Here is a 65,954-nt window from a genome sequence, read left to right on the forward strand (position 1 = left end):
GTCATTTTCACTTGTTCATGTTTAGTAGTTGTGCCATTTTATACCTGTTCATGTTTAGTAGTTATGTCATTTTATACTTGTTCATGTTTAGTAGTTATGTCATTATATACTTGCTCATGTTTAGTAGATATGTCATTATATACTTGCTCATGTTTAGTAGTCATGTCATTTTATACTTGTTCATGCTTAGAAGTGATGTCATTTTATACTTGTTCATGTTTAGTAGTTGTGCCATTTTATACTTGTTCATATTTAGTAGTTATGTCATTTTATATCTGTTCATGTTTAGTAGGTATGTCATTATATACTTGCTCATGTTTAGTAGTCATGTCATTTTATACTTGTTCATGCTTAGAAGTGATGTCATTTTATACTTGTTCATGTTTAGTAGTTATGTCATTTTCTACTTGTTCATGTTTAGTAGTTGTGCCATTTTATACCTGTTCATGTTTAATAGTTATGTAATTTTATACTTGTTCATGTTTAGTAGTTGTGCCATTTTATACTTCTTCATGTTTAGTAATTATGCCATTTTATACCTGTTCATGTTTAGTAGTTATGCCATTTTATACCTGTTCATGTTTAGTAGTTATGTCATTTTATACTTGTTCATGTTTAGTAGTTATGTCATTATATACTTGCTCATGTTTAGTAGTTATGTCATTTTATACTTGTTCATGTTTAGTAGTTATGTCATTATATACTTGCTCATGTTTAGTAGTTATGTCATTTTATACTTGTTCATGTTTAGTAGTTATGTCATTATATACTTGCTCATGTTTAGTAGTTATGTCATTTTATACCTGTTCATGTTTAGTAGATATGTCATTATATACTTGCTCATGTTTAGTAGTCATGTCATTTTATACTTGTTCATGCTTAGAAGTGATGTCATTTTATACTTGTTCATGTTTAGTAGTTGTGCCATTTTATACTTGTTCATGTTTTGTAGTTGTGCCATTTTATACCTGTTCATGTTTAGTAGTTGTGTCATTTTATACTTGTTCATGTTTAGTAGTTATGTCATTATATAGTTGCTCATGTTTAGTAGTTATGTCATTTTATACTTGTTCATGTTTAGTAGTTATGTCATTATATACTTGTTCATGTTTAGTAGTTATGTCATTTTATACTTGTGCATGTTTAGTAGTCATGTCATTTTATACTTGTTCATGCTTAGAAGTGATGTCATTTTATACTTGTTCATGCTTAGTAGTTATGTCATTTTATACTTGTTCATGCTTAGTAGTTATGTCATTTTATACTTGTTCATGCTTAGTAGTTATGTCATTATATACTTGTTCATGTTTAGTAGTCATGTCATTTTATACTTGTTCATGCTTAGTAGTTATGTCATTTTATACTTGTTCATGCTTAGTAGTTATGTCATTTTATACTTGTTCATGCTTAGAAGTGATGTCATTTTATACTTGTTCATGCTTAGTAGTTATGTCATTTTATACTTGTTCATGCTTAGTAGTTATGTCATTTTATACTTGTTCATGTTTAGTAGTTATGTCATTATATACTTGCTCATGTTTAGTAGTTATGTCATTTTATACTTGTTCATGTTTAATAATTATGTCATTATATACTTGTTCATGCTTAGTAGATATGTCATTATATACTTGCTCATGTTTAGTAGTCATGTCATTTTATACTTGTTCATGTTTAGTAGTCATGTCATTTTATACTTGTTCATGCTTAGTAGTTGTGCCATTTTATACCTGTTCATGTTTAGTAGTTATGTCATTTTATACTTGTTCATGCTTAGTAGTTGTGCCATTTTATACCTGTTCATGTTTAGTAGTTATGTCATTTTATACTTGTTCATGTTTAGTAGTCATGTCATTTTATACTTGTTCATGCTTAGTAGTTATGTCATTTTATACTTGTTCATGCTTAGTAGTTATGTCATTTTATACTTGTTCATGCTTAGAAGTGATGTCATTTTATACTTGTTCATGTTTAGTAGTTGTGCCATTTTATACCTGTTCATGTTTAGTAGTTATGTCATTTTATACTTGTTCATGCTTAGTAGTTATGTCATTTTATACTTGTTCATGTTTAGTAGTTACGTCATTTTATACTTGTTCATGCTTAGTAGTTATGTCATTTTATACTTGTTCATGTCTAGAAGTGATGTCATTTTATACTTGTTCATGCTTAGAAGTGATGTCATTTTATACTTGTTCATGCTTAGAAGTGATGTCATTTTATACTTGTTCATGCTTAGTAGATATGTCATTATATACTTGCTCATGTTTAGTAGTCATGTCATTTTATACTTGTTCATGTTTAGTAGTTATGTCATTTTATACTTGTTCATGCTTAGTAGTTATGTCATTTTATACTTGTTCATGTTTAGTAGTTATGTCATTTTATACTTGTTCATGTTTAGTAGTTATGTCATTTTATACTTGTTCATGCTTAGTAGTTGTGCCATTTTATACCTGTTCATGTTTAGTAGTTATGTCATTTTATACTTGTTCATGTTTAGTAGTTGTGCCATTTTATACCTGTTCATGTTTAGTAGTTATGTCATTTTATACTTGCTCATGTTTAGTAGTTATGTCATTTTATACTTGTTCATGTTTAGTAGTTATGTCATTTTATACTTGCTCATGTTTAGTAGTTATGTCATTTTATACTTGTTCATGTTTAGTAGTTATGTCATTATATACTTGCTCATGTTTAGTAGTTATGTCATTTTATACCTGTTCATGTTTAGTAGATATGTCATTATATACTTGCTCATGTTTAGTAGTCATGTCATTTTATACTTGTTCATGCTTAGAAGTGATGTCATTTTATACTTGTTCATGTTTAGTAGTTGTGCCATTTTATACTGTTCATGTTTAGTAGTTGTGCCATTTTATACCTGTTCATGTTTAGTAGTTGTGTCATTTTATACCTGTTCATGTTAGTAGTTATGTCATTTTATACTTGTTCATCCTTAGTAGTTGTGCCATTTTATACCTGTTCATGTTTAGTAGTTATGTCATTTTATACTTGTGCATGTTTAGTAGTCATGTGTTCATGCTTAGTAGTTATGTCATTTTATACTTGTTCATGCTTAGTTGTTATGTAATTTTATACTTGTTCATGCTTAGAAGTGATGTCATTTTATACTTGTTCATGGTTATTAGTTATGTCATTTTATACTTGTACATGCTTAGTAGTTATGTCATTTTATACTTGTTCATGTTTAGTAGTTATGTCATTATATACTTGCTCATGTTTAGTAGTTATGTCATTTTATACTTGTTCTTGTTTAGTAGTTATGTCATTATATACTTGCTCATGTTTAGTAGTTATGTCATTTAATACCTGTTCATGTTTAGTAGATATGTCATTATATACTTGCTCATGTTTAGTAGTTATGTCATTTTATACTTGTTCATGTTTAGTAGTTATGTCATTATATACTTGCTCATGTTTAGTAGTCATGCCATTTTATACTTGTTCATGCTTAGAAGTGATGTCATTTTATACTTGTTCATGTTTAGTAGTTGTGCCATTTTATACTTGTTCATGTTTAGTAGTTGTGCCATTTTATACCTGTTCATGTTTAGTAGTTGTGTCATTTTATACCTGTTCATGTTTAGTAGTTATGTCATTTTATACCTGTTCATGTTTAGTAGTTGTGTCATTTTATACCTGTTCATGTTTAGTAGTTATGTCATTTTATACTTGTTCATCCTTAGTAGTTGTGCCATTTTATACGTGTTCATGTTTAGTATTTATGTCATTTTATACTTGTGCATGTTTAGTAGTCATGTCATTTTATACTTGTTCATGTTTAGTAGTTATGTCATTTTATACTTGTTCATGCTTAGTAGTTATGTCATTTTATACTTGTTCATGCTTAGTAGTTATGTCATTTTATACTTGTTCATGCTTAGAAGTGATGTCATTTTATACTTGTTCATGCTTAGTAGTTATGTCATTTTATACTTGTTCATGCTTAGAAGTGATGTCATTTTATACTTGTTCATGTTTAGTAGTTATGTCATTATATACTTGCTCATGTTTAGTTGTTATGTCATTTTATACTTGTTCATGTTTAGTAGTTATGTCATTATATACTTGCTCATGTTTAGTAGTCATGTCATTTTATACTTGTTCATGCTTAGTAGTTATGTCATTTTATACTTGTTCATGTTTAGTAGTTACGTCATTTTATACTTGTTCATGCTTAGTAGTTATGTCATTTTATACTTGTTCATGTCTAGAAGTGATGTCATTTTATACTTGTTCATGCTTAGAAGTGATGTCATTTTATACTTGTTCATGCTTAGAAGTGATGTCATTTTATACTTGTTCATGCTTAGTAGATATGTCATTATATACTTGCTTATGTTTAGTAGTCATGTCATTTTATACTTGTTCATGTTTAGTAGTTATGTCATTTTATACTTGTTCATGCTTAGTAGTTATGTCATTTTATACTTGTTCATGTTTAGTAGTTATGTCATTTTATACTTGTTCATGTTTAGTAGTTGTGCCATTTTATACCTGTTCATGTTTAGTAGTTATGTCATTTTATACTTATTCATGCTTAGTAGTTGTGCCATTTTATACCTGTTCATGTTTAGTAGTTATGTCATTTTATACTTGTTCATGTTTAGTAGTTATGTCATTTTATACTTGTTCATGTTTAGTAGTTGTGCCATTTTATACCTGTTCATGTTTAGTAGTTATGTCATTTTATACTTGCTCATGTTTAGTAGTTTTGTCATTTTATACTTGTTCATGTTTAGTAGTTATGTCATTTTATACTTGCTCATGTTTAGTAGTTATGTCATTTTATACTTGTTCATGTTTAGTAGTTATGTCATTATATACTTGCTCATGTTTAGTAGTTATGTCATTTTATACCTGTTCATGTTTAGTAGATATGTCATTATATACTTGCTCATGTTTAGTAGTCATGTCATTTTATACTTGTTCATGCTTAGAAGTGATGTCATTTTATACTTGTTCATGTTTAGTAGTTGTGCCATTTTATACTTGTTCATGTTTAGTAGTTGTGCCATTTTATACCTGTTCATGTTTAGTAGTTGTGTCATTTTATACCTGTTCATGTTTAGTAGTTATGTCATTTTATACTTGTTCATCCTTAGTAGTTGTGCCATTTTATACCTGTTCATGTTTAGTAGTTATGTCATTTTATACTTGTGCATGTTTAGTAGTCATGTCATTTTATACTTGTTCATGCTTAGTAGTTATGTCATTTTATACTTGTTCATGCTTAGTTGTTATGTAATTTTATACTTGTTCATGCTTAGAAGTGATGTCATTTTATACTTGTTCATGGTTATTAGTTATGTCATTTTATACTTGTACATGCTTAGTAGTTATGTCATTTTATACTTGTTCATGTTTAGTAGTTATGTCATTATATACTTGCTCATGTTTAGTAGTTATGTCATTTTATACTTGTTCATGTTTAGTAGTTATGTCATTATATACTTGCTCATGTTTAGTAGTTATGTCATTTAATACCTGTTCATGTTTAGTAGATATGTCATTATATACTTGCTCATGTTTAGTAGTTATGTCATTTTATACTTGTTCATGTTTAGTAGTTATGTCATTATATACTTGCTCATGTTTAGTAGTCATGCCATTTTATACTTGTTCATGCTTAGAAGTGATGTCATTTTATACTTGTTCATATTTAGTAGTTGTGCCATTTTATACTTGTTCATGTTTAGTAGTTGTGCCATTTTATACCTGTTCATGTTTAGTAGTTGTGTCATTTTATACCTGTTCATGTTTAGTAGTTATGTCATTTTATACCTGTTCATGTTTAGTAGTTGTGTCATTTTATACCTGTTCATGTTTAGTAGTTATGTCATTTTATACTTGTTCATCCTTAGTAGTTGTGCCATTTTATACGTGTTCATGTTTAGTATTTATGTCATTTTATACTTGTGCATGTTTAGTAGTCATGTCATTTTATACTTGTTCATGTTTAGTAGTTATGTCATTTTATACTTGTTCATGCTTAGTAGTTATGTCATTTTATACTTGTTCATGCTTAGTAGTTATGTCATTTTATACTTGTTCATGCTTAGAAGTGATGTCATTTTATACTTGTTCATGCTTAGTAGTTATGTCATTTTATACTTGTTCATGTTTAGTAGTTATGTCATTATATACTTGCTCATGTTTAGTTGTTATGTCATTTTATACTTGTTCATGTTTAGTAGTTATGTCATTATATACTTGCTCATGTTTAGTAGTCATGTCATTTTATACTTGTTCATGCTTAGTAGTTGTGCCATTTTATACCTGTTCATCTTTAGTAGTTATGTCATTTTATACTTGTTCATCCTTAGTAGTTGTGCCATTTTATACCTGTTCATGTTTAGTAGTTATGTCATTTTATACTTGTTCATGTTTAGTAGTCATGTCATTTTATACTTGTTCATGCTTAGTAGTTATGTCATTTTATATGACAGAAGGACCCGACCAGACCGAACGGTGAGGCACGCTATTTTTTACTTTTCACCATGGACCCAGAGGAGTTAAAGGAGCTGACGGAAACGATCAGAGAGTATGAGGAGGCAATGGCCAAGCCGTACGCTGCCGGCCGACGCCTCGGTTTCGCCATCCGCTTGGGACTCTTGCTAGACTACTGGGTTCCTCGTTTTCCGCACCCGGGGTTGGTGGAGTTGCAGAGGGAGGCAGAGTGGGAGCGTATGGCGGCTCTAGCCGTCATGGCTGGCGAACCTCTGCCTCCCAAGCCGCACAGTTTCTCCGCCAGCCCAGATCCTGCTCCAGTTCCGGGACCAGCACCTCCAGCCGGCGCACCCGTTTCAGCCGGCGCACCCGAGGCCGTTTCTGCCGGCGTTTCAGCCGGCGCACCCGAGGCCGTTTCTGCCGGCGTTTCAGCCGGCGCACCCGAGGCCGTTTCTGCCGGCGTTCCAGCCGGCGCACCCGAGGCCGTTTCTGCCGGCGTTCCAGCCGGCGCACCCGAGGCCGTTTCTGCCGGCGTTCCAGCCGGCGCACCCGAGGCCGAATCAGCCGGCGTTCCAGCCGGCGCACCCGAGGCCGAATCAGCCGGCGTTCCAGCCGGCGCACCCGAGGCTGAATCAGCCGGCGTTCCAGCCGGCGCACCAGAGACTGAGACTCCCTGTGTTCCTACCGAGACTCCCTGTGTTCCTTCCGAGACCCCGACTCTCTGCGTTCCACCTGAGACTGAGACTCCCTGCGTTCCTTCCGAGACCCAGACTCCCTGCGTTCCTCCTGAGACCCTGACCTCCAGCGTTCCTCCTGAGACCCTGACCTCCAGCGTTCCTCCTGAGACCCTGACCTCCAGCGTTCCTCCTGAGACCCTGACCTCCAGCGTTCCTCCTGAGACCCTGACCTCCAGCGTTCCACCCGAGACCGAGACCCCCAGTGTTCCACCCGAGACCGAGACCCCCAGCGTTCCACCCGAGACCGAGACCCCCAGTGTTCCACCCGAGACCGAGACCCCCAGCGTTCCACCCGAGACCAAGACCCCCAGCGTTCCGACCGAGACCCCTAGTGCTCCGACCGAGACCCCCTGTGCTCCACCAGAGACCCTACCTCGGGGGGCTCGTCATCGCCGTCTGTGGGCGGCCCCCGGGACTCCCCATTGCCACCTCCAGCGCCGCGGACGGCCGCTGGACCGCCTCCGTGGTTCCCGCCTCCGGGGTTCCCGCCTCCAGCGCCGCGGACGGCCGCCGGACCGCCTCCGTGGTTCCCGCCTCCGGGGTTCCCGCCTCCGGGGTTCCCGCCTCCAGCGCCGCGGACGGCCGCCGGACCGCCTCCGTGGTTCCCGCCTCCGGGGTTCCCGCCTCCAGCGCCGCGGACGGCCGCCGGACCGCCTCCGTGGTTCCCGCCTCCGGGGTTCCCGCCTCCAGCGCCGCGGACGGCCGCCGGACCGCCTCCGTGGTTCCCGCCTCCGGGGTTCCCACCTCCAGCGCCGCGGTCGGCCGCCGGACCGCCTCCGTGGTTCCCGCCTCCGGGGTTCCCGCCTCCAGCGCCGCGGACGGCCGCCGGACCGCCTCCGTGGTTCCCGCCTCTGGGGTTCCCGCCTCCAGCGCCGCGGGCGACCGCCGGACCACCTCCGTGGTTCCCGCCGCCGCGGACGACCGCCGGACCACCTCCGTGGTTCCCGCCCCCTTTGCCTCCGCCCACCTTGTGGGTAGTTTTTTGTTTGTTTATGGACTCTTGGCCCTTCTTGTGTTTCCGCCCACGATGGTGGGTAGTTTTTTGTTTTTCTGGACTCTGGCCCCCCGTCCAGCGCCCCTCCGCCCACCCTTGTTGTGTTTCTGTTTTTTCTGGACTCTGGCCCCCCGTCCGGCGCCCCTCCACCCGCCCTTGTTGTGTTTTTGTTTTGTGGGCGTCTGGTAGCCGCCCTTGACGGGGGTGTACTGTCAGGATCTGTGTTTTTCTGTGTTTATTTAGAGTTTTCTGTGTCCTTACGTCTCTTCGTTGTCCTGTCCTCCCCTTGATTGTTCCCAGGTGTGTCTCGTTCTGTCGTTACCCTCCCATGTATTTAACTCCACCTGTGTTCCTTGTGCCTCGTCGGGTCCTCGTCGAATGTGTGTTCTCTTTTCCGAGTTTCTGTTTTGTTTAGCGGTTGCTACCAGCGTCGAGCCCTGGCTTCAGCTCGGCCGTGCGGCCCGTTCCTAGAGTGTGTTTACCCTTCATTAAAAACATCATATTCATCTTACCTGGGTCTACAGCGTCTGCCTCACCAACCCTCACCACACCTCATGACAGGAACAGGATAGTAATGGCCTTATTTACATAACAAAGGCGCCTCTTCACACCCTCTCTTGGAGGGCCAAACTGGCCCCTCTTTGGTAGCTCTAGGGACAGGGCCAAACTGGCCCCTCTCTGGTACCTGGACGAAGATTCCCATTTTGGGAATCTTTGGTAGTTCTAGTGTTAATTTTATAAAACATTTTCCTCCCATCTCACATTTATGAGCTACATAAGACACCCTCAGTAAGATCCATAGCCAAGGAAAAGCTTCCTGACGTATTCAGATCAGTAATCGGGCTCTGTGATTGGAGAACGTGCCTGGCAGCCAGGTGGCCATCCCACCAGGTTAAAGTCGGTCGCCGGAACATTTATTTTGACACGGGAGGTTGCTGTTGCCTCACCAATACATGTAACACACACACACATGGTCTAGCCTCAGCCTGGTCCAGGTGCTAAGGGAAAGTTTCTGGCAGCTCAGTTGCTGACAGACGCATGCTTGCACAGAAAGTCTGTGGAGAGGGCAGCGCATCGTTCTCCTCCATACCAGCATGCAGAACCGCAGCTACGGCAGCCAAAGCCCCCATCAGCAGCATGATCTACCATCTGGGGTTGAGTGTGTGGGTGAGAGGAGTTGTCACTTTCTCTTCACCTAAATCCTCCCTCCTTCCCTCTCCCCGATCCATTCTTATCTGATCTGTCCACGCTTGTATAAACTGTTGTCTGAAAGGCATCAAATGAGTGTTTGGAATTCAGCTGTATCAGAAACGCTCTAAAGCTGCACAGATACAGTTGTTGGGAGCAGCATTTAGTGGTAATGTAATAGTTGTGGGACGCACTGCAGTTGGCAGCATCAACAAAAAATGCTGCCGGAGCTTTTAGATCTCGTTTATTTTACTGTGGATTGTGTTGTTTTTATCACCATAACAAAAAGCTTTTAATGTTTAACAAGGTAACGGCTGAGAGGTGAACAAGCACTAAAGCACTGCTGTCATGGTGGTTCTGTGCTGGGGAGTTGGGTTCATTTCACCTTTACAGCCTCCGTAGGCACTTTACAAGATGTAGAAGGAAGCTCTATTGGATCCAGTTTTTTTTTTCTCTATTCATCTGTCAAAGTAGCTTGGCCTTTACCTTCCTACGCAGCCTGGCTCAGTTCTCATCTCCCTTCATTGCTCTGTCTGGAATTTCTCTCATTGAGCTGTGTTTGTCCGGTGGAAATTCGACCGGGCCAATCAGCGCACGGCAGGAGAAGTCGCGAGCGAAGACGATGACTTCCTGCGCTGTTTTAGACGTGTAGTTTTAACTGTGGCTGTCGCGGCCTCCTATGTTCCAAAAACCAAAAAATTCCAACAAAGGCCGTGGGTAGAAACAGGCGGTTTGACTTGCATTCACTTCCGACTTGATTGTTTTGAAAAAAAAAATTCTTTATTTCTTGTAAAAAAAAAGAAAAAAATAGCGACAAAATAATTACTAAAAATATCTTACAACTTAGTGGAAAACTAAAGCAAACTTAAATTGATGTTTCAAGTACAAAAAAGTGGCCAAAAAAAATCATTTACAAAACCTCCCGTCCACACCAGACATTTACCAAACAATCCACCTCCACCAAGCACCCGGTGTGTTCTTAATTACTCAAATTAATGGGAGGGTCTAATAATTACCAACGTAATCTAAACAATTCCAAATATAAAAATGAATTACTAATTTTGGTTCTAAACTAACTTAAATATATTCTAACTGCCCAAAGAAGAAAACTAAATTGGTAGAAATTACAATCCACAAAATTGTAGCATAAATGGCCACAACAGTGGCAGTGGAGGAAGTGAAGGAAGCTGTTCAGTCTATGTTGTCCAAGCCACAAATTATTGAGCAATTTTCATCGTGTGCATCCCATCCGGCAGAGGAGAGGACAAAGGTGAAAGTTGTTCTTGCCAGAATTACCACGACTTTTACTAGTTCAAGTCAAGCTCGTTCCTCCGTAGCAGCGGCTCACCTCCTTGGGTCTCATCCACGGCAGTGTTTACAAAACTAGGCTTAGAAACCAATCCAGATCGTCTTCCTTCTGACATGCTTGTTGATTTAGTCAAATTGCTGACTATGCTTGAATATGTACCACATTATTTCTTCCACTATGTCATAAACAGAGTTTCTCCTTACAACAGAGCAGAATTAAAAATGTTCCAAAGTCTGGATGCTGACCAGTTTTTTCGTAGGTGATAGGCTACATGATGGCATTTCCTCCATCGTTACTAATGATTAAACATGTACCTTTGCCATAATGCAATATTTTATTCCATTGTATGAAATAGATGGACATTAATCTTCTTACCTTGTAAAAAGTGTTTGTGAGTACACAGAGCTGCCTGTTCCTCACCGTGTTATCATCGCCGTCTCCTGCTCTCATAAAAGGTGAACAATAAAATAACAAGTTTGGTTTGCAGCCTTGTCCGTTTGTTCACCTAATAATTACTCTCACAGTGACATTGACTGAATTAAAGCTAACTGTCTGTTCACTGACCAGCTTTCCATTCTTTTGACATCCATCATGGCAGAGTGAGCCACTTTCTGAAGAGCGTGACAAAAGGTCAATACTGAGACTGAATTATGCATCACTGGACAATGTTTACCAATGACCATGCTTCTGAAGAAAATAAGTATTACTGTATTTTATGTAATTGTATCAGAGTAAACAGGTAAACAGAAATGCCTGGTAGACTTTTCAGATTTGTATTTTTTCCAGTTTTTTTCCCATATTTATGTAACACTTCCACCTTTATCACTTAAAATCCCAATAGACTTTATTAAATATAAACATAACATAATAAACTTTGTAGGTGCAAAGTAACTAAATGCACGGAAGCGTAAGTCGTAGGCCTGTGAATGGGATTTATTACAAGAAAGAAAGCTTCAGTGTGAGAGGATGAAGTTTTATCTTTGTGCAGAGTTCCGGTTCAGCCACCGTTTTAGATGTCAAGATAAAAAAACAGCGTGGAGCGGAGATCCAATAAAGTGTTGTGTGCTCATGTGACGTCATGCTGTGCCACGGCCGCTCTGCATCTTATACAACGGAGCAAAAAATTGAAGACACAAGAGATGAGAGGGAGCAGAAGGTAGGGTGTGTGTGTGTGTGTGTGTGTGTGTGTGGAGGGGGGGGGACGGGCTAAGAGAGAAAGAATCGCCACTGTCATCACAAACAAGAACCATCTGTCTCATTTGTGTAACTTGTTTTCTTTTAATATGAGAAGTATGCTGGAGAGATCTGGGAGTTTGGGAGAGCGCTGGGAGGGCCAGGCTCTGAGCTAAAGCTGGCCTTCTCCTGGGTTCTCTGGGTGACTGGCATTAATATCCAGGCAACCCACACGGCTAACCCTGCAGACTCACTACACACACCGGCCCAGACGCGCAGAGACGGCCCTGGGAAGTCTGCAAACCGGAGTATCAAGCAGATACGTGAAGCGAAATCGGCTTCAAGATGAACGTCGAGTTAGATTTCTGATTTTAATGAGACAAAATCTTTGCCCGCTTACATCTTATAACTTTACTCGCTGCTGGAAAAGTACAGAAAATAAGCAGTGTTGCAATGCATGATGAAAACCTGTGTTTGATACTATTTGATCTTTTAAGGTAGCTCAGCATTAGAGAGACTGTGAGGATTAAACCTCTGGTCACATGTACATCCCACTGGGACCCGGAACATTCTGGAGGGACTATACAGTTAGGCTCAAAATTATCTATATACTTATCACATTTATTTTTTCTTTAGTTGAATTAAAATAATTTTTATTCAACTAAAGAATTTAGTTGCTAATATTCAGGTGGGCATCAATCAAATTTTAATTTCAATTTGCAAGTATTAGTATTGACACACAAATTTTTTTTTTGATTTTTAGTTAGATTTTTACTAAAATACAGCACATCAAAAATGATTTACAACCTTCTCAAAAATTAATGGAAAAATCTTAGCATTTCTTGGAAGGCCTCCCTACCATCATCCTAACTTTTTGACCTTACTTTTTAGACACATTTTATCATATCAACTTTTAGTATTGACATTAAGCTTTACAAATATCTTTTACAACATCAAGATAAACAACAACGCACAAATACACCTGAAAGCACCTGAGATGTACCCATTCATCTGTCCTGCATGTTTTTGGACCTGGAACAACAGAAATGTGAAAGAGTTTCACATCATTAACGGTTGTCTAATGATGCTCCATCAGTTCTGTAACAAAGAATATTTCAGTGGAATACATATTTCTCGTGTGACGTTTCCAGAAAGGCAGCACTGTCCCTCCCCTACCTGTTACTGTGCAGTGCGGTAGATGAAAAATGCTATGGCATGCAGTTCCCGGAACTTTGTAACTGACAGCCATCTTGGTAGGCAGTTGCTATGACAACAATAAACAAGTCACAAGATTAGAACTAGCTCGTGCCTTATTCCTATGTAACGTATAAACAATTTAAGTACATTATGGCTGTTACTCAATTATAATTTTTGAGTACTCTACCCACCTCAGTGCAATACTAAAATAAATATCAGCAATATTTACTGGAGTACTTTCTAGTGAATTAGCAAAATTAGCTTAGCTAATGTGTCTTTTATCTGCAAGCTTAGATAGACATATAGTTACCACATGTACTTACTCTGACAGTCACCAGAGCTTTGTCATTCACATGAAGAGTTCGTACATCATACAAATCCTTTGGAACACAGATTCCATGCGTCCATGGATTTCAGGCCATGAAGCTCCTCCATGGTGTACGGACTCTTCGTGTCCACTAAGCAGTGAACTGTCACAGTAGGAGATCAGAGGCAGCTTACCCACATCGTCTGACATGTTTCCATTCTCTGTCTCATATGGGTCAATCCCAAAAGCAATGATGTTGTTGAAATATCTTTCTCTCGCACATTAGTGAACACTGCCCATATATTTTCTTTATGTTGGTCTCAAAGCCATGGGTCAGCGTTGCGCTGCACTTGCCTATCAAGATGCCGTGGATCACTTCCAGTTCAGACTTGTGGGAACAATGTGTAGGTCCTTCTATCAAGGGAGAGAGAAGCGTCGTAGCATTTTTCATCTACCGCACTGCACAGTAACAGGTAGGGGAGGGACAGTGCTGGCCTTCTTGATACGTCACACCAAAACAACGACACGATGGAACATTTGAGCAGTTTTGAAAACCACAACCATTTGTTTTATTTGCACTTTATTAACTCACGCATAGACACACAGCCTGACTGCCAGTCTCTTGTCTCAGGCACAAACCACAATCCGCATGAGAACTCCCTGACTGACTGTACGCCTGCACGTCTCACAGAGGGAGCGTACGGACACATAAGCCAGCAGACATTCCCAATCAGCGCGGCTCCCCGCCACCCACTGCACCCAGTCCATGGCAGCGGTTTAATGAAGGACAGATCCCAGCCATCCCAAAACCACAAATGGCTGGAGTTGCACTCTCTGCAGAGGGGGAATCCAACTGGAACCACTGTAAGTCAAAGATATTGAAAGAGAAAGAACAAGAAGGCCAGAGTGGGGAGAGCTGGGGGGCAGTATGATATTAATAGGACAGAAAGAGGAACAAAGTTTGTGCCATGTGGTCCGCATTTCGCTGTAATCCATGATCTAGCCCGGTGTTCTGCTCTCCCCTCGTAGCCCCCTGCTTTGCCTCAGTCAAGTGGTCTCTGAAACCCAAGAGGCCAGTTCGGTTCTTCCCAAACCCGGACAGCCGCAGTCCCAGTGCCGCAGAAAACACATCCATCTCCTATTGATATACAGTCTGTGCTGATACTGTATACGGCACATAAATAATGTTTATAGGTGTCACGGGGTGCAGGGAAAGACCTCGGGGTGTAATGCAGCACACACACAACGCTCCCCCCCCCCCCCCCCCCACACACACACACACTCAAAATGCTGCACAAAGCAAACTGTGGTCACATAATAATACAGCTGAAGACACGGGAAATGGACGATTTTATTGAAATATGTGAATGTCTGTCAGCAGTGTGTGGGCGTGTGTGTGTGTGTCCTTGTTTTTCATACATTGTAAGGACCATTTTCCTAAGACATACTACATTGTGGGGACCCACTGCTCCTTATGGGGCCCAAAGCTAGAGTCCCATAAGAAGTGCTGTTTTTGGGTTCGGGGTTAGGGTTAGGCTGTAGAAATGAATACAAAATGAATGGAAGTTGATGCAAAGTCCTTGTGAAGGTATGAAGACATACTACATATGTGTGTGTGTGTGTGTGGGTGTGTGCGTGTGTGTGTGTGTGTGTGCGTTTGTCTTGTGGTGAAATGCAATCTCTCATGTTTTTCATGGTTTCCCACTTTTTTCTTTAATATTTAATATTTATCATTCATACACACACTTACCTACACACACAAACACCATATAATCTTTGTTTTATTAAAAAAAATGACAACACTGAACTTAAAAACATCATATTTCATTATCAGCATACATTCATAGGCAGTATGGTCTTCTTCAGTGTCTTTACAGATTGACAGTTTATCTTTATGATATAAACACGTTATAGGGAAGCTTGGCTTTATGGTGGAGGTACAGGAAGTCCTGACAGTGGCATCGATAACTTTACGTGTGTGTGTGAGTGAGTGCAATAGATGTACAGAAGGTAAGCGAATGTAAGTTTGAATACTTGTTGCTGTGTGCCGAGGGTTCTATGTGCGCTTGGAGAGAAAGTGCTTCAGTCATGCTCAGAACATGCCCTCTGGATGACCCCTTTGGGTGTGAATATGTGTGTGTTTGTCTTTGGAGAGTTGGCTGGTACATGCATGTTACTCATGTTTGTATGAAGCAAACTTAACATTCTGACAGATGGCAACTAACGTCAACATCACTCCGAAAGAACACAAAAGGAATAATAGCAAGTCATTACAAATCTATTCTGGTAAATGTTTAGACAGAAGCTTTCAGGTGTCCTGGACAGTCATGGCTGGATGCAGGTGTTGTTCTGTGGCGTCGTTTACTGCGTGTTAGTGGTGTAGCAAGACGGCCGGGTCAGAACAATGGACTACATTGCAAGTATGAGGCAAGATGTTAGCTCATTTTTAGGAAAAACTTGGAATCCCCACTCTTTTATGGCAGTTCCATCAGGCCAACTTGTGGGTTTTATTGACTTTATTATTGAAGTCAGACTGAGAAAAGAGGGAGAGCAAAAGGAGACGGTTGTAGCTCTCATGCTTGTGCAAAAGAGGACAAGAATCAGATGTTGGTTGGAGTAGCAGCCATGCTGCACAATTTTCCCAGAGCGTTTCTGACACTACTTGGTCTTTGGTAGTGCAAGTGCTAAATCAGCACTTGGTCCATCTGCCCTGCTTAATGGCCAGAGAACACATACTCAGGTTCACAGTCAGAGATTTTCTTACGACATTGGGCAGTGTGAACCCAACTTTGGTTTGACGCTTACGGGACTCTACAAAGCAGATGATAACTTTCATCTCTTTCTTATATCTAAATAGATACTAATAAAACACTTCCTTCAATGCTTTACCAACAAACCTTTGGGCCAGCCTTGTTACAAGTCTTTGTTTTTAAATCTGTTAACAAAAGGAGGCAACTCAAGTAGCATTTCTTTTCTTACTTCTAAATAAGAGTCTCAGATAAGTAGCTGTGTTTCCATTAACCATAAAATTGAACACAACTGGGATTGTGAAAGTAAATTAATGGAAACAAAGCAATAAGGAAACCTCATGTTTGTCAATGAAAAGTGTTTGCACCAGACTGAGGTTTTTTTTTGGCTCTATCCAAATTTGTGCACTTCACAAAACTGTAAAAGAAACATTTTTTTTTTTTGTATTGTTAGGATCATTTCAGTTTATACTCAGCAGTTTGTATTTTTAGCCAATGCACAGCTGGCTCTCCCAGAGCTCTCAAAGTATCACACAGTTCATTAAAAGTTGATTTTGGCATTCAAACAAGTTGAATCCGTAGCTATTCTATAAAATCGCCAACTACAATTTTGCAAAACACAGCTTATGTAGACGCTCCCAAGTACAAGGGGTTTGTCGCTCCGCCTGAATAAGACGTCTCCTCTGATGGCTGAACTATGAATATATTTCTTATCAGTGTGTACATCTGTCACCACCTTAATTTTTAATTACTTATTGTGTGAGCAGACTCATTCACGTGTGATTTTAATTGCATTTCCCACCTACTGGAAATGAGTGTTTTCTTACAATTATGTTAACAATAGCAGAATATCAATGTTTGAGCACATTTCTAATGGAAACACAGCTGTAGGTACAGATGGTCTATCCTTAAGCTCTCATCTTCATATCCAGAAACCTGCCTTATAAACTGACACTAATTTTACCAGATGGTACAGACTTTACTCAGGCCAGAAACATTATAGTGTTTTAACGTGTGCAAGATTGCTTGGCATGACCTCTTGCTACACCCCTACTGTGTATGCATGTATATTAGATTTGTTCGATACCCATCACCTGCCAGTGCTATGAAACAAACCAGAAGGAGACGAAAGTGGCTTTTTCCTCTCCATTATCATCATTATATTCATCATCCTCATCGGAGGAAGAACCCAGTTGGCGTGTCAACGTCAGCGTATTTCAGTGGCCAGTTAGGGACTCATGCACACTGAGAAACCCACAGAAGATCCACAAAAGGTTTGTGTTTCTCTGTGTTGTGCGGGTGCGTCCTCTGACAGACTTGCCGACTCCCTTTTTTCACATCCGGCTCTCCAAATGAGTCCTGGAAGCAGCAGCAACATCATCAAGCACAGCGGGCCGGTAACCCTCCTTCTGATCCCCAACCCCACCTCCACCCTCGACTGTACAGTCGCAGTTCCAAATTTGTCACTTCTTGTCCCAACTTATCTCCTTCTGTGTCCATCATCTGTCAATCTCCTCAGTCTCAACAAATAAGTTAGAGAATATAAAAATAAAAGGCATCAGTGACAAACCAAATGTGAGCATGAGGGAGACAGGAAGAGAATGGATGTTCTTTTATATAAAAAAAAATCTGACTCTGTTACCAGAAGTAGCCATTACTACAGCAGGATATATTTGCGTGATGATGATTGACCTGAAAGAATCATTGCCCATTGCTGTTTTAGGAGGGTGGGATGGTTTTAAAGCAGAAGAAGAGGGAGTTTCATGGAGCTCCTTGCTCCCTCTGGACCGTCACTGAGGAGCCGTCTATCAACGTGGCCCTCTCTGCAGATTGCATCACCGGCAAGTGTGAATCTCCACCATTTTGCGGCACTGTTTGCATTTCACGTAACAGCACCAGTGGAACTTACAACTACACCTGTCCACCACTTCCACTTCCTGCGTCTGGAAGCCTCGGCCGCAGCACATCAGCTCACAGCCGTCGATGGCCTTGGACGTTCTGTTACACTGGCGTCCCACCGTGCCCAACATACCCGGTGTACGTGGGTCATGGTCACAGAAATCCGGACTGGGCTCCAGGTAGACCAGATCTTCATCTGTGTGAGGTTTGAACTGGGAATTGCGAGGCACCAGGACTTTGGTAGATCCCACCTTGCGCTGCTCCACCTCTGTGGCACCGTCAAATTTCTCCTTGATGATGTTGCCCACCTTGCGGAATGGTGGCATGGCTTTCCAGCAGGTCTTCACCTCACAGGAACCTGACACGCCATGGCATTTGCATTCCACTCGCATGTGGGACAAAATGGCCTGGAGAGATATCACAACCATTGTCATTCTCTGAACACCAACACCCGACAGGTGTAACATTATATCACTAACAGACTGATCATCTTGCTAAAACGTAATGATGAAGATGACAGACACGAACCAACAAACTTGGACATGGCATTTGGGCTTTTCTCAAACTAAGAAGGACTTGACTGTCCTAAAAATGTCCCCAAATGGGGATGGGCAACTCTAGTCCTCAAGCACCTGTGTCCTAATCATGAAATTACTTGCATTGGGTGTGTTATAGCACAGAGGCATCTAATTGTTGCAGACCCTCTAGGACTGGAATCTCTGTCCTAAAACATAAATTAGACTGAAATTCAAGATTAAGGTCGGACTTACATGAATGTTTAACTCAACCAACCCCATTTTTCCTCAAGTGGAAGCTTGTTTTGGAACTTTGAGGATTTTTTCTTGTTAGCAGAAAAGTTTCTATTGACTTGTTACTTCCTGTGGATTTGGTAGTAACTATAACTGAACAGGAGGTGAACTAGAAGTAAAACCACACCTTTTAATCTGATCATCTATAACTCAGTTATCTCATCAATCCTGAGTCTTGATGGCAATTGAAATTAAATTTGAGCAAAGCAATGCAAGTTTATTTGCAGATTTTAGCCACAAGGCAATTCAGTTCTCATAGAGAACTTAGCAGTGAGCTACCTTTCTCCCAGCTTCGTTGTTGTGCAGGTTCATGAGAGCGCGGCTGGAGGACTGGCCTTTACCCCTCTCTCTCACATCCACAAAAGACTGCGAGAAGGCCACTCCGTATGCGATGTTATCACTGCAGCCTGACCATTGGAAACCTTGGAAAACGCATAAACATGTACAGGAAGTGGTTATTACCGTTATGACGGAGTTGGCTTTATAAGGTCAAAATGAGTTATTTAAAGTGTCACATTATTACATCTTATTTTCAAGAGTAAATGGGGTTGGCCTTTCTGTTCCCTTTCCATGTGTGAAAGCGCTGCAGAGACCTACCCTCTGGACTGACTCCATGCACATTGTGGTCACAGCCACATTTTTCCAGCTCTCCACTGCTGCAGGCCCTTGTGACCGCAAATGCCACACTGGCTGCTGAGATGGCATACACAAAGGCTGCCTCACGGGTGCCTAACACACGTAGGAAAACACAGACACATTTTGTATAAATGAAAAGAGCTTCTTGCTCTGAATGGTGCAGCCTAAACAGGGAACACACTCAGAATTAGAATGAAGCCAAATGCAAAGTAGTTTTGACTTTTGACCTAAAATACATGAAGATTGTGACTGATTAGAGCATAAAAGCGCTGACTGATGCTGTTAGTGGTGTTCCTTCAGGACTTGCTGCCGTGCACAACCCTACCTTGGGTCACTACTTTGCCAAACACAGGCATGGTTTCCAGAGTGGAACAGTTCCATCGACGGTTGCGAAACTGGAACTGACACTCGTCTATGGCCAACTGTGCTCCACGGCGGACCGCATCCATCACCTCCACACTGCGCTTACAGATCTGCACCTGAAGCACAAGCACAGTGGACATGTTACGGTCATAACATGACCTAACTATATGAACTGACTCCTTACCATTGTCAGTTGAGGTGTGGAAAAAAGAAAGTGGGGACAGTTTGAAGTTTAGTCACCAGTTCCCCTGCAGCTCTGAGCGGCATTAAACGCATAAAGAACCACAGGTATGAAATGATCTTCTAATTTTAAGACTTTCAAGCAAGTGATAACTTTATGAAGCAGGAAATCAAGTTGTTTTTAGAGACTGCTCTGCGCATACTTAACTGGGACCTTATTTGTGTTGTTTTTTGTTTGTTTTTTATATATATATATAGTTTGTTGTGTGCTGAACTTTTGTGATAAATGTATTTTTTTATTTTGTAATAGGATCCTTTTAAATAAAAAAAAGCTTTTTATTATATTATTATTATTCTCTTTTTTTGAAAGATACTTGGTAAGATGTCTGTATTGCATTGTAATATATTGTATTTATATTGACGCAGATAAAAACTAGCCTTTATGGCTAACTCTGGCATATTATGTGATGTGCATTGTTCCTTTTTGAAATAAATGAACAACAACCTTAAAAAGCTGTAGATAATTATCCATGAGTCATAGCAAAACAGTAACTTGCTAATGTTAGCCTAGCACTTTGACCTATAAAATCTTAATAACATGTCATCAGCAGGGGCAAGGTGTAACTTCTTTGAAGACTGTAGCTATCTTGAGTCAGATATTTGTTTAGAAACCAAAGTTAATCCTAATGTTAGAACAGAATATCTGCTGCTATTGAGTAAAACTGATGCAGTGGGTCTAGAACATCACTGATGAGGGATTTAAAATCTCCACAAGTCCTCTTGACAATTCTTAAATTCTTAAGGCTGGTAACAAAGACAATATTATTTTTGATCAAAACATTGTTAATATTTAGACAAATCAGCATTTTAGATTCCTGGAGCTGTCAATAGAACAGGTTCAATTCTGCTGTTTGGCCAACAGCAAAGGGCAAAGTCAGTGTAAAAAAGTCATGGTACTCAAGTCTGTGAAGTAGTACACAATAGGTAATAGTATACCAAAAGTTTGTTGACAATTTGCTCTTCATTGTCAATGAGTTGGTTTGACTGTAGAGTTAGGTGGTACCGAAAGACATGAAGAAGCTTAAACATAATAATATTCAGCTTGTCTTGCCCTGTGACGGATTAGCCACTTGTCCACGATAAACTTTGCTTCTTATGCATTAACTGCAGGAGCTAGCCCGAAACCCGAACAGCTCCTATGTTCTACTATAGGAGCCATTCTATGACTCCTATGACTTGCATATAGAAAACGGATGACGTGACCCTAAATCATCACTGACTGTTGAAACCTCACTCTGGGCTTCAAGTAACATGGATTCTATGTCTCTCCAGAGCTGACATTAATCTCTGGAACCTTAATGTCAAAATGAAACACATCTGAAAATAGTACTTTGGACCAATGAGCAACAGTCCAGTTCTTTTTCTACTTAACCCAATTGAGACACTTTGGCCGTTACCTCTGGTTCAGAAGTGCTGTGACTCAAGGCATGCGACATTTGTATCCTGTGTGTAGGAGCCGTCTATGTGTAGTGGCTCTTAATGTTACAAAGTGGCTGCGGTTGTCCCTGTTGCTGGTGCACCTTTTCCTACTAAACTTTTTCCTACCACTCAGCTTTCTATGAATATGCTTGGATGCAGCATCAGGGAGTGTCACAACCAGTTTCCAAAGTTTAACTTTTTCACAATATTAAAATTTTCTGAGACACTATTTCACTCTATGTGTAATGAATGCATGCATATTGGTTTTATAAAAAAGGCTTTTTATGTACCTGTACCTGACTTTATTTTGAATAACTTTGATGAAGTACTGGACTGGGACTTGGTATTCGCTGATACCTATTTTTTCTTGACTCTTCTGTAGCAACAAACATCTTGATCTGGGCAAATCTATTTGGGCAACTCTATTTGACAGTACCCTGAATTAGAACATGCTTTTTCCTAAATCTCAAAACTCACTGCTGTAACTCAGCTAAGACTTTTTTTTTCCTTGCACAAGGCGAGGAATTCTGTGGTAACTCTGAAACCCTTCTCTTGTGGGTTAGAGAAGGGTTTCAGACCCTTACTCAGACCCCCTTACTGTCGGTCCTTCCATTGTACCTGTCTTTGGATAAGGCCTCGTAACCTTTCGCACGTCTCCTCGTCCCTGATGCTCCCCACTGATGACAGCTTGGCGAGATACCTGACAAAAGAGCACAGCAATGAAATCTCATCAGCACCTTTTTGAAGTTCTGTTTTTTGCAGGACTGTCAACAGTATCCCATTAACAAATGCAGTTATTCTGGAAAGCTTAATGCATTGATATTACATAAAGCAGATTAATTGAATCAACTATTTTGACCTAAAAGTCTCTTCTAGGAGGGTATGGAGTAGGAGCAGCATCGCCTTTTGTGTGTCGAGCCCATTACGTGTTCTTGTACTGCGGTCATCAATGCAGAGTTGCACGCACAAATGAAAATATTACCAAGGAGAGTCTAAGTGATGTGCTGAGCAGCAAATTTTGTTTTAAAAATACACCCTGATGGATGTTTGGATAAAACTGAGGTAGTCTGTAGATATTGAAGCGATGAGATATCCTTCCATCACAGAACAAGCAGTTTGTAAATTAACATTTAACACAAAATGATTTGGTTTAAACCTTCCTGAATTTTCAAAAAATTGTCAATTTTTTTGAAAACATGCATATTTACAGTTAAGCATAATGATTAATCTGATATTAAAAAAAATAATTGATTGCCATCCCAAAGAACAGCACAGTAGAAAAAAGAACAATGCCTTAATCTGATTGCAGTCGCTGGAACAAACAAGTCAATATCTCACCATTTGAATTTGGTTATCAGTCACCTTAAAACCTCCACAAAACTTGATATATTAATTTGTGAATATATCAAATGATATATTTGATATATACAGTATATCATCAAATATATATTTCCAACTTTGACTGGAGGTTCCCCGGTCAAAGTGGGAGACGCCACCGAGAGTGATGGAGAACGAAACCGCCAAGAATGAGACTGCTAAAAAGGTGATGGCTAACCAACCGGACATTGTGATGCTGAACAAAGCAGAAAAGAGGGCAGTAGTGATAGATGCAGAAGAAGGAACACAAGCAGCTAGAGAAATTTCAAGGTCTCAAAGAGGAAACAGAGGCGTTGTGGAGAGGCAGGGCCTCAGCTGGAGCAGTGGCTCCCAATCCGGGGGAGTGGAGACAGATTCCAGGAACAAACCGCTGGGATCTCGGTCTCGAAGACAGGGCTAGCTTTTGTGTTGATACGGGAATGTTTTGGATGGATGTCTGGTTGTGAGTGGCTTATCACACACAGCACCTCCAGGCCAGACAGGTCTGATATGCTGCCAATGGACACACTCACACACAATAGAAGAAGATGTGTGAGAAAATGACACTGGTCAGAATAACCTGATCCTCCCACCTTCACCTCAGGCTCATATCTGAAGTCCCAGCTGCACCTTACAGAAATAGGCCTTCTCACAACCCTCAGATTATGTAGCGTCTGCACCGCTCCATGGCCAGCAACGGCCTTTAAACGCGTGTTGAGTCTAGAAGTTATTTTACTAAAACAAAAGAATGTAATCAATCCAAATTTTCAACAAGGATTCGATTGCCATTTTTCTCAAGATAAACACCTGCGCCTTTAAAGAGCCCACTTCACAAGGGACTGGATTGTCGTTAACGCAGTGATGCGCTGCCACGCTATAGCTCTAATAATGGTTCCCATTCTTTTGAAGGGGGACTGAAAGTGCTTCATTCATTTTGAATGTTAAAAACAGAGTTGTTAATATGAACAGAAGGAGCAGATAAATGGCTTACATTTTTTGTAGATAAAAATCTGAAAAGTGTGCTCTGCGTATATATTTAACCTCCATGAATCAGTACTGCCGTAGCATACAATGGACCTTTTGCTATAGTTACAGCTGCAACTCTTGAGGTACAGTGTCTCTACAAACTTTGGTCTCGAAAAGACTGAAAGTTTTGCTTGTTTTTCTTCACTATGCCAAACCTTTTTGCATCTGTGAACATCCATTTTCAAGTCTTGCCACAGATTCTCAACTGGACTTAGGCCTGGACTTTGACTAGACATGAATATGCTGTGGTCTAAACTGGTTTAGGGTTGTTGTCCTGGTGAGGTTAACCTCCACAGCCAGTCTCCAGTGTTTTGCAGCTTGTTTTGAATTATTCTGTACCTTGACATGTTTCATCACTTCTCATTTTTACCATCAGCATGATAATTACTCACACCAGTCATGATTAGTCCAGTTTAATAAAACTAGATTGTTTGCCAAGAAAGTCCAGTTCATCTGGGGAGGTGTGAATGCGTAATTGAACTCTGATGTGAACCAAAATAGGGAATTCTGGTCCGCCTACAAACCTAGATCTGGGTTTAGTTAAAGTGAACTCTGGACCAGGGAAAAAACAATGACTGAACCCTGAGGCTGTATACCAAAGTAGTTTGGTATACAAACAATAGTATACCAAAATACTTTGTTGTGAAGAATTTGTATTTTCTAAAATCTATCATCATGTTTTTCAAAAACTTTATTCAGTTTTCAATAAACTTTATTTATTCATAAATTCAGAAATTTGTAGAAATTTGGCATCTGTCTGTCGGCGGGGGTGTGCGTGTGTGTGTGGCAGGAATCTTTAATTTCTATTTCTATTTGGCTGTTTTTTTTCCCCCAAATATTTCTATTAGAATTTTCTGCTATACAGACATACAAAAAAACAAAACATGAAAAATTAAAAAATAGATAAAAATGAATTAACATACAGTGCAATCCCTGCCCTGACCCCAAAACACACACATCCACACACACCCCCCCACACACCTACACACACACACACACCCACACACCATTCATCCTCAGGGATTTCTGTTTGCAGATCAGTTTTCCATGCTTGTAAATATGAAAGACTATGTTCTTTCAAAGCTAAAAGTAAAATATTATAACATTTGTAAATTAGCCCTCTACTCTGATGATGATGAACGGCTATATCCTCTATGGCAATTTTGCTGTTTTTAAGTAACGGTCCTACCAAGGACTGGGTGTGCAAATTAGCATGTGGCTAGAAAACATGTGCACAAAACAACAGTTGTTTTATTTTTAACATGTAACATTGTGTAATGTGCTTTTGAATTGATTTGAAAAGCAGGAAGTGGACTAAAGTGGGTAAATACAACCAAAACAAACGTGCAAGTCTTTTGCTCATCGTCGTCTTTTGCCGAAGACAAAAGTGAAATCCTGATTCTCCTGAGTGGAGTCAGAAACACTCCGTTCTGACCCCAATCCATTTTTGTTTACATTTCATTAAGAAGAAAGTTGTCTGTGTCTTCTTAAGAGGTTTTTGTGTTGTTTCCTTCAGTGGTTCTTGGTGCAGAGCGCCCCCACAGGCAAGGAGGAACAGGTATTTCAAAGAATTTAGTTCATTTGACACAGTTCAGTGTGAAAGAGAACCGCAGGAGCTGAAAATGTAGCTAATGTTGCAATTTAAGTCTGCTGGACTACCAGGTGTGAAAACACCCTCAGACTGTTCCACAGTAACTGCAGCTGACACTCAGTCTGTTTGAGGTTCTGTAAAGTGAGTTCCACAAGGCACAGAAAGAACAAAGTTGTAAATCAAAATGCACGTTGTGAAAAGCAAGACAATTGACTTTTTGGACCATTATTCTTTACAGACATGGATCTGCTTAGCGTTTCTCCAACTTGTTTTATGAGTTTGCGGTTATGAGTTTCCAAGACCACACATACCTCCGTAAATCCCTGTTAAATGTTTGTCCATTTAAATCAAGGCCTGGCACACAGGAGACTGAAGAGGCCTTTCTGTCTGTCAGACTGTTTGCATAACTCAAATAGAATCCAAAGTTTTTTTTCTATATGTACTTTATACCATGTAGTGTAATCAATACTGCAAAGCGAATGATCAATATCATAATGATTATTAATATTATGTCTTAAGTAACTTCTTAAATCTGTTGAGTTTAGGGGAGAATTTTTACATCAAACTTTTGCATCATTTTCTCTCTTTTTTTTAACCACTGTAGTGTAATAAAGATTCCTCCTATGGGTACCAACGTCCTTCTTCTCTCACCCTCTTAGTATTTCAGATAGCCCCCCCGCCCCTTCCTTTGTCTCTTTGAAGGTCTTGTTTTCTCTTCTCGTCCAGACAGGGTCCGTATTAAACACTCATCGCTGTGATAACCTTGTTCTCTGCCACTCCACCACATCTCAGCCACATTGGCTCTTCCCTCGAAGCTGACCTCACCATCTCAGAACGCTCAAGCCACACCAGCTTCTTGCCTGCAGCGTTCTTCAGGATTCCGTCTCACGTGAATGATGTAAAGCTCGGAGAAAATGCAACATGGCCATTCAGACTGCAGACGCTTTGAAAACGACTGGATACAAATCCGATTTCCACATACAGAAGCGGCTCAGATTGGATTTTTTTTTGCGAGGGGGGGAGGGGTGAAAAGATCAGAAAGTTCAGACTGCTGCGTGAGAATGTAACACAAGACAACCATAAGAAAACTTAGATGCAGCGTTCATTAAAAATGTTTTTTTTTATTTGCTGAAACTGTCACCATGTCGTGTCGGATAATCTGTGAAAAAAATCGAGCTCTTCTGCTTTCCTCCAGTGCTAACTAAAAGCAACCAATCAGAGCTAGCAGGAGGGTCTTAGCGCTGTCAATCACCATCGCATGCACCTCCTCTGGTTACCTACAGCTTTTGTAGGTAACCAGAAGTAACCAGAAGGCTAAAGCTAGTTAGCATGGTGGTGGATAAACCGCTTTCCCGTAGCATTAGCACGTTGAACAGCGAGTACGCAAGGTAGACTGACAGGGATAAGCCCCTCCTTCTGGCTCCTGATTGGTTGCTTTTGGTGCATTTCTTCAGATGGCAATAGCAGCTCGGGAGAGGAGGTGGAGGAGATTGATCTTTTCACAGATTATCTGTCTCATATTATACAGTCATGACAAGGTGACAGTTTTAACAAATATGTAAAAATCCATATGTTTTTTAAGAGTTACATACTGCAGCTTTAAGGTTCTAGTCATGCGGTGGAGCCATTGGGATGAGGATAAAGAAAGAAGAGAGTGAGGAAAATGTGTACAAATGGAAATGGGCTATTGAACAAAAGTTCATTTGGCCAAACCGTCTTTCGTCAGGTGGAAAAAAACATTTAGCAGGACGACTTTGTTTGCTAAAGTCAATCAACTTCATGCTACAGCTGCCTGATGAATGTGGTGACTAATTCATCTGACACACAAACTTTTAGCAAATGCCTGAGTGCAGCTGAATAAGTCTGGCTTCTAGAAACTGGAACTGGGAAGTTAAAGGTCCAACCTCCGTTTTCTGTCATCAGAGGTACACAGACACAGAACCTCAGCAGCTTCAGGACATAACATCAGAACAAATGCTCTTTTCTGCAACCGCCTTATGAAACATATTGGTGCCACAAGTCATCAACTACGAAAAGTTTCAATCACTAAAACTCATTAATGAACACTTCTGTAAATTCAATTGGAGGAACTGTAAACTGTTGTTGCCGGGTGGGTGACCTGTGTTTCTCTTTCTATTCATATTGGATCTGGTCCAAACCCAGAGTGCTGCAGCTGCTCTGATTCGCTCCAGCACGGTTTCATGATGTTCATCAAAGCCATGTGTGATGCTTGATGCCTTTTTGTTCTGCCGCCTTGGATATGGAGACGTCGTTAAGGAACAGATGCAAATCTCTCAGTGCCTAACAATTTGATTCTGAATTTTAGGGCTATGATCAAATTCAGAAACAACTTTCCAGTTCAAAGGACCAAGAGGTTCTGTTTAAATTATGTGACTGACAAGAGAAGAAGACATTGTAAACAAATAGATAATTTATTTAAAACAAATCCAGACTGTATCAAATTCCATCAGTTTAGGTTTCCTCATCAAAAACATGCCTGGAGTTTTTGATATCAAGGATATTTGAGAAATCCTTGAATCTCCATAGCAACCACTGAGCTGTGCAAAATGTCTGCTTGGACCTAGCACCACCTCACAGAACAGCCTCCCCCACTCAGCTCCTTCAGACTAGCCAGCAGCAATTAGCAAACACCTGGTGGATGTGCAGATCTATTAAGCTCATTATAGGAGCTGCTTCTCAGTGAAACGCTGGTGAAATTGTTCCTAAAGGGTTAACAGAGGAGCCATGTTGTGATGACTTCCTGAAGGCGGAGCTTCAGAAAGAGCAGGAGTTTTTAAAGTGACAGAGACCCAATTTCAATGGGTTACATTGCAAAGAAAAAAATTCTTTAAGCCATATTTGATATATATATAGCATGTTTATAACAACTGAAGGTAACATAGTTAATTGGTTGTGCTATAAAATGACTCCATATTGCCCCTGTAAATTACTACATTAGGTCAGCTTAGCGTATTTGTGAGCTTGCCTCTTTATTATTAAATTGAATATAATTTCAGATTTTTGTGTAACTTTTCTTCAGGTTAACTTAGAAAGTGAGCTATTATATTTACAGGTTAATTTTCTAAACTACAGAAAAGTAACTGTTAGGGAAGCTTAACTGTGAAAAATTGGACCGATGTTGATATGCGATAGTCATACTGCTGTTATGTTAGATTTACCAATAGTTTATTTGATCATTCTTTTTATGCGATCACTTGTTTAATCATAAGAATAATCGATAGATTACTTGTTTACTAAAATATTGGTTTACAACAACCCTCCTAAAAATACATACGGCACGTGAGAGGAGGCGACATGCAGCACACTCAAATCAAAGTTTTCAAAGATGTACAACTTAAACACATTTTAAAATTGATTTTTTAACATTTTGAATCAATTCTGAATTCCCAGGATGTGTGAAATGTGATTTTATTTCAATACTTCTACTTTTGGGTAAGACCATCACAAAGTGAGAAAAATAGGCAGGGAAGAAAGGCGCTTCTCTGACAGGAGGCACTCAGAACGCCATCACACTGGCCTGACATTCACCTTGGAACCATTTAATAAACATCGGATAAAGCTAGCATTCAGGTAATTTTCTGGATATGCATGTGTGTGTGCATGTGTGGGAAAAGCTGAGCGTAGGCCTGGGGCGGGTGTCTCACTGTATCTTTTCATACTGCTGTGTGCACTCTTCGTTTCCCAGAGACGAGGTTAACAAAACACCTCTGCAGGGGAGTCAACTCATGGAAGGACACACACACACACACACACACGCACGCACCCATGCCCACACTCACACAATGGTCCCTCCTCTCATCCTGGCTCTCCCTCTCCTCTGTCTGTCTCCTTGGCCCCTGGTGGTTTGCTTGCTTAAATCCTGGGGGCCTAAGCCCGCTGGAGGCCTGCGATGCGTAGTGCAACACCAACACACTGCAGCCTGCGAACGCACCCCGATCCAGGTGGAATGCTCCATCGCTCACATCCAGCCCCCACCGGGACCCTCTGTCTGCCTCAGACAACCATAACAACAGATCGTTCCAAGCAGCATACAAACCAAAACACTTTGTATCTAATATGATAGAAAAGTGATATTCATTGCTAACTTTCATTCTCTCATTGCAGCATCCTTATTTTTAAGTGAGGATGTGTCAGGACCACCAATATAAATTCATGATTTGCACGGAACTTTTTTTATATCAGTTTTTAATCCAAGTACAAACAATCCCAATTAAGTAAAGTTATTTTTAATGAAATGCCAAGAAAACCACATATAGCTGAATCAGCCATTCAGCTACATTTTTACTGTTTTTTTACTAAAAATGTTTACTGTCTTTACTGTTTAGACATTTTTATTGTTGTTTTTTTTCATTGTTATTATTAAACAGAGTCTTTGAAATATTTCAATTCAAATGCTTACCTCCGGTATAGATTAGGACTCGGACTCTAACATGATATTTTGGATAAATTACACACAGAAGAAGACTCGCTTTTTTCAGTTTTCCCATTCCTGGCACAAACTCCTCCTTCCAGTAGGTGGCAGTAGTGGCCCCTAAGATTTACTGGTCAAAAAATAAACGATGTATGGACAACAAGCTTTTAACCAGGAAAACGAAGTCCACTCTGTACCCAGCATCCCTAAAACACTAATCAGTAAGTAAAATATATTAATATAGCACCCATCACAGACATTAAAACCACAAAAACACAAACATAAAACTAGAAAAATTGCTGTTTCTAGCGAAACGGCCGCGAGAATGCATATTTGCAGAGTGATTGCTGCAGAAAAAGCAAGATACAGCAGAACATAGCATAAGAAGTAGGGAAAAAAGTAGAAGAAAGCTACAGTCATACATGGTAGAAATATTTTCCTAAAGAGTGAAATTGAGCCAAAGATATAGCACAGATTCGCAGAAGCAGAAATTAGTATAAAACCTGAAATGGTTGAAAAAGTTGAAAAGTGAAACATAGCAAAAGAAATAGCTTAAAGTATCAAAAGAAGCAGAACATTTTGATATATGAATAGCTAAAATTGATTAAAGTTTGCAGAAGACCTTTGTAGACAGTAAAAGCAGTAAAAGCAGAAAAAGCAGAAGGCATATACAGACAAGCAGAACGCTGACACACAGATAGAAACAGAGAAATACATTGAAGGAATAGGAGGTGTGACATGTCTGTACTCCAGAAGAGTTTGATAGAAAACAGTGAGACCTGTAGTAATGATAGTTATAGTTCCTTAAAGTAGATATGCGTGGCTACATTTTAATGCATAAATTATTCCTATGCAGTAAAATATGTATGAACAGCATCATTTTGTTTGTCAAAAAGCATGAAAAGTTCAAAAATGGTCCCTTACTAGAGCGTACACTCTAACAACTGACAGAGAATCCCACCATAGGATCACTTGGTAAACCTGAAAACCATCAAAATCTGCATACAGCTCACACTAATCGCAAGTGTGGAAAAACCATAAGAGATATCAAAAAGCCGAGACATTTGAATACAGTTTAAAGTCTTGTGACTTGTTTCAAAGTTGAATGGAGTTTCGAGGTCGAAATAGGCAGAAGTAGTAAGCTTTGAAAAAGCAGAAGATTTTAGCAGAATTTTGTGGAATTTCAATGTATTTCAATGGGGCAAAAACTTTGCACAAAAAAGCACAAATATTTCAGAAAGTACAATAGTGAATTTTAGCAAAAGTCAAAGTAAAAATCTCCAGAAGAAGCAGAACGTTTTGATAATATGAACTAGCACAATTAGTTGAAGGTATAAAAGTAGTTGAATGTAGTAAAACGTATGGAACATTATATAATAATAATAATAATAATAATAAAGAGAAACAGAAACACTATCAGTGAGTATGCATGATGCATTCTCACTGATCAACTAAGCCTCGTTAGCACAGTGCATGACAACTGCTGTCATGCACTGTGTTTTTAACTTTCCTATAGAGGAGTTTCAGCCACTCGCCTCGTTAAAGATCACTGCAGCATTTCAGTCAGATAGAAGTCTGAGATTAAAGAAGGTCCATTCAAAAGCTCTGCTTTTATTTGTCAGTAATTCAGATGGACTTGCCGGTGGGCTTTAGATCAACGATTTTCTGCATCACCCAAGTCCCCTTGTGCTCAAAGTCAGAAACTTTTGCTCAGATTGTATTTTGAATTTTGCCATTTCCATTGACCTTTTCTAATGTTACACTTCAAAATACGCAAAAAACGTTGAAAAAAAGATGGTTAAAAAACAAGATTTAGGTTCCTGGACCAGTTCTTTGTCATTTCTAAAATGTCATTATCAAGAGCAGAAGAGCAGAACTAATACTAAGGTACAGTATTGTGTATTTTTCAGTCACATAGTGCCATTTTATAGCACAATCAAGTAGCTATGTTACCTTCAGTTGTTATGTTTACTGCTTTGTTGTAGTATAAAGCATTTTATACTACAACAGAAAATGTTGTAGTATAAAACTACAACGTTTTTGTATTAAAATACAATACAAACACAATACAAAAATGTGTTTGTATTTTAACCCACTGAAATTGGGCCTCTGTCTCTTTAAGAAACTCCTGCTCTTTCTGAAGCTCCGCCTTCAGTATGTCATCACAACATGGCTCCTCTGTTAACCCGTTAACAATGTTTTTACCAGCGTTTCACTGAGAAGCAGCTCCTATAATGAACTCAGCAAACACACAGATCCATCAGGTGTTTGATCAAATTTGATGGAACACCAGCAAATTAAGAAGCTGTAAGCTCAATTCAAAATAGAAAATATCATTAACAAATAAGCATGATGTATTTGTTAGTTCTTGCATTTTTACCCAAAACTATGCATTATTGTAATAAAAGCCTAAGTAAATGTTAAGAAACTTCACTTCCTTTCCCTATGCAGTTAGTTATAAGTCTGTCCATTTTTCTACAATAAGGATATAAAGTTGAGCCCTTCTTCAGGCCTTTACTCATGTCTGCACACATAAAATGACAGTAGATAAAATTATTGAATTATTAAATGTTATTGCTGCCCTCCAACAATAACTTACTGTCTACCACTGTTCTTCATGAAGGACACATTTTTGGTTGTACAACTATAAGTCAGTCGTGCCGATAGACTCCAAATCAAAGCCTTAAATCTCAGCTACTTCTCCATGATTAATGTTCTGCTTGCTGATGTCTTGCTTGGCTTCCAGTTGTGCTGTTCTCTGTTGTCAGGCTATAGAACTGGTTCAGAACCGTTTTATAACAGAACTCTGCTCTAAGCATCCACAACTGATTCCCTGATGTTCTATAAGAACTGGATTTATGTTCTCTGCTAACTAATTAGATCCATTCTGAAGCTGCTTGATTTTAATTTAGGGTATCAGATAAATAAAAATATTTCTCACACTTTCTAGATTTTTAAAAATTTGAACCCCTTTTCCTTCCACTTTGTAATTCTTCACTACTTTGCGTTATCTGGTCTCATTAAAACTATATTAATAAAGTATAAGAAATACTTTACAAGGCACCGATGAAGTGGAAAAAAGAGATGACAAATAACTAAACAACACGGTAAATTTTCATAAATGATAAAGACAAAAAAATAACATGCATCCTCGCGACAGGAAGAGTCCGCACAGAAAACGCTGCAGTAAGTCTGTCAGGCCAATCGGTGGCGCTGTGACGCTGCCATAGAACTTTGCAACAAGCACTGAACTGTGCCAGGTTTGCTTTTTGTGAGAGTGATTTTAAAAAGACGCGGCTCGCCTGTCTGTACACAGTGAAACATGAACTTTGACATTTTTCCCCACGGTTTCCAAAAATGATTGCTTCTGGTCTCCCAGATCGCTGGATCAATGTAGACGCTCAGGCTAAACAACAAAATACTTTTATACACCTAAAATAACTCTCGTGAACCGAATATAAGCTTAATATGAGATAAACAAAACTACAAAAAAAAATAAACCTTTAAAGGGATCTACTACGCAAACAAAAATCATTTTTGTTTTTGTCCTTCCAATTGGGTGTCTGTTGCTTCTAGAAACAGTCCATGTGCTAATAAATCCCAATCATTTAATGGTTTTTGATGTGTGTGAAGTGTGTGTGTTCACTTTGACTTGGGGGCGTGGCCAGCAGTAGCTTATTTGCATGAAAGTGACGTTACCTTGAGACAGCTCAGTTTAAAAGCAGCTCAAGATAGAAAGGACAGAGCAGGTGAAACCTCATTATCTGAGAACAATTTTGTGCAAAACATTTTGTGAACATGTTTTGTATAGACCACAGTTCTATCTTAGCTTGTTTGAAAGGAAGCATAATGGGTCACCTTTAATGTGAATGTGAACCTTTGGTGTGAATTTGTGCTGGCAAATCAGACAAGCTTCAGATTCTGATGTTTCCTACATTTCATAAAACTTCTGTGATTTCCTGGATTTTTATTTATTTATCTATTTCACCTTTTTGCAATTTTCTTTAGAATAATTTTTTTTAAAAAGACTGTAAAAAGGAGCAAATAGAAGGCTCACAGAAGGCTCTGTTGAAGACCGCTTCACCGTGTTGGACTTGGACAAACCTCTTCACAAAACAGGACATGAATCTGTATGCTGCTGCACACCTCCATCCTTTTTAAATGTGTATTTATGTGAAAATATCCTCGTGTTTACCCCGCTGGCTCTGAGCACACACTGATGCTTCACAGGGACAGATGTATATATAGCAAACGCGGAGACAAACTGGAAGAACAGCTTCTCCTGGGCTGAGGCAGAAAACCGAAAATTCAGAGTCTCTGAGCAGATTTTAGTGACATAAATTAGGCTGAATGAAGCCTTCACATGAAGCTCCTTTGGCAGATTTAAGGTGCAAATGACCTGAATTAACCCTCGATGCCTTTCTTCCTCAGAGAAAACACAGCATGCACAGCAGATTGTGGCCTGTGCATGGCGCTGTTCTCTCATTTTGATTCCGGCCATCATGCTATAGGTGGCTTCAGATAAAACAAGCTCTCGTTATGTTCATCACACTATCTTTAAGCTGTTTTACATAAAACTACACGAGGAGAAAGTTCAGAAATAAAACATATTTCGACGTGTTCTTTTTTTTAGATTTAAACAACGGAATGGAAAGCGTCACTTTTAAGTGTAGAATTGGTGCTATAAATACAAATCTGTTGGGGGGAATCAAAAGAGTCATCAATTCAAAAATAAATGTGTCATTATTTTGGTATCAAAAACAACATGGAAGACAGATCACACCACAACAGCATTTTGTGGTTTTCAAGAAATTTCATTTTTAGGATATGCAAAAATATTAAAATGTAAAACGTTTGGCGAGAGACATTTTGTTTTAAATGACTGATTTATTTGTCCAGTTATACATTTTATATTTCTATGTTTATTTATATATCTCTTTAAAAGCACAGAGTTCTGCTGCCAATTTTCAGTGTCAAGTAATTGTAACGATTAGACCCGTTTATGCTGATTTGAACCAGTTCTGATTTCTAGGGGTGCTGATAAAATGGGCCCAATTTCATGCTTTTTGTCCTGCGGGTCAGAACTGGCTAATTTAACCTACTTGTGGTAACAGACTGTATTAAATTGAGGATGCAAACATTTGTTTACTATAATTTTTGTTTTATAGTTGCTCAAACAATACAATTTCTTTTTCTGAAATCTGAATCTCATTAAAGATCCGAATCATAAAAAGGGCTTCAGACAGTTTTCTTGTTTTTAAAAAAAAAGTACATTTCCAAACTTTTGGGTCATAAATTGCTTCCTGTGTTGTTGACCATTTACTTATTTTATTTTTCCATTCTTGACTTGGGCTGAAACAAATCCTTTAAAAAGGTGCTTAATTGAAATATCACAGACCATATTTACAGTGTTTGCAAATAAGTTCCACTTGCTGCTGAAAATTTGTAGTTTGCCTTTTTTTTTAAATACATCTTTGTTACAGTTGTGCCCAATATTTTATTCGATCATGACAATTACATCCTTTTTTTTTTTTACAGTTAATGTGTCCATGGTGATCTAAATGATAAAGTTATGGCTGATTTTCCAGCTGACCTTTAATATCAGGGCAGTTTTTGAAAAGAACGTCGGAGCATATTTCACAATACGGAACAAAGCATGGGCACCACATGAGTAGTTGGAAACAGGTTGAAGTTAACAATTTTTCCCAACATAAACAACCTGCAGTCAATGGAAAATGTGACTAATTCATAAAATCTGCAGTCTGACAGTTGTTAGAGCCAAAGAAGAAGAACAGGTTCAACGCTAACATGAAGCAGAGTATGAGAATTTATCATGAGAAAGAAATGTTTTATACTGCGCCTCGCAAACTATTCACACTCTGTGAACCTTTTCATATGTTGATGATTTTTAAAACACCAAAAAAACCCCAAAAAAACAGAAAGTGTGTCATTCAGCCCATCGAGTAGAGCCATGATTTAGGGTTTGTCTCCATCTTAGCACATCAAGAGATTGAAATTCTTGCCCGTTTTTATGGAAAGATTCCTGAAACTCAGTCAAAACGGTTGAAAAGTAAAACCCAGATTTGTGTTGTTGCCAATTTTCAAATGGATTTAAGCTTACACTTTGACTGGGCCATTCTAACACCTGGATATACTTCCATCCCAGTATGTTCAGGCCTGTCCAGCTGGAATGCAAGCCTCAGCTGTTGTCCAGGTTTTCTCCCATTTTTGCCCTGGAATTAGCTCCATATATATTATCATCACTACACCGCCAGCACTTTGTAACCCTTTGGATGATGAACAGCATTAACATGTAGGTGAAAAATTTAAATCTTTGTTAAATCTGACCAGACCATCTTCTTTCTCTTTTCTGGTTGCCTAAACCTACAAACAATACCTTTTTATTGGATTCTTTCAACCATGACTTTATCCATAATTTTCAATCGGAGGCCAATCGGTTCGATTGATCTCCAATTGAAAATTCAACATGATCCATGCTCCCAACTCCACAAACTCACCGTTCATGATGCCTTTAGATTTTCTACCAAAAGAATTGTTCTCAAATTGTGCATCATTTCAAGTATTATTCTCACATAATGTCCCCAAAATCATACATTGAAGTTTGGGGTTTTAACATGTTCAGGATGAGAATACTTCTGTTTTTTTGTTGTTGTTGTTTTTACAATATAAATCTCTCTACCATGTTTTTAAAAGGTCCTGATTTAACCCAGAATCGGGCCACAGCTGTGTCCTTGTTGCGCGTGTTGTGCTCTCTCAGAGCTTCTCCCCATCGTCCTCCGTCATTGTTTTGACTGCTGATAGTCTGTGAGATCAAAAGCTGGTCCTGCTGTACTCCGCTTCAAATCTGAGAGTGTGACAAAGAGGCTGAATGGACGGCATATTTTACACCGAGGAGGACTTGAACGGAGAAGATAAGACAGGAGTCATCTCGCAAACCCCGGTTGGATGGAACCGTCCTGAAAAGATCGTGAACAAAGCCAGAACTCCTTCATTTGTTGGAGCTGCCAGGCTGTTGATGCTTTACTGTTCGGCTGCAGAAGTCTCTCATGATTTATGAATGGTTTCACTTTTTTTTTTTTTTAATGATTCAAAGTACGCTTCCTAAGTTGAAAGCACAACTGCAGAAAAAAAACTGAATGTGTTAAAAAAAAAAAAAAAAGGTAAATGAAAACCCAAATAAAAAAAAAAAAACGTGAGACAACAATGACATCCAGTAGCTGGTTTTGGACTTAAAGAGCTTTGGTTCTCACAATAGGTAGGCGTGTGGGTCTTTGTATTACTGGCTGGGTGGGTCAAATCTTCAGTCATAATACTCAAAATGGCCTTGTGACTACATGTGGGAGGGAGGCAGCACCAGAAGGAAAGATAACACCGAGGACAGGATGTGAGAGAAAGAATGGTAACGATAAAGAAGAAGTTTGCTTGAAAAGAAAAGGAGGTGAAAATTCTGAAGGGTGAAAGGTGAAACAAAATCAAAAGTTCCCTTAACTTTACTGCATCACCATGCTCCCTGTGTGTGTGTGCGTGTGTGTGAGAGGGTTGCGGTGTTGGCTGTGTGTGTTATTTTTAGGGGCAAATAAGCTCTAGTGGAGCCGGCAGCATATAAATACACCCAGACACTCGTGGGCACACGCACACATACACACACACACGCCCCCACACACGCCAACTCACTTTAACACACATTTGCAGAGAGACGCCGTAAAAGTCCCAGAGTTATCTCCACGCCCGGTGCCAGTGCCACGGCCCCAGCAGGCTGGGAGCCAACCAGTAGCTGGTTGTGGTTTTCGCCTGTATAATGTTCCGATCTGCGTACAATAGCTGTGAACAGCTGATTGGTTCTAAATGCAGGACCTCGCAGAAGATTCCTGTGCTTCCTGTATCTGAGGTCGAGAGTGAACATAAACGAAGGTGAACGTCACCGCGGCCAATCACAGCGAGTTGGACCGCATTAATCAGAATGGGATTTTGTTGTTTCTAGTACTTGAGAGTAACGACTTCATTAATACTAGAACTAAAACTGAACCCACATTTACATCCACATCCTTTCTCATCCCTTCTGTTTGGAACATTAATGTTGGTAGTGCAACATCTCAGTAGTTTCAGGCCTTTGAAAACAAACATTTTCACTTTAATACTCGAAAACTGAGCTATGAGTTGAACTTGCAAATTCAGTCACAAATTGAAATATTTTCCCCGTTAAAAAATTTGTACACACATTCCACATTCCGCTAACGTTAAAAAAAACACACAATTTTGCAATTGTGGTGTTTTCATTAAAGAGGAAATGCAATTAAAATCAGACATGAGTAAGTTTGCTCATGCGATAAGTCATTAAAAAACATGCAGCGCCGCCACCATCCTCCAAATACACCCTTTCTTCTTCAGGGTTTGTGACGGCGGCGACATCCTGCTGTTGCTCATCTGACTTGTGTGATGAGACAAAAGTGTTTCCATTGCAGTTATTTATTTTGGTTTAAGGATTACTACACAACAACTTCAACTCTGCTGGGATCTTCTGCTTCTTTAAAGTTTTTTTTGTCTAATTGAAGATAAAACTGAACATGGTAAATTTACAGTTTGTGACCTTTAGTTCTCTTCTGACATTAAACTAAATATACATCCATCGTCTCCAGACCGATTTCACTGTAGTGTTGCCAGGGGGCTGGTGCCTATCTCCAGTAGTCATTGAGTGACAGGTCGGACACACAGGGGTGTCAAAAGCATTTGTAATATGGGGAGGGGGTGAACTTTGAGTAGGCCAGCAGTGGTTTCAACTGAACTACTAGTACTGGCAAAGTTAAACCAGAAAGTTCTATCACCCCATGGCACCATCCAAACGTTGTGAGATGTCAATAGGACTGATGCAATATTCATATTTTCAGCAGACTGCACTAGTGATTTGCTTTATTGTTTATGCTTGGATCATACAGTGTGCACATCTCAAAGCAATACAAACAACAATGCGCACACACCCCCACATACCAGTCAGAGTAATCATGTAACCTAACAGTCATGTTTTAGGACTGTGGGAGGAAGCCGGAGTACCCTGAGAGAATCCATGGGGAGAACAAACTGCTGCTACAACACCAAACGATAGCAGATCGATTGAATGAGTAACTAGCAAAAAATATGCATTTCTAAACCATTCTTAACTAAAAACATGTCATATTCATACATCATTTACTCAAATAAACAACTTTGACCAAATAACTGAACAGTGGAAGTCAGTATTATGTATTCAGTGGTACGATTTTGTGTTCTATGCAGAAGAACACCAAGTGTTCTTCCACCCAATGTTCTTTGGCAAAATGTCTAATAAAGTAAGTCACGTTCCACTGAGGTTCCGTCGAGTCTATATAGTTATGTTATGAGAAAGAACATAAACTGGCGACAAGATTTAATTGGATCCCTGATGTAACGACAGATAGAGGGAAATTATTCTGAAAGTGATAAAAACACAAGAAAAGGAGAACAGAAGAAACAGGAGAAACTCTCCGTTTAGATGCTAATGTGGCTTCCGAGCTAGCGAATCACAGAGAGACGTGAGTAACACTCATTCCTTAAGTGAAGTGAATCACCTTTGATATCTGATTAGATTGATCATGTTCCTCTTTTTTGTTCCACATCTTATCAATAATTACACAGAACAAACACAACAACAGATGAAGATTAAATATAAGAATATTTTTGCAGTATCTGGGAAGAACGTGGATAAAATGTTTGCGACAATGTGCAAATTACTTACTAATAACTTAGAAGATATACGACCTATATCCTCTTCAATTAGTTGCACCGATAGTTAACTTCCTGTTTGATTTGTGATGCTTTTTGTTTTGAAGCATCACAAGCATTATGTGTTTTTGAACACTTAGCGCAAAGGCAGGACAGCAGATAAGTTACCTACATAGAAGATAAGCATATAAAATGTGTCTTATTATCAGTCCTCATGATTGAGACAAAAGGCATGTTTATGATGTTTATTATGTAAATAAGTAATTGTTTTAAATGTTGTGTGATTTAAACTGGGCATTTGTTTAACTAGATGCCAAAACTAAAGATAATTTACATTTTAAACATCATTTTAAGTTATGTTAAAATTAATCAGTAAAGTATGCTGCAGCTAATATGGCTTGACTTAATTACAATACATTTGCTTCTTTCTCTGCTCACTGCAGTGGTCTATTAAAGGCCATTCTGTCAAACTTGGAACAGCGGTCTTCAGAAATGCAGTCAAACAGTCCCATAGTCCACATTGATCATTTTAAAACTGACAATTGTATATTCTGTCATCATAATGTTCAAATTACAATAATACTTGACTGAACACCAAAGTGAATTAGGGGTTTTTTAATACAGCCTAATAAAAAAGACAAAAACAGACGGATAAGAAAACAGAATCAGAGGCAAAACTCACTGGTTTCTGACTGAGCAGGTAAGGCTCCAGACTTCACTAAGCCTGGCTGCACAGGTTAAATCACCATGGTAACATATGTGTTACTAGTTTCGTGAATCGAGGCTTAATTAAGCCAGGATATCCAGAAAATCCAGCTTTAATCCTCTATTAATGCTAGAGGAATGCTAGCAAGTTGGTCAGGTGACAGTGATAGTCATGCAGCACAGGATTGTGGGATGTTTAACTGACGGTGAAATCAGCTGTGTGGTTGTTTTTTTTCTTCTCAATGTGTCAGCAGGGTAGTGAAATATATATAAGATATATAAAATATCGGTAAATATGGGTTATTGGCAGCAATATTAATATTGGACACTGACATCGGCCAAACTTTATCATCGGTGCATCTTTGGTTAAAAAACATTTCTTTGTGTTTTTGTTCTATTGATTTGAGCAACAATAACATACATGCAATAAAAAAATGATTCTGCGATGAAATGTTTCTTTAACTGTCAGTATCAGATTTTACCATCATAACCTAATAATACAACCAAATTCATCTTACATTTTAATAACATTCATAGTAAGACACAGTTTTATTAACTAAATTGATTATTGGTGTATAAAAGAATCATTTTACTAATAGAGATACTAACACGGTTGGCTTTTACGACAAAAGATATTCAGTTGCTATCACCTGTTTCTCTCCTAAGTAAAGGTTAAAAAAAATTGGCTCTCATCTAGAATTGCATTTATAATGAGATATTTTATCACAACCTGGCAGCTTTCAGGTTGTTTTTATTTCCACATTCACTTTGGACAGATAAGGAGATGAGCCTGCTTGTGAAAATTTGCATCATTCATGAGCAGCGAACAGGTCCTGACACGCAGCGTTTACTGGTTACTGTTTACACAGTTTAATGTGTGTTTGTGTGTGTGGGTGTGTGTATTGCAGATGGTTTCCTATGTATAATAAAAATGTACTGTATCAGTCAAGAATGTATTAATATACACAAATCCAGTATGAATAGTTTTTTTAATTCACCGACATCAGAGACTTTGAATTTCCATGTTGAAATTGGATTTGTCTTTGGAATGAAACATTTCAAGGGATAAAACATATCGAAGCAGTGAATGTTTTCAATGTCTTCATAATTGGATTAAATGACACACTAATTATGTGTCACATAGTTATTGTCAAGCGTCGTTTGTCAAGCGTCGTTTCCAGTGAACCTCGCTGAGGTGTCTTCTCACAGCTCCAAACTGGCAACAAGATCCATCAGCCCCTCAGCGACAGGCAGGCCTAGAACCATGGATTGAATGATTCTCTGCCAAGTGCTTAGTGTCGTACAACTCCTCCGAGTCCGGCTCATTTGTTTTCTGTTTAAAATCACTTTTTAAAAAAAACTGCTCACAAATGGATGAATTGTGCGGTCTGTAAAGATGTCTCACATTACAGAAGGGAAACGACTTAAGAATTTGTGTCCGTGTCGTTTGCGTTTGTGAGCAGATTTTTGGACTTGTAGTTTTGCTCTGGTAACGTCTGACAAAAAAGGACAAATGCAGAGATAATACTACACATAACATCAACAGTACTTAATGTACTAGTAAAATTTTAAATGTATTTTTAATTTGCCATAAATAGGTTGTGCTGTTTCTAGATTGAACCCCGCTTCTGCCTATTCAAAGTTCAGTCCTACTGGCTGATATCATGTCAAAGAAAGCAGCTGAAGTGCCTTGACACGATGGTACTAGACACTATTGGTAGGCACTTGCAAAGCAGCCAATCAAGGTCATTTTTCTTAGCTCTGGCCGGCTGCAGTCCTGAGAGTGGAGATATGGAAGACAGTAGATATTAGCTTCTGTAGATATTAGCTTCACAGGACAACATTGAAAAGCAACAGTTTTCTGAAACCTTGGGTTGGACTCAACCAACACGATAGTGACAGAGACAGTGACAAAAGTTGAATCTTTTTCCACTTTTTTTGTGTCGCATTGCTGGCCGGCGTATGCACATTTATGAGCTCAACATTTCACATGCAGGAATTTTGTCGGTCGCTTGGCGTTTGGCTGAGGAGGGCAAACAAGTTGTCGCCTTGTGAGTCTCGACCCTTAAGACTGTGTCCAATGTGTGTATTAATCCATATTAAGGTCTATTTGGTTTTGAATTGTTGAAACAGGCAGTTCTAAGAATTTTTTGAGATAATCTCAAGTATTTGTGAATTTCAGCCATTAGTGGGTGGCCGTGGTCCCTGACCCCCGCTAATACCAGAACTTAACTACATATATGTTGCAGCTAATGTCACACAGTTTGGACATATTTGTAGATATATTCATGCATGTGCTTCTCTACATTAGAAAATGACTGGAAACAATCAGTCAACTACCATTAGCAGGGGCCCAAGTTGGAGTCAACAAGAGTAAAAGGAATTGAAAGTTGACTTTAGAGTTAAGAACAGGTTCTGGTCTTCAGGTTAATGATATCATTTTGTGTTTGTTCTGTTCTTGCTCTTAGAGGAGTTTCTGATATGTGATTTCCTGTCCTATTCTGTTAAAGTTGGTCCTTTCTGTTCAGTGCTCTCTTCGCTTCCTGTTTTATTTCTCTCTCCTTTCTGAGTTTTTTCCCCATCATTATGCTTGTACACTTGTATAGTTTCTGTTCTGCCATTCATTAAATTGGATCCATTCTGGCCCTACTTGCCAAGTTTCTGAGTTTCTTTTCTGATATCACCACTTTTGGATGAAATATTTAGTTTTTGGACTTTCCTTTTGCACTTACTGTCCCCTGCCTCCTTCTTCGTCTGCGTTTGGGCCCTCAGAAACACACCAAAGTGACAACAGAGCGCAGCACTAAATATCTACATGTGACAGTTTTGATTTGAGGAAAGGCCAACGTGGATATGCACTGCAGTGCCTCACAATGAATATGCCAGAGATATGCACACGTTCACACACTCGCATAGCAACAAACAGAAAACCTAAGGAGTCATACTTTCCATACAATGCAGAGATACGGTGACATGATGTAAGTATATTTAGCAGCTGGGGTGAGCAAATCACATGTAAGATAAAGTTACAACAGTATTCACGTCTTTATCGCGATTGCCTTTGTTTCTCTATCTCTTGCATCAGGTTGACAGTAGACTGTGACGTCCTAACTTGAACTCACTGTTTCCCACAAGGGGTTTCAAAAGTAAATAGCCTGTTCTTTGAGGTTTAGAAAGCAATGTGCTGTATTCAGACAATAAATAAAGACTGTAATCCTTTCTGTAAAGGAGATTTGTGCCAGTTTTGCTAAACAAACAAATGACTTTGAGCCAGTCTGCTCATTTTCTTAACCTGTCTCTATGTAATCCTTCAGGCGTAGTGAGGTTTCTTATCCACCCTCTGGTTAGAGATTCAGGCATTCTGATCAGCCTCTGAAAATGTGTTTTTACAAAAATGATTGATATGCTGACTGAATAATTGGACTGATTTAATTCTATATAGTTGAATGTGAATGGGTTCTGTTTGTCTTGGAAAGTGCCTTGAGAAAACATCCATCCATTGTTTTACCCGTTTATCCCTGCAGGGTAGCAGAGGAACTAGTGCTACGTTCAGTGGTCATTGTGTGAGAGGCTGGGTCCATCCTGGACAGGTCGCCGGTCCGTCACAGTGCAGATGTTGCCATAAGAGAATTTTTGTGTTCATCACATGGTCAAACCTTGAAACTACCCAATAAACAATTCCTATTTGGCAACCTGCTGTCATTTTTGCAAATGGATGGATGGATGGAGGGATGGAGGGATGGATGGAGGGATGGAGGGATGGATGGATGGAGGGATGGATGGATGGATGGATGGATGGATGGATGGATGGATGGATGGATGGATGGATGGATGTCTCTAAGGTTTTTTTTTCAAAATTTAGTCAACTTTAAGTAAATGGATTTACATTAATAGCCAAAAATAAGTCAAACATATCAAACAGTCAACCAAACTGTACATCAAGAAAATGTGAAAATTATTGCAGTTTAACATTTATTAAAACAATTCAGAAAATTTGGATTGTTTTGCAGCATTTATGAAATATTGTCATAATACAAAATAATACAATTATTACAAAAAATTACAAAATGAATACAAAAGAGCAATAACTTCACTCATATTTTTTCCATTGGTTTACCTCAGTTCTCTTAGTGCTCAGTTTGAACCTTAGTTCCATTATATGGTGCATTCACATTTACACCAGCCGCTTTAAAACAGCAGTATTATGTGTTTTCAAGGCACATAGTGCCACTTGATAGCACAATTAAGTCACTATGTTACCTTCAGTTCTAAAAATGTATTAAATATGACTTAAAAGAAATCTGACTTCCTAATTTAGTGCCTTGAAATTAGGCCTCTGTCTCTTTAAAACCTCCTGCTCTTTCTGAAAGTCAGGAAGTCATCACAACATGGCTCCTCTATTAATCCTTTAGCAACATTTTTACCAGCATTTTGTTGAGAAATACCTCGAATAATGAGCTCAGCTGATGCACAATACCACCAGGTGTTTGCTAATTGCTGGTTGCTAGTCTGAAGGAGCTGAGTGGGGAGTTGTGGGTAGAGAGATGCTCTGTGAGGCAGAAGCTCAGAAGCTTTGAAACTGCAGCTCTGAGGAGAAGCTGAGCCTTGAAGGCGGGGTTAGGTCCAACCAGGTGATTTGCACAGCTGAGTGGTTGCCATGGGAGATTAAAGGATTTCTCCAACATGCATGAAAGAATCAAAGGAACACTCCAGGTATGTTTTTGATGAAGGAATAACATTAGAACCTTATATAAAGCTCAAAAAAGTCCATTTTACATTATGCTGCTCCTTTAATCGAACTCTGGTTTGATCACCTAGAAAGTCTGGCTCATTTGAGGAGCCATGCAGAATCAACTCTGATGCAGCTTGTAGTCATCACCTTAGCAAGCTGCAACAGAAGAGGCCCCAACTATTCTTAAATCATTTGTTTGGCAGCATTTTTGCTTTGGAGTAGGAACAGCAAATTGAGACAGACTCACAAACAAGACACAAACAATATGTATGCACAGCAAGCTGTTCACACGGCAAGGAGGCAGAAGGCATCGCCATAACAACAATTAGCTGGACATTAGTGGTACACTGAAATATGTCACAATCACAGAACACACTATAAATAGCCACTGGGAAATTGTCATGTACTGCAGACATGCATGATTGAAGAGTTTTGTAGAAATCAGATAAAGACAGACATCAATTTGATGCAAAATCTAAAATATTTGGAATAAATGCCTCCTTGCAGCATAATTTTGATCTTGAAAGTTTTCTTAACATTAAAATATAGTGCTATCTGATATTACTATTTCTGATAAGTTCGACAACCACTACTTACTGGAAATGTGTGTATATCGCTGAAAAAATGATTGCAGCTGATTTCACCATTGCTTCTCTGATTCAGTTAAACTCACAATCCCATAATCCTATTCTGCATCACTATCATTGTCATGTAACCAAACAAATATGGAAACAAACATCAACAAGATGGAAATAAATATCATATTGTTAATATCAGCCCATTTTTATTTATCGGAGCGATACCGATTCAGTCGATTAACCGATATGTTAAAACATGAGTAATATCGGCCAATACCGATATGAGAGCCAATATATTGTGCATCCCTAACACCTTTGATATCTGTTTTAATTGGATTGCACTGCAAAAATACAAAATCTTAGTGAGTATTTGTGGTCCAAATATTTTTAGTACACTTGAAATAAGACAAAACTAGCTTACAAGTAACTTTTCCACTAGATATAGGAGCTTGTTTTAAGTCAATAATTCCTTAATATTCATGGGAAAGTATTAGTTACATTGAGAGACTTTTTCACGGATAGCAATAAATTTTTAATTGTGCTATCAGTGAAAAGAATCTGCCAGTGGAACTCATACTTTTGAATAGAATAGAATAGAATAGAATTCAACTTTATTGTCATTGCACTGTCACAAGTACAAGCAACGAGATGTAGTTTGCATCTATCCAGAAGTGCTCTACGAGATATAATATTTATTTACAGATGTACAAGACTATGTATGTATGGACTATAAGGGGTTATAGCAAAGAGATATAGATATTGTGTATAAATATAAATATGGGAGCTATATGCACAGATTATACAGATTATACAGAATATTCAGATTATACAAGAATGTTAGGGAATGGACTATATATGTATATAATATAATACAAGATAAATAATGGCAGATAAAATTTACAGGTTGTATGTGTGTGTGAAGAAAACAGTCCGTGATGTGTGTGTGTGTGTGAGGATAGTCCATGTGTTATTGTTGTATGAGAGGATAGGGGAGTACAGTCCTTATAGTTTATGTTTTATGTCAGGAGGCATTCAAAAGCGTGACAGCTGTGGGGAAGAAGCTTGATCAATATTCAAGAATTATTGACCTAAACCAAGCTGTTACATCTTATCAAAGAGTTACTTGCAAGTTAGTTTTGCCTTATTTCAAGTGTACAAAGATATTTGCATTAGAAACGGGTAAATGGTAAGATTTAGTATTTTTGCAACGTAATTAGCAACAATTAGCACATTATCTGAAAGAAATCTGAAATTGAAGTAAAAACAGTGACATAGGAAAGCCGTTTCCTACATCAAGGTGAACTATCTATCATATCATCCAAGGTAAACTGAACATTCCCAGCACTTCGTGTGGTCGACGGAAGGTTAGAGACGAACTAACAGAGTAACAGCGCGTCCTTGCAGCTGTAACATGCGGCCAGTTAAACAGCAGTGATGAAAAACGAAAGCTCACACGGGAAGCTGAATCATCTTGATGTCTGATCTAATCTCCTCTCATTAGATTTAGTGATCGGTTGAGGGCTCCCAGGGGCCACATGCATGAAGCCATTGCTTACATGTAGTTGTCACATGTTTTATAGCTGCTTGTTAACAGTCCCTCTGACTGCTGGCCATCCTTTGACCCTTGCTGAAGCCTTGACGACTGCTGCGGACCACACAGATTCGTCTGAGCAGTGTAAATCCCAGAGAGCAGAGCGGCAGCTCCGCGGCCTGCCTGTACACGTCCTGCTGTGGGCTGCTGTCACCACACCTTCAGCTCCCAAACAGCACAATTATCCTGCACCCAGTGACAGAGTTCAAGGCAGCTTGAGCTGTTTGGCATGGCTTTAATTTGACTTCCACTGATGAATCTGTCAACAGCGTCAGTTAGACCGTCTGCGGCAAGATCCCGACGCAAACACGAGAGGGCCGTTATAAATCTCACAAGGTCGCCGTCACCAGGAAACGTGCGACGTCTACAGCAGACGTTTGTGTCAGCGGTGATTTGTCAGCTAATAATGGATCTCTGCGGCAGGTATAGTTTGTATCAACTGCGAAGGAAAGGGTGTGCGGGGAGGGAGAACTGACAAACAAGAGGTCGACCTCTAAAACGAACAGATTTTCTGCAGGTAATGGAAATGAATGGCAGCAGAGAATGGAGCGGAGCCTGAAGAGGAATGCAGAAAGTGAGCTAAACACCTCCCACAGGTCTGCTGGGAGAGCAGGCACACACATGTGGCCCAACCGACCGGCTCCCAGGACCCGGGAGGAGGCGACACGCCGGCCCAGCAGGGACTCACTGCTTTACGCCTCTAGTCTAGTACAAACCTCAGCTTCATCCACAGGCAGGATGTAATACTTAGAAATGATTTACATTTCTATAAAGGACAATTTCAAAACAAAGAGTTTCTAGCTTCTTTGTTTTTCATCCTTAACATCCTCTCTGTTTCTGATAAAGGCACAAAGGTTTGTTTTTCTTCAGAAACCCTCAGTATCTGTCTCCATTACGGATCCAGTTCTATGTGATATATTTAAAGAAAACTATCAAAACAATCACATCTGTCTTTAGTAAAGAAACAGCTTGTGTGAGTAGAGTTTTCTCTCGCTGTATTGGAGCATGATGTAACGCAGTGTGGCCCCTCCCCCACCTGTTGCTGTGCACTGTGGGTGAGCTGAAAGACAACTTTCACTGTCCTGTCGCTTCAAAGCAAAAAGATTTCCAACTTAATTCTATAGTTTCCTTCAAATGTGTGTTTCAAAATGAAAATTACAATAATTAAAAATTAGATACCACTAAAAGTCAATATGTTGTGGCATTTTAAAAGTAGTCAGATTGATTTTTCTTCTCCTAAATTTTGAGTGAATGCAGATAGTTTATGGTGTTTATTATTACTGTTATTATTAAAATTGTTTGTGTTTTCAGATTAAACCAAGGTTATTAATCCTCATGGATACAGAAATAACAAAATGCCCCCCAGCTGAGAGTTCTTCTACAATCATGAACATAAAGTGGCAGCATGTCCAGTTTCTCCAGCTAAATGGAGCCTAATGTCCTCCTGATGCTGCATGTTGTCTCATCAGAAAAGACTATTATAGTTCCCCTCACTTACAAGTGCAAGGCCCATACCTGTAATAATCAATATCTTACATCATCTTACATCTTATATCAGGGAGACTGCCGTCATAAAAGTGTTCAATGATATTCATATTAATACAGACTGTGGCAGAACCACAGTGCTGGTTCTGTTGGACCTCAGTGCAGCTTTTGACACTGTTGACCATGACATGTTACTGAATCGACTGGAGAGTTGGGTCGGACTCTCCGGTCCAGTGCTTAACTGGTTTGAATCCTACATAAAGAACAGGGATTTCTTTGTTTCAATTGGAAACTTCTCATCAAAGAGGTCAAAGGTCACATGTGGGGTACCCCAAGGTTCAATCCTAGGACCCCTCTTATTCAATATCTATATGCGCCTATTAGCTCAGGTTATAACAGGAAATAAGATTAATTACCACAACTACCTGGATGATACACAGCTCTACATTACGATGTCACCAGGTGAATCTAAACACATCCAGTCACTGAACAGATGCTTAGAACAGATAAATGTGTGGATGTGACAAAACTTTCTCCAGTTGAACAGAAACAAAACTGAAGTTATTATTTTTGGACCTAAAGAGGAACGATCTAGAGCTATAGATCTAGAGCTATAGATCTAGAGTTATAGATCTAGAGTCAATGCACAGCTTCAGTTATTACAACTGAAAACCAGCGATCAGCCCGAAACCTGGGAGTAGTGATGGACTCTGACCTGAACCTCCAGAGCCACATAAAGACAGTTACAAAGTCGGCCTTCTATCACCTGAAGAACATTTCCAGGATTAAAGGACTAATGTCTCAGCCAGATCTAGAGAAACTCATCCATGCGTTCATCTTCAGTCGTATTGATTATTGCAACAGCGTCTTCACAGGTCTGTCCAACAAATCAATCGAACAGCTGCAGCTGATCCAGAATGCTGCTGCTCGCGTTCTCACTGAAACCAGGAAGATAGAGCACATAACACCAGTTTTAAAATCCCTCCACTGGCTCCCTGTAGCTCAAAGAATAGACTTTAAAATACTGTTGTTAGTTTATAAATCACTGAATGGCTTAGCACCACAATACATTAAAGATCTGTTTGTTGTATCAACCTTCCAGACCTCTCAGGTCTTCTGGTTCTGGTTCTGCTCTGCATCCCCAGAACCAGAACCAAACGAGGAGAAGCAGCTTTCAGCATCTATGCACCACAAATTTGGAACAAACTTCCAGAAAACTGTAAAACAGCTGAAACACTGACTTCTTTTAAATCTCAACTGAAAACCCACCTGTTTAAATTTGTATTTGAAATGTAATCAATTACAAATTTATTGATGGAACTTGACTTAATGATTGATTCTATGTTGCATTGTGTTTCTGTGTTTGTAATGATGTAAAGCACTTTGAAATGCCTTGCTGATGAAATGTGCTATACAAATAAAATTTGATTTTTATTTTGGCAATAGCAGGAATAATTGTTAGGTTATAAAGTTGAAGATGAAGGCAGGTGCATCAATCCAAAAATATCAGTAATATTGATATCGACGGTGGTTCTATTGATACTAGTTTCACATGAAATTTAATTTTAATTTTTGTTTTTAATTTAGTTTCTCAAATCGACCTGAAAACAGATTATGTTTTCTCAACCGATACGTTTTTTTTGCACTTTGTTTTAGGAAATAAAATGCACACTATATTAATTATTTTTCTATGTTCCTGATTGTTGATCTAATTTATTATTAAAACATTGTGTGGACACCTTTAAGCTTTGTCAAAATTCTGTCTGAGGTCTTAACTAATTAGTACAAAAGAAAAGCCACAAAGACACCTGGAGGCCAGAAGTTTGAAGGTATGTCAAACTTCTGGCCTCCTGCTTTCTAAATAATAGAAAGCAGCGCATCAGTACTAGAGACACTGACCCAGTGTTCATTTGGCATCGGATCGATACCAGAGCTATGCGGCATCCCACACCTCTAACGGTATTTTTAAACAGAATGTCGAACTGGTCCAAAAAAATATTTAGGTGAAAAAAGGAAAAATATCTCTTTAATCAAAATATTTCAGCAACTTCTTTTTCTACGAATTGTCTAAATATTATAGCCGCCTACAGTTTAATTTGTCAGTGAATAGTTTTTAGAATAAACATGTCGGATTCTTTGTTTTGTTGAGTTTTATTTTGTGCAAAAGTTTTTTACTCCCCTACGTTAGAGTCAGCTATTAAACCTCTGACAGAGAGAGAGAGAGTGTGTGTGGGGGGGAGGGGTGCGTGGGCGTGTGTGTGCGGGCGTGCGTGTGTGTGTGTGTGTGTGTGTGTGTGGGCGTGCGTGTGTGTAGGGGTGTGTGTGTGTGTTTGTAAGAGAGAGAGAGAGAGAGTCTGAGATGGTTAACAATTAACCTGAGCGGCCGCTGAGCCGGAGGTAACGAGGACAGGCGATGCGGAGATCAGAATGAAAACAGCAAGAGGACAGGTGTGTGTGTGCGGGGTGTGTGCGTGTGCGTGGGTGGGTGTGTGTGGGTGTGTGTGTGAATATGTGCGCGCGCCGTGAGTATGCAGGGAGAAAGTGAGAAGCAGTGCTCCGGTCAGGAAAAATGAAAACAAAACTGGAGGCTCAGAAACTTACAGCCAGTTGCTGGCGCTGACGGAGAGGAGCGCGCAGCAGAGCATCAGGGCGCAGCGCAGAACAAGATCCTCACTCATCTCGAGAGGCAGAGACTGGAGGTCCGACGGGCCGAATAATCCCCAGGTAAGAGGGGCTCGAAGGACGGAGAGTAAACCAGACTGCGGGAAGTTAATCCATCGTCCCGCATCCAGGGGATCCCGTCCCGTCCTCTGCCTCTGGCAGCTTCCACGCCACGGCACAGAGAGCTCAGATATAAATGAAGAGAAACTAAGTATATTTAGAAAAAAAAAAAGAAAGAAATTTTAACTGGATGTTTTTTAGTCTGTTTGTTTTCCTTTTCTGCTGCGCATTACTGAAAGCGCGTGGAGAGGTGAACGAGCTCTTCCTCCTTCTGCGCCGGTCTGACACGCTGAGTCCGTCCCGTCCCGTCGGCTCTGCCACATGCGCACAGCCTGAGCGGGGCCCCCTGCACACACACCGCCGTCTCTCCGTGAAGTCTGATGAGGAGAGACCGTGAGCGCTGACTTTAGCTGAGGGGCGGTGCCAGGATGGAGAGGTATGCCACCAGGATGGGAGGTTTTTTTCTTCTTCTTCTTTCCTAAATCTTCGTTTTCGTGAGGGGGATGAAGTAGGCGGGTTGAGTGAGCTGCTGAAGTGTTGTCTAGAGGGTGGGTGTGCGTGTGTGTGTGTGTGTGCGTGTGTGTGTGTGTGTTTTAGAGTTCTCCTGGGAGGATGCAATAGCGCAGCCATTCACTATTGCCCTCCCATGCCACTCACCGCTCCTGTCCAACATGCACACACGCGCGCCTGGCTCGCACCCCCCCACACACACACACACACCTCGGCTTGGCCTCGCCACCAAATATTCTGCGGCTAACGTGGCTATAAAAAACTCGGCTGCGGAAGGTCTACGCTTAAAACCAGAAACATTCAAATAATCAGACAAACGACACCATTGCAGCAGAACTTTGTACATGCAGGTAATAAACAGGGATGTGTGTGAAACTACTAACTTCATGACTGACGTGATAAAGAGAACGAGAAGAAGGCTGAGCAGTATGAGGAAAATTATTCATTCAAAAACACGGACATAAAAGTGTCTTGGTTTAAATGACATTTGATGGATTCCAATTTGTCCATAATAATGATTTATTAACTTTATTTTGTTAATATTTTGGTGGTCCTCAGGGTTCTGGACTGGGATCCTTTCTGTTGTCGTTGCCTTCTTTAGGCAATATCAATGTTATATTTATTCTTATGTTGGTGAAACCATGTGCTGCTAAAGAGTTACTGTAAGTTTGTAAAACAACTAAATAAAACCTAAAATTAAAAAAGGGATAAAAGGAAATAAAAAACAGGAAACTGGATTTTTTTAAAAATATATTTTACGTTTTTTGCCATCTACCAACATTTGTAAATAGTTTTAACCAGGATTGTCTCTCACCTTTAATTTAGCTTTACAGTCAAATGTAAGCATTTGCAGTTACACCTTCATTGAAAAAGTGTTATGAGTTTGATCCCAAGGTTTTCAATGACCTTAAACATGTCAGGCTGAATTATGCTAGAAGCGTGTAAAAAATGATGCAAATGCATAAAAAATCTCTGCCATCCTTGGTAATACATCAGTCCGAATCGGCTATTTATTCATATGAAGGGCAGTGCAGATGAACAAGGAAACAAGAAGGTTTTGCATCCAAGTTCCTTAAATTCACAGTGAAAACTACAGTAAACAGTGTGTTCACAGAAATAAAGATTCACAAGATATATTTTTGACGGGAAAAATACCAAAGATAGACCACACTTATGGAGATGACAAGACAAAACTTGTTGCTGTTTTTCTTTCATGTGGCTCAATCCTTGTGTGTGTGTGTGTGTGTGTGTTTTGACAGTCAGTGTATGAGATGCAGTGAGATAAGATAAGCCTTTTACATTTGTCAAGAGGAAAATCCAGGCATCGCAAGAGCAGATCGTACATTTAGGTGGAATGAAATGTAAAGCAATATATAGATTAAAATGATGTTGTGATTGAATAATCATCTATATCGCAATTGGAATAAGTGTTAATAGATGATAGATCACTGTAAACATAGAGAACTAGAGCATCCAACAGCATCAAATGAAGCCAATTCTTGCTGTAGATACTGTATATAATTACATTAGTAGGTTTCAAATTAAAACACATGCCAACAGGTTAATAATTTGGGCTTCCAAACTAAAACCTAGACATTTTTCTAAATAAGAGCCTTAATACTTCATAGCTTGTTTAAAAAGAAAAAAAAAAACGTCATTGATCCCAAAGGTAAATTCAATCATTTATATATTTTTATTGAAAATGTAGCTTCCACATTTGAATGGAACTAAAACAGTGATGAAAAGGTTACTGTTGATCTCTTAAAATAAAACTCAGCCAGATTCTTTTTCATAGGTTAGATTATTATCTAATCCCGTCATGTAGGTTAGATAATAATCTAACCTACATGACGAGATTTCAAATATCCCAAGGAGGTAAAATGGTGCTGAGAAGGAGATCATGTTGGACCTTAGAAATAAAAGTTGTCTCCTTTAATGGGTTTCAGTAAAAGAAAGTCGTTTCTCACGGCTCAAATAACCAACTTGATGTTCTGCTTGCTTGGTGTCACGTATAAAACACTGGGGTGTGAAGGAAGAAGACGACTTCACATCCGGTTGGCAAACAGCTGTTTGGTGGACATTACTGCCACCAACTGGTGAGGAGTGAGGGTCAGAATGGCAATATTGTTTAAAAAATTAGCTAAAAATGATGTGAATTATCAATTATTTATGTTTACACTATTAATACAGTACTCAGTATTCAGCACAAGTGCTGTTGTGCGACTGTTTTAATTTCAGATATTTTACTCAAAAATGTTAAAGTAGCCACTGTATCGCCAGGGCTGTTCTTATGGGCATAAACAATTTTTAAAAAACGCATAATGCATAAAACTAATTTAAAAAATCTAATCAATGATTTATATACTACTTTTTACTAAGTCACTATTGAAGTATTTAAAACTAAATTGAGTCGTATGGGCATGGAATTGAATTGTGAAGTTCTTTACAAAACACAGCAGATTTATCTGTTTCATGTAAATCAGGGGTCTCAAACTCCAGTCCTCAAGGGCCGCTGTCCTGCAGTTTTTAGATGTGCCACAGGTACAAAACACAGGAATGAAATGGCTTAATGACCTCCTCCTTGTGTAGATCAGTTCTCCAGAGCCTTAATGACCTAATTATTCTGTTCAGCTGTGGTGCAGCAGAGGTTGCAGGACTGCGGCCCTCCAGGACTGGAGTTTGACGCCCCTGAATCATGTCTGAGCGTTAAAAATATAAAATACAATATGCAGTGAATAATGATTTCCAGCAATTTCTCAAACTGACACCTTTTATAAAAATAAAGAAAAAGAAAATTAAAGAGGTGAAAGTGAGACATTGCTGCTGTTTCAGTCACAACACAAAGATCTGGAAAGACCTCAGTGAGAACTCAGAGTCGGCAGGTTTCATCAGAAGGTTTTCTATTCACAAGTCAAGCTTAGTCTTGGGTGTGCACACGTGTGTTTGCCAATGTTGCTGCTGGTGGCCATGATGATTTGGGTGTTTGTGTGTGTGTTCACTAATCTCATTTCAGTTCCCAGAGTTCAGATAGCAAAATATTTAACCCCCCTGGGACACAACAGTACATAAGGCCCACTGATCTACCACACACACACACATGCACATGATGATTATGCAAAAAGTATTTTCCCCCTTAAAAAATTAAATCTGCTGTTGCGTCAAACTAAAACGTTTCAGACCGTCAAAGAAATGTCAAAATCAAACAAACACCACCTGTGCATTCTCACTTCAGTTGAACTTTAGCTTGTTTGCCAAGAAAGTCTGGTTCGTTTGGGGAGGTGTGAATGCGTAATCAAACTATGATACAGACCAAAAAAGCAAACTCTGGTCCGCCAATCGCGTTCACACTTCAGCTGTCTCAGTACAGCTGAAGTACTGAGACACTGCTCCATAAAATGGAAGTGGACTACAGCACAGGGCATTCTAGGTAAACACAACCAAAACAAACATGTATGTCTAGTGCTAGCAGGAGAAATGACTCGTGGTCTTTCATCAAAGGCAAAAGAGAAATCCTACAACCGCTCAAATCTGATGCCACTCTATTTTTGTTAAAGGAAGTTGCGCTCAGCGTCTTCTTCAGAGGTCTTTGTACCATTTATTTCAATTGTTCTTGGTGCAGCGCCACCACAGGCGAAGGGAGGAACTGGTTGCTTAAGGTGTTTGGTTGGCATGACAGTGCAGTGTGAAAGCAAATTGCTCCAGCTGAAAATGTAACAAATGTTGCAGTTTTGCTCCTCAGTCAAATCGAGTCTACTGGACGATCAGGTGTGAAAACACCCTAAGTCTTCTTTCTAGACTGGGAACGCTTTGGCATCCCCCAGGATGATGTGGAGAGGGTTGGTCAGGAGAGGAATGTCAGTGTTTCTCCCCTGGACTTGTTGCCTGTGCTCACTAATCTTGGGTTAGCAGAAAATAGTGGATGGATGGTATATTGACACATTTCACCTGTTTCACTTCATACACTTCATGTTCATACATACACTTGTATTTACTTTAACATTCAAGGGCTTTATTGATTGCTAAAGTTGCTGACAAGGTAATTCTCTCAAAAACATGAAAAACGGAAATAGTAGAAAGCAATGTGATGTGATGGACTGATGTCCCGGCTTTACCCTGCCTGCTGCGAACCACCTCTGGAGATATCCATGGAGAGAGGCAAATTCCAATACAATGAAGCATCATCATCTTCATCTTCTTCTTCTTCATCATCATCATCATCATCTATGAAGTGTTTTAGTAACACCAGTCACAGCTGAAACTGTGTGGAACATCACAGTTACATAAGATAACACAGTATAAAAGTAAAGTAACAAAGTTCTAATAAATTCAAAACTCAAATCAATAAAACAACACAAATAAGCAGATAAAAAGATACAGTTAAGACCAATAAAATCAATACCACTAAAGCTAAGGTAAAATCAAGCTTCAGTTTGGTTGAAGGCCAATGATTGGAAATAAGTTTTCAGACATGTTTTAAACCTGTCAACATGTAATTCAGCAATTCCCTCTGATTACCAGCAGATTATATGGATCATAAGTTAATCTTTTTAACCATTAATAGTAAAATAAATAAAAAAAAAAAACCTGGACAGGAAAAATAAAATTTGTTCATTTGTTACATCTTGTCCTGTTTTCCTCTCTGTTTGCTCATTATCAAGGTTGCATCAAAATTATGCATTTGTTTTCTAAACACCGAAGCTCAATAATCTTACATTTTTAATGCATTATGAATATGTTCTTGGTGAAAGTCTTTGCATTGCTTTCTTAAATCAGTGGGAGTAGGATTCTTTTTTTCTCTAAGATGAAGATGTGAATGAACTTCACATCTTCATCTTAGAGAAGATGTCACCTCACTGAAGAGTCGACATGAACCAGGAAGTAAATCTTCTAACTTGTGTTCGTTCAGCTTGAGTAAAGCGAACACACTGCCAGGATGTGTGGCTGCTGAGGAGATCCAAGTTTACAGCTAGTGAAAGGAACTATTATCCCGTCAAACTCAAGATATCTGGACTCACTACACGCAGACAGACAACACACACACACACACACGCACCACCCCCCCCCCCCCACACACACACACACACACGCCGACTGTGTGAGTTCAAGACACATAGTATGGACAGGCATGACCACATGAACTATATTAAAATGGGGTCGAGAGAGAAAAGGTCGAGCAAGGACGTGTTCCCCTTACGACGTCCCCATCTCCATGGCAACTCGAGCTGGCATACATGCCCATTGCGAAGGCATTCTGGGAAAGCACGGGTTTTATATTGCCCCTGGCTTTACACTCCTGTGCTATCACCCCGGTAACGCTAATGCTGCTTGGCCTTCTAACATTTACTCTTTGGCGACACAGTCACGCACAAATGAACTGTTGCATGTGTACACCCCCACACGCACACCCACACACACACACACACACGTAGCAGACAATGTGTGACAAATCTAACAAGTCTCTTCCTCTCTCCCGGTTTTTCCAGCAGCCTGTATCCAGAATGGATCACACTCAACTGTTGTGGGAACTCAGTCCATTCTAAGAAAGTGCGTTATACCTGTGTACTAGGTAGAAAAGAATCCCAGTGGTAACCAGACCATTATTTTACATCTTGCTTCGTTCAGTGGGTCCAGACCCTTGGCTGTTGTGAAATGATAACTGATATGTAGACTCTGTTGAAATATTTTTTGGCCGTTGTGGTTTTTATTTGAAATTGCTAAGTCAGGAAAGTAGGTAAAGAGAGAGAGGGAAGACATGCAGCAAAGGTCACCAGGCCAAGAATCAAACCTGCGACTGCTGGATCAAGGACTAAGTCCTCTTGTGCTTAACCTCCTGCGCCATCACATCACCCTGTGAACAACATCTTTTCCACCAACAAAGTGTCTTAAACATTCCCAACTGCTCAATATTTGGAAGTGTGGCCAACACAGACTGAACGGCTTCGTTCACTTCCTCCGCTGCCAAAGCCAAACTACACGATTCTGAAACAGCGCAGACAATCAACGTCATCGTTCACAACTACTTCTTCTGTTTGCTGACTGACCCAGCTGAAATTCTGCTGGAGAAATCAAGATCAGTAGAAGAAATCCGGAGCACTAAACGGAGATGAGAATCAAGTGGAATTGCTTAGGAAAGCAATGGCCAGGCTTGGTAGAAAACGAAGCAGCAATCAACTCCGTCTCATTCACATTTTTACACCAGGTCTCACATAATGGACAGTCTTTGTTAAAATGTATGTCCTTATCAAATTCTAGGGCAGGAATGTCAAGCTCATTTTTATTTTGGCCCATATCAAGAACATGAATGTCCTCATAGGGCCAGGGGAAAGAAAATGTATTGACAAAACCCATCAATAAATGCATGTCTCTGCATTTGAGACATGCTATATTTCTATAAAGTTCTATATTTTTTAAATTGAAAAAATATAGAACACCTTTTCACATTGATATAATTTGGCAGGACACCGATTAGAACCGCTCTGATTTTATTGATAAAATGAAACGGGATTACACAACTCTTTTCTTGAAGGCTCTATTTATGTTTTCCTAGAGTCTAGAAGGCCTTATAAAAACTGATCAAGGGCCGGATTTGGCTTAGAATTTGACACTCTAAGGGTTTTCATACTGGCTTTATCACTGGGCACAAATTTCAGCAAAGATAGATTCTTTTTTTTTTGTACAACTCAGGGTTAGTTAGGTTTAAAGTGGGTAGAACAACATTTCAAGCCTTGGACATCTCACAGAGAATTGTTCAGTCTATCATTTGATAATACCAGGACCTGGCCGTCCACCTGAGCCAATGACCTCATTATTTGACCCAGGTGTGTTGAAGCAAAAAGCACTAAAAGCTGCAGGAACATCAAGCCATCCAACCCTTCCAGGTTTTTATGTATTCCACAGAGTAGGAATAAAAGTTATCGATACATGAATTAATCCAATGGTGGATTGATGGATTTTATTGACTAAGGATTAATTGATAAGTGGCCATTTTTCCTAAACAACAGAAACCCTGAGTTTTTCATGTATCAAAGGTCTTGACTGTCTTTCTATAACATGAAGGCAAATTTTTCATAATATGATGAATTTTAAGAAAGCACATCGTTATATATTTTAAAAATATTGTCAGCTGTAATAAATACTGACAGATTAATAATGTGAGCAAAAACACAACATTCACTTTCTTCATAGACATATTTGTTAAATATAAAACAGGAACCTCAATAGAAAAGGAAAAGATGAAAATAATAAAATCTGTGAAACAATCAGTCTCTCATGAGCAGCGAGAAAAAAAATCATGGACATTTTTGAGTTTCAAATGTCAAAAATTTTGGACTTTTGAAATTCAAAGAAATCCAAGATTTTTCTGGAAAATTTCAGAGGGTTTTCTAGCAAATTTTCAACTTTTCAAACTCAGAAATTTCCACAGAAATTTGGCGGAAAATTACTTTTAAAAAAATTGACAATAGCCCTAGCACGCCGTCCAAAACGTGAATATTACTAGTTAATTCATTGGAGCTCATTTTAATCTAACAAGCTGTTAATCGTGGATACATTTTTATTTTTAATCCGTAACAAAAATAAAACAAATTCTTGTCTTTCTCTGGCCTGATCTACGTCTACGTCTGATCCCGTGTCAAACTCCAGGTCTCCAGAGCCAGAGCCCAGGTACTGCAACTTTTAAGCTGCCGCTACGGTGACAGTACTAAAAAATGCCTTAAAAGATATTAAATTTAACTCCAAACTTTCTGTGTTTAATCCGTTCTGATCTGATTGGAATAAAGCACATACCAGAGCCATTTGACTACAGTGAAGTGCCAGTAACGGAGTAGAAGCCCAGAGCTCCAGGGACTGGAGGTCAGAAACTCCAGAGAGGATCAGCTCAGCTAGAAATCTGGAGCCTTTTAAATAAAATGTATTTCTACAAAAAAGCAAAGATGCTTTAAATAAAATCTTGATCTTGAATATGACTGAAACTTAAAAAAAAGTCAACTTAATGTAGTCCGAGGTTGAACAAGCAAAACCAAACAATCGGTGTTGATCTTAGAAATCAATGGTGACACCGTGCTCTGTCCAGTTTTTCATCAGGCAGTGAAAGCCAGCTATCAACAGAAGAATCAGAACGGCGGCTGTTGAAAGTGAAATGAACTAATTTGGTTATTTTTTTTTCTGATGATCTAACGCTTCGTTGTGGTTTTTTTCCCCATCTCAGCAGCTCCTCACACGTGCGGTTGTTGTTTCTCGTTTCACTGCTGAAGTAGCTGAGCCGCCCCACGGGGAAATCTGCCTCACTGCTTTGAAAAAACACTTCATTTCCTGTCGCACAGATGATCCAGATTTAAATTCAATTGAATTTCCCCCGTGCTTTGCTTTCTCTCCTTCTGCCCATTTTTTTTCCTGCTGCATCTATCATGTAGTTACTGATTAGCCTGGCTTGCTGTGTCCTTTGACCTCTAAAGGACCCCAGCCATAACACAGAGGTTAGAGGTCAAACGCCCTCTGGCCTTCTCTCTGCGTTTGCTTTGTTGCTCATCTTCCTCATCCTCCCTTTCGTTTCATCCTCTTTTCTCGTTCCCCATAAAGAGACGCTTTCACAGGGGGTTTTTGTGGAAAAGGTGGAGTGGTACATTGAATCTGTGAGGTGGGTGTGTGTGAGTAAAGTGTGTGTTGGTGTGTGGGGGTGGTGTCACGAGGGCTGTCAGGGGTTACACCAGTAAATGAACAGCTGAGTGGTGATTTAGTCTGTATAAAAGCAGTCCAACTGTCATAACAAAGACGCTTTGACAGCAGGCCAATAGGAGACAATGAGGAGTCACTGGTCCCCAGGAGGCCCCCAAAGGCCCCTTTGGACACATATACCACACACACGCCCCCCCCCCCCCCCCCACCCCACCCCAACCCCCACACACGCACACAGACAATGGCTAGTCGGCAGCAGTCTCCCAGAGGCCTTGTGAAGGTGAGGGTCCGGGGGCCAGACTGAGCTCAATTGAAAGGACCCAAGAGGCGTCTGTGACAAAGCCCGACAGGCGTCAGAGGGCCACTGCGGTCGGTGGGTCGCCATGTTCCCCTTCATCTCTATGCTGAATTTCATGTGGACAACTCATTGACCTTCAAATTTCACAAACTGGAATTCTGAAAATAAATTTGCTTAATACAAGGGTGTCCAAAGTGCGGCTCAGGGGCCATTTGTAGTCCCTTGACTGATTTTGAATGGCTCCCAACTGTAATTGGAAAGTGATACTTATTTAGCTCGTCCATTGCAGCTGGTTAGTGGATGCTGATGGATGCTGATGATCAGAGTAAAATTAATACCAACATAATTTTCTTTCGTTGGAAAGTGTGAAGTATGACACAAAGTATTCCTATTTTTATAACCAAGCTTTTATAATAAGCAGAAGCACGTCAATCCAGAGACTTTTTTTGGAAAGCCGACTTTGCTTCTCCCAAATCAGTTTTCAGTTAATTCATTAAACTTGGCTAACCAATCGTTTTGAACGAAATTTCCTCAATTAAGCTCAAAATTATTTGAAAACCAGATACTTTTCTTTTAATACAGCAAACGTGCAAAAATACTTTTTAAAGTTTTGAGTCTATGACGAATAAATCCCTTTCCTACGAAAAAATAATAATAAAGTGGACTACGTTATTCGGTTGATTTTAGTTATTTCTTATTTTCTTGCCCTGGCAGTAACTTTGACTCAAATATTTTGGCCCACATGACACAAAGTTTCAACAACCCTGGTTTAATAGAAGCACATAAATTCAAACCCAAAACCCTCAGGAACTACAATTTCCTCAAAGTAGGCGGGGCTTATCGAGCCAAGGCCTGAGTAAGACCTGATGAAGATAAATGATGAGCGCTAGCACCATGACTGAATTATTAATATGTCTCATGTGGTTGTTTACATCCGTCACTACCATGATTTTTAATGGCTTATCACGTAAGCAACTTATTCACGTGTGATTTTAATTGCACTTCATATTTAATGGAAACACCACAATTTGGGAACTTTTGTTTTTCGACATTAGAGGAATATTAAAAAAGTTTTATGCACATCTGTAAATTTAGTGTGTAGCTCTGCCATTATGTTCAGGTTCATGGTGCTGCTGGATGGTACACCACTGTCCCAATCAGCTTCAGCAAATGTATTTGTTCCGTAACATGATGCTGCCACCACCATGTAATATGCAGTATTATTTTCTACCAGAGTGCTACATATAGGCCAAGACAACATGTGGTGTCAGTGTCTTCTGACCGATGTATCTGCCTCCGTGTGTTTGCTTCGTCCCATGATTTATTTATTTTTTTAAACAAACTCTGTTACAGTGAGGCTAGATTGGTAGAACAGTAAATGTTGCTGCAGTTTGATTCTCCAGATGAACTGTGGGGCTCTTGGTTCTTCTCTGGCAGACTTGCAGTTGTGAAACTCTTTAAATTTCCAGATGACGGGTTAAACGGAGCCTCATGAGATGTTCACAGGTTGGTATACTGTTTCATAACCAAACTCTGCTTTTAGTTTCACCACAACCTTGTGTTCCTTGGTCTTTATGATGCTGTTTGTTCTACATGTTCTCTGACAATCCCGGTGGACGCCCTGAAACGCAAGAAGAAAAAAATAAAATCTTTAATTGAAGGAAATTCTGTCGTGCTATTTTTTAAATACTTTTTTTCCCCTTCTCGTCCAACACAGAGGAAAAGAAATAAATATTTTAGGATTTTATTTTTCACTTTTTTTTCTTTTTTGCTTCAGGCCTGAATGGCATGTGGGGGGAAATTATTTTGCTCCAAAATATATAACTAAAGTATTTTAAAAAAAATTATTTTCCTGTGTGTTTAATGAGAAGAAACAAAAGAGACTTAGAAAAATCACAAAATAACTGTTTTTTCCCCACTTACCCTTCAGGACTTGAGGAAGGGGGGAAAATAAGATATAACACTATTTTCCTTTTCCACTGTTGGCTGTCTCCTGTAGAAATGAAAGAAATATTTTTTTTTAGTCAGAAACACTTGATAGAAAATACAAAAAAAAACCAAAACAGCAACTTTACGATATGTTAATCTAGAGAAACGACTTTTAATGTGAAGTGAAAAAGATCATATGTTAAGAACGTTTTCCGACTTGCCCTTCTGGGCTTCCATACAAACCTCTGAGTCCTTCGCAGAACAACTTGATTCATACTGCACTGTAAAAACAACCGGCTCTAATTTACTGTAAAATTCCGGCAACCATAGTTGCCGGAATTTTACACTATAAATACGATCAAATTTATACAGTTAAATTTTAAAAATATGTATTTTACCATAAATTAGAGACTTTTCTACAGTGTGGGATTAAATAAATCACATTATTGTTTACTTGTTAGGTGATTTTAACAAGCAGTTTGTTGGACTGGAGTTTATTTAGGAGTGTACAAGTAAATCTCTGTCTAATCTACAATTAGACAAAGCAAGTTTCTATCACTATGTATTCACGTGTGTCAACAGTCTTCCTGGCAGCTTTGTTCTGCTGAACTACTACTTTCCTTTAGTAGCTTCAGTAAAGCCTTCACCCTAATCTCCTTTCAAAAAGATCCCAAATAGATCGCTGGGGGGTAAAAACAACCAGCACCCGTTTTCATTTCGAAACTCAAAACTTCCTGATTTTGACAGAAAATAATTTACTTTTACTACGTTCGTAAAATTAAGCACTCTGATGTATTCTACTGTCACTACTAAAGGGTGATTCCCATCATTCTTCAGCCCCGAATAACCACCATGTGAAGCAGCTCAGAAATAACTAGAACCGCCTCTGTCCTGTCAGTGAAGCTTTGGTTTAAACGTCCTTCATCCCATTATGCTCCGGTTAATCATCCTCCTGCTCAGAGTAAAGGAGCGTTCTAAGGAGAGTCCTCACAATCTCCCTCCACCCTGCTACCCATCCACCTGCTGTGGCTTTGGACAAATGTTGGCTTTCAGAAAAAAGCCAACAGTGACCACACACTTCACCATAATGCACACACACACTCAGGCTGGCGTAAAAGTGGGTAAAATCAGCAGCTCCAGTGTGTGTCTCTCGCTCAGCTGGTGAAGCCACTGGACTAGGGCTTTGATCATGAGTGAACAAGTCAAGATGAATGGCTTTTAAAGAGCTACTGTTATGTAAAATTGACGGTTTGAGCTTTACATTTTGTCATAATGTTATTCCCTCATCAAAAACATTCCTGGGGTGTTGCTTTGATTCTTTCATGCATGTTGGGATTACCAAATCTTTTGGATTAGTGAAGAATCTTTTGTCTGCACAGCCCTGCCTGGAAGTGTTCTCTCTTTTATTACCAAGAACAGTTAGTTGTTGCTCTCTGTGATTTAATATATTGCAGAAATAATCTGTCTCTGCTTCATAAAATTATGTCTGTTTTGGACCAGAGCCACTCAACAAACAGTAACTGGAACGTTGAGGCAACATTCCCGGAGGTTTCTGTGAAGAATGGACAGTTTGTGCAAGCTAGACGGAGAATGTTTCCTGAAACGTTCTTTAAAGTTTGCATTCTATGTAACCTTTAGGGAACATTCAGGGAACATTCTTTGAAGGTACCAATTTTCTAGCTTTGAAGGAACCTGCAAGGGACGTTCCTGAAGAAAGAATTGTGAAGCTGTTTTTTACTTTTACATTTCTTCTATGAAATTAGAAATATAAATACTGTATCCCATATGCAAGTCATATGATTTTCCCCCACTGGGGCATTGTTAAACTTATGCTAATGGAGTCCATTTTACACTGTCACCAATATCTGTTTAAAACAATTGGCTGACAGAGATGCTGTGTTCACCTTATGGACTCACAAATGCAGTGACTTCATGCTTCAAGAACTTCAGTTGGTTTTTTAAATCTTTAATAAATTGTACCCCAAACATTTTTGACGTAATACCTTTACAGAATGTTTGTTTTCATCAAATGAGAGAACTGTTGGTGCTAGGCTAACAGTTGGTAACTAGGCTAATAATTGGTAATCAGGCTAACAGTTGATAGCTAGGCTAACAGTTGGTAAATAGGCAAACAATTGGTGCTGGTACCAAGGCTAACTGTTGGTAGCTAGGCTAATAGTTGGTAGATAGGCAAACAATTGGTGCTGGTACCAAGGCTAACAGTTGGTAACCAGGCTAACAGTTGGTAGCTAGGCTAATTGCTGAGCTAAAGTTTTAAGCACTTGAAACAGTTTAATAAAAACAATGTTATCATTTCTGATGCAATGTACAGCACAATGAATATTTGTCATGTTTAAAATCTGTAAACCACTTCTAAACTAATACACCATCTAAAGATAGATTATTGAAGTTAATGTGAAGTATCAGTAGCTGCTGGTCATTTGACCTTTTAAGTTTTTCTAATTCCATTTATACATCTTATTTTAACATCAAGTGTGGTTTAAGGAGAAATTTAGTCACTACATAGAAACTACTTTATGTTAAAGAAGTTTCTAGATGAAAGCCTTCAGCTAACACACTAAAAAACACACATTGAAGATATTAAGGAAGGGAGAGAACGTTTCTAGAAACCTCATCCCTATTCTCTATTCTAATTAAAGATTTAAGCCAATAATATGCTTATTGTGGTTTTGATTCCTTCTTTATGTCTTCCCTGTATCTAAATTTCTCACCGAAATAACTTCCGGATTGCTGTGGAATACCCAATTTAGGATTTTCTTTATGATGACTAGATTCTGGGTCATCAGAGCATTTAGGCATTTGGTGCTTAACCATCAAACCTTTTATTTATAGTTTTCAAGTCACTGGAAACAATTTTGTCTTGAGACCTTAAAGATGATCAAGTGGCTCCTGCTTTTGAAATATTGACCCATTTTCCTGTTCTCTCAATCCTAAATATTTTCAGAATCTAATCTGTATAGGAATATGAAACACAAATAGATTTGGTTCAATTAGGTGATTAAATGTGTTCAGCAAAAGGTGATAAGTTCATAACAATGAACATTAACTTTAAATGTTTTGG

General features: G+C 39.4%; 1 protein-coding gene and 1 long non-coding RNA gene across 2 annotated transcripts; one reads left to right on the top strand and one right to left on the bottom strand.

The window, feature by feature from the left end:
- Positions 1-15,139: 15,139 nt before the first annotated feature.
- Positions 15,140-51,846, bottom strand: LOC116716406 (protein Wnt-4a-like). Its single transcript, XM_032557248.1, has 6 exons — positions 51,343-51,846; positions 22,108-22,189; positions 19,793-19,946; positions 19,429-19,560; positions 19,111-19,253; positions 15,140-18,429 (listed from the first exon to the last, which is right to left on the bottom strand). The coding sequence occupies exons 1-6, from the start codon at positions 51,417-51,419 to the stop codon at positions 17,959-17,961; spliced, it is 1,059 nt and encodes a 352-aa protein (XP_032413139.1). The 5' UTR covers positions 51,420-51,846; the 3' UTR covers positions 15,140-17,958.
- Positions 46,800-48,236, top strand: LOC116716407 (uncharacterized). Its single transcript, XR_004338464.1, has 2 exons — positions 46,800-47,679; positions 47,774-48,236. It is a non-coding gene; the product is annotated as an uncharacterized LOC116716407 (long non-coding RNA).
- Positions 51,847-65,954: the final 14,108 nt, after the last annotated feature.

The sequence above is a fragment of the Xiphophorus hellerii genome, unplaced genomic scaffold, assembly GCF_003331165.1.
Source record: "Xiphophorus hellerii strain 12219 unplaced genomic scaffold, Xiphophorus_hellerii-4.1 PGA_scaffold_43__1_contigs__length_65954, whole genome shotgun sequence".
In the NCBI taxonomy this organism is placed as follows: domain Eukaryota; kingdom Metazoa; phylum Chordata; class Actinopteri; order Cyprinodontiformes; family Poeciliidae; genus Xiphophorus; species Xiphophorus hellerii.

Excerpts from the sequence above, each read along its gene's own strand:
- LOC116716406 (XM_032557248.1), bottom strand. The coding sequence starts at position 51,419 with ATGAGTGAGGATCTTGTTCTGCGCTGCGCCCTGATGCTCTGCTGCGCG. Across the intron at positions 19,254-19,428 it reads GCATGGAGTCAGTCCAGAGG|GTTTCCAATGGTCAGGCTGC; the intron begins GTAGGTCTCTGC and ends GCGTTTTCCAAG. Across the intron at positions 18,430-19,110 it reads ACAACGAAGCTGGGAGAAAG|GCCATTTTGTCCCACATGCG; the intron begins GTAGCTCACTGC and ends ATATCTCTCCAG.